The 72,089-nt window shown below is 36.9% G+C and overlaps 4 protein-coding genes and 1 long non-coding RNA gene across 5 annotated transcripts; 1 reads left to right on the forward strand and 4 right to left on the reverse strand.

The window, feature by feature from the left end:
• Positions 1 to 16,067: 16,067 nt before the first annotated feature.
• LOC110800128 (RNA polymerase II C-terminal domain phosphatase-like 4) lies at positions 16,068 to 17,928 on the reverse strand. The gene has a single exon (XM_022005422.2). The coding sequence runs from the start codon at positions 17,668 to 17,670 to the stop codon at positions 16,321 to 16,323; it is 1,350 nt and encodes a 449-aa protein (XP_021861114.1). The 5' UTR covers positions 17,671 to 17,928; the 3' UTR covers positions 16,068 to 16,320.
• A 1,941-nt stretch (positions 17,929 to 19,869) lies between these two features.
• LOC110800127 (probable plastid-lipid-associated protein 13, chloroplastic) lies at positions 19,870 to 38,820 on the reverse strand. Its single transcript, XM_022005421.2, has 7 exons — positions 38,407 to 38,820; positions 34,652 to 34,773; positions 34,494 to 34,571; positions 34,266 to 34,362; positions 25,318 to 25,534; positions 22,843 to 22,895; positions 19,870 to 20,279 (listed from the first exon to the last, which is right to left on the reverse strand). The coding sequence occupies exons 1-7, from the start codon at positions 38,686 to 38,688 to the stop codon at positions 20,184 to 20,186; spliced, it is 945 nt and encodes a 314-aa protein (XP_021861113.1). The 5' UTR covers positions 38,689 to 38,820; the 3' UTR covers positions 19,870 to 20,183.
• A 2,377-nt stretch (positions 38,821 to 41,197) lies between these two features.
• LOC110800124 (probable protein phosphatase 2C 25) lies at positions 41,198 to 43,744 on the reverse strand. The gene is made up of 4 exons (XM_022005420.2): positions 43,192 to 43,744; positions 42,071 to 42,435; positions 41,746 to 41,982; positions 41,198 to 41,665 (listed from the first exon to the last, which is right to left on the reverse strand). The coding sequence occupies exons 1-4, from the start codon at positions 43,517 to 43,519 to the stop codon at positions 41,399 to 41,401; spliced, it is 1,197 nt and encodes a 398-aa protein (XP_021861112.1). The 5' UTR covers positions 43,520 to 43,744; the 3' UTR covers positions 41,198 to 41,398.
• Positions 43,745 to 45,909: 2,165 nt separating this feature from the next.
• On the forward strand, positions 45,910 to 47,772 carry LOC130469078 (uncharacterized). The gene is made up of 3 exons (XR_008929456.1): positions 45,910 to 46,478; positions 46,753 to 46,808; positions 47,511 to 47,772. It is a non-coding gene; the product is annotated as an uncharacterized lncRNA (long non-coding RNA).
• Positions 47,773 to 52,970: 5,198 nt separating this feature from the next.
• LOC110800122 (uncharacterized) lies at positions 52,971 to 58,935 on the reverse strand. The gene is made up of 2 exons (XM_022005418.2): positions 58,441 to 58,935; positions 52,971 to 53,124 (listed from the first exon to the last, which is right to left on the reverse strand). The coding sequence occupies exons 1-2, from the start codon at positions 58,792 to 58,794 to the stop codon at positions 53,032 to 53,034; spliced, it is 447 nt and encodes a 148-aa protein (XP_021861110.1). The 5' UTR covers positions 58,795 to 58,935; the 3' UTR covers positions 52,971 to 53,031.
• Between the last annotated feature and the right edge of the window lie 13,154 nt (positions 58,936 to 72,089).

Consider the following 72,089-nt stretch of genomic DNA (forward strand, 5'->3'; position numbering starts at 1 on the left):
AAAATCAAAAGGTGATTTATCTTTTTCCAAAAATCAGAAGATGGTTTATCTTTTTCCTAAAATCAAAAGATGGTTTCCCTTTTCCAAAAATCAAAGGATTGGTTTTCCGCTTTTCCAAAAAAGAACGATGTGCTGGATTTTCCTTCGTTTTACGTCCTATAAAAAACAAGGGGGTTTTCTCGTTTAGCTAACCCTGAAAATGAGAATCTTTAAAAACATTTTTACCTCGTGATCGGGCTTGGCCAGGCCTGGTTACACTTTATATCTTTGATTTCGAAAACGTCTGTAGATACTTCCAATGACAAAGTGAGGGAGTTTCTATACATCTGTAGATAACTCCAATGACAAAGTGAGGGAGTTTCTATACTTAACAAATTCCAATGACACGTGAGGAATGTGTTAAAACTTCAAGTGATGACCCTTAAGTCAAATGTTATCACTCGGGGGCTCGTAAGACCCTCGCAAAACAGGTCACATACACCATGGCTTGTATGACGCACTCCGTCTGGTACTTTGACCATCGTCTTACTCCAAGACTCAGTCAAAGTGGGGGCTAACTGTAGACACCTACTTTTGTCCCCATTCCCGAAAGGGAAGGTTCGATGATGAGAACATAAATCTCCATTTGGCAACGCATCTCCTGTAAAATAACGAATCTCAATCACCCTTTCATTTCAGCCAAAACTGCTATTTATAGAAACCTGCTAAAAATGGTAACTGCCGTAAGAAGTAGTTGTTAAAAGTGGCAAAGTCATAAAAGATAGAAATCTGTCAGAATTAGGTGTTGCAATCCAACATAAGTCCTAAAAGAGATAGAATTGGCAAAAGGAATTCTATTCCTGCTATAATTCGGAAATAAGAGTTACGTATTAATTAAATTCCTAACGAACCTAGAGTTCGTAACGGGCCCAGACGCATTCCGTCATAAGTTGATACGCACTAAGAAACTTGGATAAGTCTCAAAGCTCTGTGATTAAGAGTCCAAATCTGACAAAAAGCTCGGCTCAGATCCTATTTTCAACGCCTTGGTCTGGGCGCCGAAATCTTCGGCGCCCAACCCTGGGCGCTGAAAATACCTGGGGACGTGTTGTCTCCGAATTCTTTTTGGATTCGGATTCTAAAGATCTATATTTCCACAAACTCTTTCCCTATAAATACAGCCTCAAAACCGACGTGAACAGAACACACAATTCATAATCTGAGTATTGACTCCAACCCTAAGCCTAAGCCTCACGCTGCGAAATTGATCCCGCGTTCTGTCGCAATCGACCCAAAAGTCGAACAGAACGTATCATGTCCCTTGTAGCTGACGAATTAAGCCTAAATACTGGAACACTGCTCAGAAACCCGAGATTCGTTAAATAAAAGGAGAAATAGCAAAGCCAAGTGGTTAGTTTTCTGAGAACCGTGACGCACCTCTCAAGGGTGCGTTGTAATGTGTCCCTCATATGATTTAATCGCTTTCACCCTTTTATAAAATTTTCAAACTATTAACTTGATTGATCTATCACGCCTAATAAGATAATACCTTGGACAATTGAATTATCATGCTAGGTACCTTAAATCAATCTAAATAAGATAATCACGATCGACTTAGTATTATGTGTTGCATATTGCTAAAATCAATTCAGAATAGTTTAATAGTTTAAACGCATGTCCCTTTAATTAATTATGCTGAGCTAGTAAGGATAACCTGCCTCTGGAGTTATCGATGAGCACTCCTCTCGGTAGTTACAGTCCCCCGAACTCTCAATCTCTGCCTTGCGGGTGTACGTTGAGCGATCCCCACACTAGGGATCACAAGGGAACCTATGGTTGTCGTGGTCGAACATAATTGCACTCCCTTTATGTCACGATAACCGAGTTTTGTCGGTTTTTCTCATTGTCGTTAAAAACTGAATGGCGACTCCTATATTACTAGTCGATTGGGTGTAAACTCACAGGAAATCTAACTACACTTGATCTGACGACGTCACGCCCACGAGGGACGAGGTCACGCATTAGCCTCGTGCTTTTTCGACCCCCTCGCACCTCCTTTGTACTCAGATCGGCCAAGCACCGGAGAGGCCGCACTCCCGTCACCTTCTTCATAATCAGTTGATGCAGGGGGTCTAGCTCTAGAACCTCGGACTCTAGCTGGTCCGGAGAAAGGAATGCCCCTCTGGCTTGGGCCTTTCATCCATACAATGTACCCCGCAGACAGAGTAACTGGCTCAGGTGGGAATTGAACACTCAAGAATGGTTTGGCGACCCAATACCGCCTCCAAACTTCAAGTCGATTTTCATTCAGCACAACAGGTTTCGGGTTCTCTTCAGCACAGTCTGGGATCTCCTGTTTCAAGCCATACTGTCTCATCACTCGGGCAGGCGAGTAGAAGACCAGCATTGTGAGGCTTGGCACCCTCAAAGCAGTAGAACCAGGGGCATGTCTCATGGCAGAAATTCCCCACCAAGGAACTACCCACCTTATACAAAATTCAATCCTAGAGAGTGGGCTTCGCCACTCGTCCAATGAAAGCCGGCCATACATCATGGGCCGCACGGTGAACCCTTTTCTATTATAGCTCTCCATGTTCTCCGGTGGTGCCACCAGCATGAGCCTCTCCATAAGCCAAACCTTGGGGAGTATACAAGAAATGCATTTCAAAATTCAAATACAAGTACAAATTCAATATACAAGAAGGCTCCGGATCCTTACTTGGAGTAATACCGGACTTCCCGACGGCAAAGAAGAGGGATCCGACTTCAGCATGTCAAGGCCCATCAATGTTTCGCCAACCACGAGCGGCATTGGGTCTCGGCCGCTAGCAAACTGCTCTACAATCTCTATTAGGGAGGCATCGCCATTGCCAACCCCCTGCTTCGAAAAGAGGAAGCGAGCAAAAAATACAAAAACTCAAGGCCCTCAAGCGGAAAACCTTGGGAACATCAAGCCCAGCAAAGTAGGTGACAAGGAGGGACAAATCCACCCCTCTACCATATACAACATCACTCAAAAGAGGGGGCTTCAAGACCAAATATCTTTCAAAGCCCAAGAAAAAGTGTTCCTCAACACTAGGCATGCATGGCTCCGACATAATGGGCCACCCCAATATTGCGCTAAACTCTTCAGGGAGGGGACATACCTCATTGTTCCCAAAGAGGAAGACATGATGATTCGGATCCCAAGCCTCCAAAGCAGCAAGAATGAAGTGTACATCCAGCTTTACAAACCGGAAGGAGGCGAGCACCCCAAGATGCATGCCATCGAGCTCCCTTTTCTCCAATTTTCTTAGCGAACCAAGCCAAGAGTTCAAGGCATTTTTAAAGGACATAGCCATATTCTCTCCTCTTTTTTGTGAGGAAGTAGTATGCAAGGAATAGCAGAGAAGGATTGATGCAAAGAATGATACGACAAGCTCCCTATTCATACAAGAGTCGGCTTGCACGACAGCACGCTGGCGCCAGGCGCCATGTCTTGCGCCAGGCGCAGGGGCCTGCAACGAAGTACGAGGCAACCGTCCTCTTTTATGTTTCTGAGTACACACTCTTTAGTGTTTCGGACAGCAGAGTACAACCTCCATTATTCAAGATTCCAAAGCCGCAAGCCGCGCGAATTCAAGCAGTCCGGATCAACGCTTCGGGCAGATCTCGGTTCAGTTTATTCAAAATTCAAGTATTCTAGTCCTAGATCGGCGTCCTAAGTCGAGTCTGCATGTGCAAAAGCAAAAGTTGAATATACTTTGACTTGCGCTTTTTCTTACCAAAAAACCTCAGTCAAAGTGGGGGCTTATAGTGGGTATATACACCCGAAAAAGTGGGCAAATGTTTTCAATTTTTTTGCAAATTTTTCATGCATGCATATAGCTACAAATTTCAAAGCACACACAACGCATAAAAAATTCAAATTTTCAACCATACAAGATTCAAAGATTCCAAACCTTGCAAGTTTCAAGTACAAAACCATCAAAAAATCCAATTCAAGTCATACAAGATTCAAAATTTCAAGCCGTACAAAAAGTCCAACCATACAAATCCATACAAATACGACCCAACCTATACAAAATCAACCCAGGCAAGCTGGAACTCGCTACCATGCAGGGTCAGTCCGAGTCACCATCAGATGTAATGTCAACCATGGGCTCCTTGTCCCTGTTCCGCCTCCTAAGGCGCTCCAAATCCCGATCCAGCTCTGTCCCAGGGGTACCATGATCCTGCTCCGAGATACGAAGAGTACCGGGAGAACGATAGGGTCCATGCTGAGGGGAAAGGTACTGATAAGGCTGCTGCATCGCCATGAACTGGCGTTGTGCCTCAAACATCTGCGCCTGACGCATCCTCTCCATCTCCTGCCAGCAAGTCAAAGGATCTGCACTCCAAGGCTGAGGACCGCTCCCTCCGAAATAGTAACCGGGAGGAGGAACAAAAGGCCTCGAACTGCTTGCACCCCCAAAGGAATGCCTAGTAGGATCCGCATATGCAAAAGGGGCAGGTCCCCAATCAGCATCAGAGTGCCTCTGACGAGTACCAGCACCGGACCCCTGTCCTGGGTCCAAACTCGGTCCCTCCTGCCTCGAGGAAGTCTCCACCCGGGGCTCCCTATCAACGGAACCTCTGCGGCCTCGACGACGCTCCTATACAAAATACAAATTTCGAGAATCAACATCCAAGTTCGAGTTTCCAAAATACAAATTTCAAAATCAAGAAAAGCACCTCTCTGTCCCGGCCAGAAAGCTTCTGTGTCAGCTTGACACAATGCCTTTTCAAAGAATCAATCAAAAGCATCCAGCGACGCACTCTCACCCGAGGCGCCTGCATACAAAATTCAAGATCAATTCCCAGATACAAGATTACAATCAGTTTCAAGAAAATGCAACAGTACTTAAAGCTGCGTAATGCTCGGGTACAGCATCATATGATCTCCGGTGCGGAGGAGAAGCTACAGGGACGGTCACCTCCACCTGTTCCCCGTCCGAGTTCTCATAGCGGATGACCCTATCAGCATAGGGAATGTACTCAGGATCAACCTCATCCTCCTACAAACATTCATACAATGATACAAGAATACAAGAATACAAGAATACAAGAATACAAGAATACAAAATACAAAGTTCAAGAGCTCACCGTCAGTACAAAGCGTACTGGTGGAGCCAGACTCCTCAAGAATTCGTCATAGCTGCCTTTCCTTTGTACAAAGTCCCTCCAAGAGCGGCAAACAGCATCGCCCCTAGCTTTCACATAGAGCCGGGCAAGCTCTTCATCCGGCACCAGCATGGACTCCGGTGGGTCCTTGGGGACAAGCCTATCCCCGGAACTGTGCTGAAGGGACACTCGCTCCCCCAGATACCACATGTGACGATACACCCCCGGGAGCAAAACCCGCCGTCCATACAAGAAATGGGCACGAGCAGCCGAGGCAGGTACAGGCGCATCATCAAAAGGACGCCACACCACCTACAAAGCAGACAACTCAGGCAACTATACAAGTACAAATACAAAAGAGAAAAACAGTACAAAAATATTACCTCATCAGCAGGTAGAACTCTCCAAGCTCTGCGGGAGGCCGCCAGAGGCACCCTCCTGCGCACCGCTCTTATCCAAGAGGCAGCATACGGGTAAGCCGCATTTCCAGTACGATCCGGCGCCAAAGTCGGAAAGTGCTCGTAGATCCAAATCTTTCAATAAAGCAAGCAAAACATCAGTCAAGTTCAAAATATAAACATACAAGTACAAGGCACAAAGTACAAGGAGTCTTAAATACCTCCAGCACACTCCACAGAGCAGCAATGCTCGGCTCACTCTCCGGCGCAGTCTGAGAGGCCCACTTCATCTCGTACAAGAGGTGGCTATATGCCGGACCACCCCAGATGTAGCTCGAGACAGCCCTCAAGTCCTGCAAATCTGACAAGAAGCTAATGTGCACCCGACTGTTCCTGCTCGGGGCCACCACCCTACTCATCAAAGCTAAGAGGAAGAGCCTAACCCTCTGCTCTGCCGACACACCCACGCTACGGATAGCGTCCATGATTACCGTCACAGAAGCATGGGTGTCATCATCCGACAAGTCGACAACAGGGCCAATCAAGTCCCTGTCAGCGGTCGAGCGCCACGTAGCGCCACGTCAGCTTCGAATCGAAGGTCACGTTCCTCTTAGAAAAAGGAAGACCTGTAATCATGGCGAACTCAAAAGAGGTAATGGTGATCTCCCCCCATGCCATATGAAAAGTGTTGGTGGTATCCCACCACCGCTCCAACAAAGCCTGTAGCCGGGGTTTGATCCCCGTTCTTCTCGGAGTATCTCCCATGGCACGCCAAAAAATCGACTAGACCCGTCTACAACCAGATCCCCATAGCCTCCTCGTCGGCACGGATGGTTTTAAAATCCTTCTGAAGCTCCGCCAAGGACCAGAAGGTGCGAAACGGCTCTCCATCGGCCTACAGATGAACGAATCAACTCAAAACTTATACAAGTACGAGATACAAATTCAAAGCATGGTACAAGACTCACCAGGCCAGCGCGAGGCCGCTGAGACAAGTGATACTCTGGTCGAAACACCAGATCGGAAGGACTCCAGCCAGTATCGACAAAAGTGGGTGCTCTCCGGGGAACCATACCCCTATCCGGCGCATTTACCGCAGCCGCTTCATCGTCCGAAGCGTCCTCCTCAGCAGCTCGAACCACCGAAGATTCGGCGAGCTTCCTCCGAGTATGACGAGGCATACTAAATCAAGCGGAGTACAAAGTGTCAAAATCCTAAACTGGGGGCTATCCTATACTAGCCCGTACAAAAATCAAAGTTCAGAGGCTATCCTATACGAAGTCAAAAATTCAAAAATCCCCAATGGCAATACAAATTCAGCCAGGGACCTCTAGTTCAAAATACAAGTTCTACACCAACGCCTAGGCTATCCACGCCGAAGCAGGTATACAAGTTCTACACCAACGCCTAGGCTATCCACGCCGAAGCAGGTATGCAAAGTTCTACACCAACGCCTAGGCTACCCATGCCAAAGCAGGTATACAAGCTCAACACCAACGCCTAGGCTATCCATGCCGAAGCAGATACAAGTTCAAAAAAAAAAAATTCAAAAATTCAAGACTACAGGTTCCAACAGTTCATGTTCGAATGGCTATCAAACAATTTTCTACAAGATTCAAGAAGCCTACTATCATGCAATCATCATTTCAAAGCAAAAATAAAATAAAAAAATCAAAGCTACATGCAATCCTATAGTTATTTCATAAGCAAAACACGAAATACTTACATGGACAAGGCAAGAACAAGACCAAGGGAAGACAATTCGACCTTTGAGAGAGAAAGAGAGAAAGAAAGAATGAAGATTGCTCCTCAAATGGCACGGCAAGGGGCGCTTATATAGCGCAGCCCTGTGTCGGACGCCGAGCTCAGCGCCCAGCGCTGCCTGCTGCATGCGCAGGAATCTTCAGCGCGCGCGGTCTCCCGTGCTGATTGCACGTCCTTTGCTACTACGATTTTCTACACCAGGCATCAAACATCAAATCGTGCTATTTTTCGAAAATACAGGTACACACCTGTGTCTCCAAGTACAAACAGATGAATATTTCAAGGATACAAAGTCCAAAAAATACAACAATTTAGGCGTTCGACTCCCAACGGACCCAAGCTCCAGGAAAGTCAGCCGAAATTTTGAAATCTTAAGGGCCAATAAAACTCTCTTATCCCCGGTGAAGCACATCCCCAACGGATCAACTCCGGGTGTTCAAAAGTCAAAAATTCAAAATTCAAAATTCAAAATTCAAGATTCAAAAAATTCAAGATTCAAAATTCAAGATTCAAAAATTCAAGATTCAAAATTCAAGATTCAAATTTTCGATGCCAAGCTCCGTCTCGAACCAATGGCGGAAGAACAGTACAAGTACAAATCGGAGTCGTCACAGCCGAACCGAGGTAGACTCTGTCCTTTTTTCTAACGCCTGTTTTGTGCGGGTACCGGCGTACAAAGAATGGTCTCGATTGCAGAACATCTTGATCATTCTCCGTCCCGAGTCGAAAAACTTTGACTTGCGCTTTCCTAACCGAACGCTCAGTCAAAGTGGGGGCTTTTGTAGACACATAATTTGTGTCTCCCCATTGGGATGATGACGATACCATTATCCTTGTTAGGTAATTGGAGCAACTCCGTGCGGAAATTCCAATTGCTAAGAGCATGTCCAAAATCCAAGAGCCACAATCCAATCCCTAAGGCCGTCCCCCTTCCGGAACTCGGTACAAAATACAATTTTCAAAATCCAAGTACAATATCATCTAGTAGACCATTCCATTGGTTTTACTAAGCCTTTTCCACTCAAAATCATATAAGGCAAGTCAAATTCGGGCGTCGACCCACAAAACCGAGCAAGCTGGGCCTCGTCCCGTAAAACCGAAATTTAAAACCCAAAACGGCTTGTTTTTAGACGCAAAATCAAGTCTTAACCCCCAAGCAAACGCTACATGCCAAACATCGTACTATTCGTACGAAGGTACATCAATACAAGACAAATCAAGGACGGAGCCCGCGTCCTTGTTTTTGGCAGCACTCGCTATGACACCAGCGTTGGGCGCTGCTTCGGCGTGCTGCGCTGGCAATGGCTGGCGTTTAGCAGCCATTCCCCCTATAAATACCCCCTAATTCCAAGCATTAAGGGAGGCAGATTCAAGAAATAACGTCGTAATACAAAAATTGCACCTCAATATTCAATACAAAAATCAATACCAAATCCTCCAAAAATACCATACAATCTTCAAGCTTTAAGCAATTGGGAGTTCTAATCGGAAAGCTTGCCTAAACCTAACTAGGTAATTCCGAGTCCCAACCTTAATCTATTTAATGATTTCTTGATTTTCTATTTTCAAAATGATTAGTAAGTTGGCATTTTTACTCTTAAAAATGTCACTTGCAACCATCATACATCTTTTCAAAATCCAAACTTTTCAAAATACAAAAATGCAAACTTTCAAGATTCAAGGATGTTCAAAGTTGTTTGTAATCACTTCTTTGAACTATAATCATTCTCAAGTATGGAGTAATCAAAGATGATGCCTTTCTAACTTTTAAAGGTTTATTCTTTGAGATTCAACAATCCATTTTTCAATATACAAGTTCAAGTTTACAAATTTTAAGATCCAACAATGTTTAGGGTTGTTCATGACTACTTCCCTAAACTATGATCCTTTCAAAGCAAGAGCACATCAAAGATCTATCCTTTTCAACATTAAAAGGTTCGATCTTTGAGATTCAAGTCTCTTAATTTCAATATTTCAAGTTCAATTTCAATATTTCAAGTTCAATTTCAATATTTCAAGTTCAAGTTCAAGTATTTCAAGTTCAATATTTCTAGTTTCAAGGTTTCAAGTTCAAGTCCTATATGCAAAATCTAGGATACTTTGGGATGAACAACTTCTCCCAAGTTGAGATTTTTGGCTTTGAATTCATGTCGAGCGCACTTATTTTTAAGTAGTCGTTTGGCGTTCGGATCTCATGTGCCCAAGTACAAATTTCAATATTGCAATTTCAATTATGCACCTTTCAATTCCGCAATTTCAATTCCGCACCTTTCAATTCCGCACTTTCAATAACGCATTTCAATTCCGCACTTTTCATTCCGCAACTTTACTTGCCTAGTCCTTCTAGGCAATGTGGACCTACTCCCTAGTCCATCTCTAGGGGGTCTTGTATTTACTAATTCCGCAATTATTTACTATTGCGATGTTGCTTTATTTGCTTTATTGCTTTCATCGCCGCACATGCAAAATACAACAAAATACAAGGTTACATCACGCTTAACAAAGATAATTTCTTGGACAAACCGATCTTAGGTTCCCTTAAATTAACTTTAAAGCAAAGTGACCGCCATACAAAGTAGAAATTCAATTTGTCCTAAATTCAAACCCACATAGTCTAAACTAGGGTATTTTCGAAAATGTTATGTCACGCACTTGAATTATTTCTAAAGCTCGCGGAATAAGCATCTCGTTCCCTTGCCCGGATCTCACCTATCCGTTTCGAAGATTCAAGTCTTATCCTAACAGAGTCATTTACGGTCTTTCCAAACAAGACCCTAAACAATGTTTGGTGGCGACTCCTACAAAGTACAAAAATACGAAGATTTCTAAAACAACCGCCCCCGTAGGGGAAACTCCAAAAAAACCCCTACATGTACCAAGGGAAATCCTTTGGTGGGCATTAAGTAGGAAAGGAATTCCGAGAAAGTATATTGATATCATCAAGGACATGTATGAGGGAGTTAGCACGAGTGTGAGAACTAGTGTTGGTAAGACCGAAGAATTCCCCATTACGATTGGAGTGCATCAAGGTTCCGCACTTAGCCCGTTTCTTTTTGCTATAGTCATGGACGAATTGACGAGGTCAATCCAAGATGGTATACCCTGGTGCATGATGTTTGCAGATGATATTGGTTGATTGATGAAACAAAAGAAGGAGTGGAAAGTAAGTTGGAGTTATGGAGACAAACTTTGGAATCTCGGGGTTTTAGGCTGAGTAGAAACAAGACGGAATATATGGAGTGTAAGTTTAGTGGATTCCAAGATAGAGAGACAGGGGCGATTACCTTAGATGGGAAAATTGTCCAAGGATCTGAAATGTTCCGTTATTTAGGATCTATTATCCAAAAGGATGGAGAATTTGATGGCGATGTGGCCCATAGAATCAAAGCAGGTTGGTTGAAGTGGAAATGTGCCACGGGGTTCCTATGTGATTCAGGCATGCCCCAAAAGATTGAAGGAAAAATTTTACCGCACGACAATTCTACCGGCTTTGTCATACGGCACAGAATGCTGGGCAGTGAAACATTGTCACGTGCACAAGATGAATGTGGCGGAGATGCGCATGTTACGTTGGATGTGTGGGCATACAAGAAAGGATCCTTTGAGAAATGAGATTATTAGGAAAAAAGTAGGGGTTGCACCGATTGAGTTTAAGATGATGGAAAATCGTTTAAGATGGTTTGGACATGTAAGCAGAAGATCAAGTGATGCCCCGGTTAGGAGGATAGAAGGGTGGCAAAGTGATAGAATTGCAAGGGGTAGGGGAAGACCTAAGAAAACTTGGAGGAAGGTGATTGAGCACGATATGAGCGTTCTTGGGATTGAGTAAAATATGGCGTTGGATAGGACAGAGTGGAGGAAGAGAATATACATTGATGACTTCATTTGATTTATACAGCTTCAATGTTTCTGATGCTCTCTATTTTTATTTTTATTTTTTATTTTATTTTTAAAATTCTTTCAAATTTTTTAGTTTTACATGCTATTTTAAAATTTACTTATTTTACTTATTCATTTATTTTAAACTTTACTTACTTTTTATTAGCTCTTACAATATTTTTTCTATAATAAATAAATAAATAAATAAATAAATATATATATATATATATATATATATATATATATATATATATATACATACATATATATATATATATATATATATATATATATATATTCTCTTATCTTACTTTCATTAATTATACTTTCTCCTCCTTGTTTTTCTTATTACTTCTTGCTCCTTTCTGATTTGATTGGTGACAATGATGATCTCCTACGACGATTCATGTTAGCCGACCCCAAATCATTTCGGGATTAAGGCTTTGTTATTGTTGTTGTTGTATTTAATGTTTAGGTACAATCTCTAAATTTGATAGTGTATAAGAAATAAACGCACTAAATCCTAAAATTTTGTTCCGCAATTGATGATAACTCGTGTATGACCAAAATATGGTTTATGTACCCGGGTGCACAATGCTCACTGTGCACCCTGTTTTTAAATGAACATATAGTTCAAATACAAAGAACATATTGTTCATACCCAAAGAACATATAGCCAATGAACATATAGTCTAAATATTTCACTAGTACATGTACATTGAAATCATTCTACATTGAAATCATTCCCACAAGCTCAACTTATAAACGGGACGATTGCTACCTCAGACCATGCACCAATAATCCTGATGACAAGCAAGGAAAAAAAGCAAGTTAAGAGGGGGTACAAAGTTGAAGCTTGGAGTTTGGAATATGATCAATGTCTTCAGACAGCAAAATCAAATTGGGATAGAGAAGTAAGAGGCTCCCCTATGTATAGATGTGCCAGAAAAATCCAAATCTGTAGAGAAGGAATGAAAAAGTGGAGTCTAGAAAAGAGGAAAGACTGGTCTGGGAAGTGGGATTGTTTTGAAAGGGATATGGTGGAAGCACAACTACTACTGGAAAATTCAGGAAATGATGAGAAATTTGAAGAAGTAAAGTCTCGATTGGAGGAGTATGCAGGAAACATGGCAAAGTACTGGAAACAACAGGCAAAAATTAAATGGAATTGCGCAGGTGATGCGTGCTCAAGATACTTCTTCAATTTTGTTAAAGGTAGGAAAGCAAGAAATAGAATCGAAGGGTTGAAAGACCAGGATGACAATTGGATTGTGAATGAAAAGGAAATCTCAAAGTTGATTAGCGATCACTTCAGAGACATTTACCAGGTGAATCAGGAGGAAAATGGTAGCAACAGGGATGACCAAATTAGAAAAGGGATAGAAGATATAGATAAAAGTTTATCCAGCGAACAGATCGAGTGGTTGTCGAGACCATACATTGAGGAGGAGATCAAAAAAGCTTTGTTCGATATGAGCCCATGGAAATCACCGGGGCCGGATGGCATACCAGCAGGTTTCTATCAAAAAAATTGGGAGTGGGTTAAGGAGGATGTGGTGAATGCGGTGAGATCTGCCCTTGAAAGTGGTAATATACTACGAGAATTTAACACTACTAACATCGCCTTAATTCCGAAAAGTGAAAACGCGGACAAAGTTTCGTTGTTTAGGCCAATAAGTCTTTGCAATGTTATTTACAAGATTGTGTCCAAATGCATCACCAATAGACTAAGTGTTGTCATGGATAGTATAGTGGGTCATCACCAAAATGCTTTTATTCCGGGTAGGGCCATCTCGGACAACATTCTCATTGCACACGAAGTGATAGAGCACATAAGGAGTTCGAAAAAAGGGAAAATGACAAAAGTGGCGATAAAGGCGGATATGAGCAAAGCGTATGATAGGATTAAATGGGATTTTCTTGAAAAAGTTTTGACCAAGATGAGGTTCCCGGCAATTCTAGTTAAAACCATCATGAGTTGTGTAACCTCAGTTTCATATTCTATTCTTCTTAATGGTCAACCACAAGAACGATTTAACCCGAGATGTGGGCTAAGGCAAGGCGATCCACTATCACCGTATTTGTTTATCCTTTGCATGGAAAGCCTTTCAAGTTTGATTCGACGTGAAGAAGGAAAAGGGAGGATAAAAGGAATAAAAGTCTCAGGGTCTTCGCCAACTATTTCCCACCTATTTTTTGCAGACGATTCGGCATTCTTCCTCCAAGGTACTATCGAAAACTGTAAAAACTTTAAAGAAGTTATGGAAACATACTGCCAGGCGTCAGGACAAGTTATCAACCAAGAAAAATCCTTTGTAGTCGTAAGCCCAAATACAGATGAAGACCATGCTGCAAAATTGTGTGAGGAAATTAATTTTGTTAGAAATGATGATTTTGGCACTTACCTAGGACTCCCCTCTGACTTCAACACTGATAAAAGAATGATTTTCAAATCAATATTGGATAAAGTTAAGGAAAAACTCAATGCCTAGAACTCGATTTTTCTATCACCAGCAGGGAGACTAACACTGATAAACTCAGTGCTAAATACGATGGGCACATACTTCCTATCAGTGTTTAGATGCCCTATTCACATTTTGGACAAGCTAAAAGGCATTATAGCTAGATTCTGGTGGTTGGGTACGAATAACGAAACAGGCATCCATTGGAGAAGATGGGAAGTACTAACAAAGAGCAAGAAAGAGGGAGGCCTAGGGATCAAGGACCCCAGAAAGTTCAACAAAGCTCTCCTAGCTAAACTGGGATGGAAGATCATGAATGAAAGGCAATCACTAGTGGCAAAAGTTTTCTCCAACAAGTATAAGATAAACGAAGAAAATCTATTTCAGGACGATTGGGAGAAGAAAAGACAAGGAACTTGGGGATGGAGGAGCATAAAATGGGGTCTTGAGCTGATAAAACAAGGTAGCTACTGGGAGATTGGAGATGGGTGTGTTGCACGCTGTAGTCAGCCATGGGTGCTAGGGGAAAGGGCTGAATGGAAGACGAGCACAGATCAGAGAAACAGCAGAAACGAACAGGTTAGATTTTTAATAAACAGCAACAATGAGTGGGATGAGGACAAACTGCAAAGATGGTTCACGAATGATACCATCAGAAAGGTACTTAGCATCATACCTATGGAAATTGGAACAAGGGATACCTTACTGTGGAAAATGGAAAGAAATGGGAAATATTCAGTGAGGAGTGGCTATGCAATGCAGAAGGATACACAAGAGGAGAAAACACAGGGACATCAACAACATGATTGGGCTACTCTTTGGAAAAGCAGTATAACCAACAAGTGGAAGATTTTTCTCTGGAAAGTCCTAAATAATGCACTACCAGTTGGGAAAGAATTTATAAAGAGAAGAATAATCACGGACTCTATGTGTAGGTTCTGCAAGGATGAGGTTGAGAGTGTTGAACATCTATTTAGGGATTGCTCGATTAGTAGACATATCTGGGCGGCAGGAAGACTAGGACTAAGAACAGACAACCAAAACCACATCCCTCTTAACATCTGGATTTGGAACTGGATTAGGGTGTTCAAGATCAAAAAGGATGACAATTTTGAGAAATTTGGATACTTTACAGCAACCTTGTGGGCAATATGGTGCACGAGAAACGACATCACCTTCAACAACAAGAACTTAAACATAAGGAGTCTGATGGAAAAGCTGGAGAATGATTATAGATTGAATGGGATATGCAAGGACAATATGGAACAAAGGAAGGGTAAGGCACGAAAGGAAGAACCAATGGAGCCACCAGGGTTTGAGAGAAACATACAGCTGGAGGAACCACCAGGATTTGAGAGGAATATTCAAAAGGAAGACCAAAACACACAGCATATGATTGGAGATCATAATAGCTGCAAGAGGGAAGTGATTGACACCCATGGCAAGCTAAAAGGGAAACATGAAGGACATATGAGACGGCAAGTTAACTCGACGGTTGAGGACAAAGGAAGCATGATCATCTATTGCAGAAGCAAGGAACAAGCTGGCCTGAAGGCGGTCCTAAGGGATATCAGAAGCCAAAAACAGAAACTGGAGACACATAATTATTAGACCATCAAGCACTAGAATAATAAGGATCCTAACTGGGAAAGAAGAACCAAGAGCAGAAGGAAGAAATATCCTGAACAAGATATACCTCAGTATGACTGATTTTCATTGTTTAGGAATTTGTAGGAACTCTAATGGGAGATAACCTCCTTTTTCACCTCTGTCAAAAAAAAATTAAAAAAAAAAATCATTCTCCATGTTCATTAGATTTTCAATAAATGTTCAACAGGGTGCACAATGAGCACTGTGCACCCGGGTGTATGATCCAAATTGCGGTGGAACTTGACTAGATAAATATGTTGTACAAACAAAAACAGACGTGCAAATAATCTCCATCTCTATTCTACTTCCTCCGATAAATTTTTTTTTTTTTTTAAATAGCACTATTTGACTTTTACAAACTTTTATATAAGGCGATCTTACGCAAAAGACCATCTTGGTGTCATATAAGTTTAGCAATGAAATCAATTAATTAAACACTTGAACTAATTAGTTAAGCACTGAAACCAATTAGTTAAATAATGAAACTAATTAGTAAAGCATTAGAACTAATTAGTTAAGCAATGAAACTAATTAGTTAAGCAATGAAACCAATTAGTTAAGCAATCAAAGTGGTTTTTCCGATAAGGCGGTCTTACACAAAAGTTACCGCATGTGAAATATTGTTATAATATGTCTGATTATATAGACTCATACTATCAACTTTTATTCGAACCAAAAAAAAAATATCAACTTTTATAATTTTTGCCTATTGATAAGTAAAGATATTAAATGTTTGAAATAAAATAAGAGGGAAGAATTTGATGTCCATATGAAAAGACTAAAACACCCTCACTTAAGTTCTTAAGTTTTAATTAAAATATCTAAATATATTTGTAGATTGTTGTAACATTAGTTGTATACACAGTCTGAATTTTGAAATAAAAAAAAGGGTGATCATATTGGTTATTTAAACTTATCAAATTGGTTAATTGTTAGATTTGTTACTACATACTTGAAGCATTGTAACTCCAAAGTTATAATATATTTAAACCATTATGCATAGTCATGTAACTTCGAAGCTGTGGTGTTATCTCCAGTCCTGAATATCAGTTTTTGATATTTGCTGTATATTTAGCTAGAGCAGGCTGGGTGAGCACAGTCGCAATCCTGGGATTTGGAGTAACATTCTTAACAACAGGGTTAGTAGTAATAGTATTCCCAACACCTTCAACTGCAGCAGGAGCAGGAGCAGGAGCAGAAGCAGAAGTTGACACTCGCTTTACTACTGGAAACTTATCTTCTAGCTGTCTTCGCCACAAATAAAATGCAGCTTCAATCCACCTCGGGTGCACCAGAAACTTGCCGTCACGGACTGCACAAACAGACTTCTCCGTACTACAATCTAGTGAAACAACATGTGTGACACTTGAGTCGAATGTAGTCGAACATGTTGCCCCTAACTCTTGAGCCATCTTCCATAAACGGTGATCAGCAGCAACATAATTTCTGTGGAAAACGGCACTAAATACTATCCTACAATCTCTAAGGACTTGCTTTTTTACTGTTTTAAGCACTTGCCTCACATCTCCATATTGAGGATTAATATTGAAAAAATCATGGTGTATTCTTTTAATAACTCGTAGAGTGGTTGCAAGTGCGCCATCAAACTCGTCCTCGTCTCTCTTCAACTGAGCAAGAGACTTACAGTTTTTGAACCCAAATTCACGACAACTCGATGAAAAGTAAATATATCTATCCATTAATATAAGATTATCTTTGTTCCTTTCCCAAACAGCTTTAGTATCATCAAGTACTAAAACTACACTCTCTGGTAGTTGTAAAACATCTAACCCTTTTTGAGCTTGGTTAGGGCAGTCATCTCGCGATATTATTCTTGATTTAAAGTAGTTGTTTTCTGGATCAAGAAGTTTAGCCATCTCTAAGGCATAAGCACGATCACCCATGGTGTATATACACATCTCAAACATTTTATTTGCTTCTTCTAAAAACTTGTGAACAAAAGGCCTCAACTTTGTCATGATCCCTAAACTATCTACCCTAAACAAGTCGCTTTTAGCGATTCGTTTGTTTAAGTATTTTTCTTCCATAGTTAATTGGTCTAATTGAGTTGAATTAAGCAATGTTTGATCTAAATCAACAACTAGATAGAGTTTCTTTTGATTCAACATGGATCTAACTTCTGAGTTATGGACTTGAGGAATCGCATTATTATCAACCCGAAAATCGTTACAATTGTGAAAATCGTTAGGGATATAATTGAAAGGCGGTAGCAACGTCTTACCACAACATATACACCAATTGTTTATGAGATTTTGATGTGGACATGAATCAAACATGTCATCTGTTTTTTGTCTTTTGATGATCCTTCCGTCTCCATAATTATTCATACTATGATCTATGATGGGGGCAGGAAAGTTCTGAATTTTGATGCTCATTGTTGATTGCTTGAAATTTTATGTGTGATTTTTTAAAAACACAAAAGATAAAAAAAAATAAAAGATAGGTTGAAGAAAATATAACGTGCAATTACTTGTCTTCCTTGTCTCCCTTTTATAAACTTCTTGAGGAGGGAGGCGATGGAATTAGGGTTTTTATAAAAGGAGGAATTAGGTTTTAGGATATAAATAATGAGTGGAAATTTGAGTCCGATTTGGTTAAGGAAAAAAGGAATTCAACTCCTACTTGAACGCTTTTTTTTAATGCCAAAACGATGACGACCAAGTCTTTTAATTTAGATATCATAACAAAATTACTAAAAACTTAAAATTTAAAATTTAAAATTTAAAATTTAAAATTTAAAATTTAAAAGTAGATAATAGAGTTTGTTTGCAATTGCATCAACAAAAAAAAAATAGTTATAAGTTTAAAACCGAGGATATTCACCGTACAACCGGTTGAGACTATATTTATACTTAGTCCATATGCTAACAATTTGTCAAGGTACAACTAGGGTGAAAGAAAAGCTATAGTCGTAACATGCACATCCAATAGGATTGAAAATTAGGCAATTCAAACTTTATCAATATTTTTTTTAACGGAGTAATGAATAAAAAATTCTTATTTACATGGGGTGTACGATAATTAAACTTAACGTAAAATGCTTAAAAGTTACCCTTATATATGCAAAAGTATCAAATTTTTTTAGTGATAAAAATTTTCAATTTAATAAAAAATATTTCTTTAAGATTACTAATAATGTATAAAATTAATCATTTAACCCTTTAAAATGTTTATCAATGTTTATCTATCAACTATTTTTAATAATATAAAAGTTGGAGAAAACTAGGTAATAGTTAGAGAAAACTGGGTAAAGTTATATTAGTGTACAATAAATATTGTACACCTTGTGTATGCAAGACCTTTTGATAATGAATAGACTTGACAAAACTTAAACGCACCCAATTACCCAAACTCTGCCCGAAATCACTTGATTCGAATGGTATACGACCCGATCTTGACCGAACAACAATGTCTTATAACAATGATTAATATATTAAGCCTATTGTATACACAAAACCAAAACCAAAACCAAATCAAATATTACCCGACCAAAACCAAAATGACACAAACTTGAAACCAACCCGATTTATTCTTCACCGAAATTTGACCCAACCCAAAACCAACACCATTTATTCTTTACCCGAACTTGACCCCCCCAACAAAATTTAGATGACCTGATTGCCACATCTATGTATAAAGTGTTAAATGGACATAAGTTAAGTCGTTATCTCATTTGAATTCAGCATAAGGGAGTTTTTTTTTTATGAAAGTAAACTTTTGACTTTTAATTAGTAAATTTCGATTTCAATTGCAAAAAATAAAAAAAATAAAACAAAAAAAAGTTAGTAAATCATTAGGGTTTGCTTGTAATTTAAAAAATGCATCAGATTTATCAAAATTCACACACCACAACACCAGTCCACCACCCTTCAACAAACAAACCTAAACTCTATTACCCAAAAAAAAAAAAACTCTATTACCCAAAGTCTCAAATCATTACTTTCTCTTCTATGAGTTTCTCACGTTATATTTTTCACAGCGTTAAAACAATCGCAATGAATATCAATAGCTAGGTTAATGAATCAAATAAAAATAGAGGGTAATTCAATTTCCTTACAACAATTCCTAAAATAGATTTTAAAGCAATGAGTACTCGAAGACTCCAGCAATCAAAACCTATATGACGGAGACTCCAAAGACCAAAGGTACGATCATACTATGCTTTTTTTTCCCCATCGAATTTCTTTACGTCGGATGTCACTCAAACACATTTTCATAGATGATTACTGTTGAAATTTTATAATTTTAAACAAAACCTTTACACTACCCTTATTAATGCCATTAATTAAGTCCATTTGACTCAACATATGAGTGACTCTAATTTAGCAACGTCCTTTAAAGGTCATTTTCAAAAGTAGAACAATCATAAATCAACAAGCAACAAGCAGCACAGGTGCTCGAAATATTTTTAGGTAATACTCATCACTAAAATCTATTGGTATTTTCACTTCACCTCACGTACTTGACAATCTAACATGGGTATTAACACTTGTGTCTTAACACTTAACTATAGACCTAAAATCATTACAGAGTACATAAAGTAGTTGAATCTGACACTTGGCTTGGACACATACTCGAGAGCAGAGAGTCGAGACTGAATAAAAAATTGACCAGAACATAGGCTTGCCAAGAAAGGCTAATGATGAAAATTCAGTTGCATGAATGCTAAAAATGCAACTGTTTCTGGCATAAACGTGTTATATACAGAACTCTAATCAGTTGAATTAAACTAAGTGATGATAAGTTTGGTATGATGAATATTTTTCTAACTTCTGCCTGATTTTTAAGACAAAGGAAAGGGAAACGAGAGAGTGGGGATATCATGTTCTGCTTAAATTATGAGCAATGAATAGCATATGGCAGTTGGCAGGACAAGACAAAATAAAGTCTAGCTTTCATACTCCGATACAGGTTCATCCACTGAAGAAGAGGTTGACTCCAACCTAGTCAAAATTTCAGGTGCTCCAAAAGGATCCCGTATAATCTGCATCAATTATGATCATGGAACAGAAAACTCATCAGCTTTACATAATTATCAATAATAAGGTAGCAGTAAATGGATTATGTCAAGTGTACTCAAATGCGCTAACAGATGACACACGGCCGAAACTATAACATTAACCAAAAAATGCAAACATTTTCACGCAAACTGCACCCACCAAAAGATAAAAGAATCTTAAGAAAGCACCCTGATAACATAAGTGGACCTGTTTTACAATCAGTGAGTAGCCGAGTGACTATTCCATTTTCATTTTCACAGAACTACAATATATACATCAACAATCAGTGATGTCGCATGTTTCTTTACTTTATTACCTTCCCTTTTTTCAGAGTAAAGAAACAAAAACCATGATATCGCTCAAATTTCCACTGCTTTGTTTATGCAATAACGCAAAATGGGTAAGCAGTCTGATAGATAGATAATTTAATCCTCTTCTCTTCCAAGCTGTATAATATTTAGCAGAGATATTCTTGAGCTGTTGGAGGCATATGCATAAAGAACAGGACGTGGAGCTACTTTCAAGGTACGTTTCAGATTATACCCATACCAACTGTGCATGCCAAGTATTTTTAAGTTCAACGCCATACCCAAGATGATCAATAAATTTTCCATAATCACTTCATCCTTTGAAAAAGCCACACCTATGCTGAAAGCTTATATGCAAGCAAACATCAAAGCAGCCTTCGCCACTAGAACTCTGTTTAGAAGCACCATTTCTAAACAGTTAAGCAGGGTTTCATGGTCACAATCACAGTAATGGCTGCATCCTCATTCTGAAGGATAGAATATTACAGTATCGCATAAAGGATTTTCTAAGCATGGTAGGGAAGGGCACTTTAGCTAGTAGCATAGTAGAGAGAGAGAGAGAGAGAGAGAGAGAGAGAGAGAGTGATTATTTTACTAGCACCAACCTCCCGAGTCCCGAATGTTGGCTAGGTTATAATTGATGATTTCCACCTTGATTATCATCAACACAATCTTGTCTTACTAGCTTCCCCTAATCTGATTAGCAGTTCCATCATTCTTCTATACTTTCTTCTTAATTCCCTAAGGGGGGGGGTTGGTTGGGGGGTCTTCAGGAAAGGGAAAGGTAATTAACTACCTTTATTCCCATTCTTGTTGTTTGTTAGACCAATTCAATCATTCCCTTTACCCACTTGATTCCCCAACATCCCTCTACCATGAAACCCCCCCCCCCCCCCCAAGAATCACCCTAACCCCCCAAACTCCACTTCATTCAACCAACTCAACTACCACTTTGACCATCCTTGACCACAACACCAGGTCCCAACCACCTGCACCGCCCCTACCAAAACCCACTGAACCTCCTTACAATCACCGAACCACCACCCAAAACCACTCTACACTCTACCGCCACTGAAACCACCGTACAACCACCCAACAACCCTCTACAGCCACCGTACAACCACCATACCACCACCCAACAACCCTCTACACCCACCGAAACCACCATACCACAACCAAAACAACCCTAATACTACCGAAATCATCTTACCCAACACAAAAACCAAGCATCCAACCCCCGAAATTGACCCCAACTACCCAAAACAAACCGTAATCTCGCCGGACAACTAGATCTAAAAAATAGAGAGAGAAAAAGGGGGAAGGGGTGCGATGCAGCAGCAGCGCTCATAGTTTCTTCGCGGTGGGTGGGGAGGCGGTGGAGTAGGGTGGCAGTGGAGTGGGGTGGCGGTGGAGAGGTGGTTGTAGATTGAGGGAGGGGGTGGTGGAAAGAATGGGTTTCCTTTTGATTTTTGTAAATCAAACATCTTGTGATAATGTAGGGATTTCCTTTCCATTCCTTTTCAAACCCTTTCTTGATTCCATTCCCTTTACCCATGAACCAAACGGCCCCCAAAAGTTCTAGTAATAGCTAATGATCACCTTGATTCGAAGCAAAACCATGGTGGAAATAACAGTGATTCATATGTCATAATTAGCCAATTATCATCTTGTGTTGGCCTTTCTTGACAGTAGCATAACAGTACTTGATGGTTAGGAAATATTGGCTTAAGAGACACGGTATGTATCAACTATGGAGTAACACATTGCATATCAATACAGATTTATAAACATGATGGAAAGCCAGGTTATCTGCAAGACTGAAACCTTGAACGTCACTGATACGGAGTACATCAGGAAGGATATCAATTTAAATTCAGCAGGTGTGTAAAAGAAACATGACTATTTACCATATTATCAAGTATACAATCGGGAATCTATATTCAAAGTGGAAGTGGAGAAGAACATCCCAACACATTAAATTCTAAACCATTAAAAGATACTACCTCCATTTTCTAATAGATGCAGTATATTGACTTCCCTATTCACATAATTACCTTTGACTATAATCGGTAAATTATACGTTAAGAAAAATATAGTCATGTGGTATCTTGTTAGATGTATACTATCAAAATATCAACTTTTTATAATTCATACTATAGACAATCAGAGATACTAATTGTCAAAGAAATGTATTGGCAAACTTGAAAAGGCAAATGGTAGATCGAAAATTGGAACTTACCAGTATCTCTTCATCTAGATATGAGATCATAAACATTCTCTGCATACTACCACCTGAAGCAATGGAAGCGTAATTAGAATTACCAAACGCAATCCTCATTGATTAAATATTTCATGTAAACATCTCTAACAGGAAAATCATATTTGTTTCTACATAATCCCCCATGTTTTCACTTCCAAGCAGACAGGAGCAAAGTCGGTTAGCATAAGATTCAATTTGAATCATTAAGATAAGAAAAAACCGAAAAGGCACTGGATGCAATCAGACAAATGCTATATAAGAGTAGCAATCCTCTGCCACAAAAAAAAAAAACTATCTCAACTAAAATACAAATTTCACAATGCAGTATCAGCAAGTATTTACAAATATGTTACTGGAAAAACCAAGCTATATAGCAAGAAAGATACTTTTCTGATAAATCTCCCAATTTCAACATCTCACATGGAAATGTTTCAAAACTGTGGCGAGAAAATAAAACATCGCTTTTCCTGAACCATTTTAGTTCACTTCAAAAAGGAAGCTACAGAAAAATGAAATGGTTCCCACTATCCTGGCATCTCTAATATCCCTTGCAAAAAAAAATCATTAGGTGAAATAGCTTCCTCAGCCTTCAGATATAAAAGGTAAATGTTTTACAATTGGACATCTTCCTATTTTGACAAGTAAATTGGAAATATTCCTAAATTTTCGTTTTCAAAATAAGTTCAAGATAGAAAGGACCAATTCCATGAAAACACTTGAGAAGTAAAATAGAATAGACCTGTTTTGCACAAATCAAAAGAAAACAATATTGACTTTGGAGTATCATCAGTCAGGATATAGGAATATTACTTATACAAAAAAGAACGATCAAACCAGGGGAGACTAAAGGTTCCATTGCCAAAACAAACAAAGTGAACTATGCACAAATCCTTCTTGATTAATCTTCCTCTTCATCTCTCGTATGCTTCCCATTTTTCTTTCCAAACGCTTCGAAAACATCCCTTGTTTCTCCGATATTCTGCAGGTTTTGTAATCCCGTTGAGTATGGAAGGACCTTATCAAGTCTCCAGCTCTAGTGCAGTCCCTCAAAATTTGTAAACATCCTCCACTAAGATTTTCAACAGGAAATAGAACTAGTTGGTTTTAAAAAATTTGACTATGTCTAGAAACAAATAATTTTCTTTTATTTGATACTTAACGTTTTCATATAAGGCAAAGTGCCATACCCAACTCACCCTGGGTTACAATACTCGGTTTGAGGAATGGGTTTACAATTTGACTTCCTCAAACAAACTATGGGTTACAATCACTCTAAAGTCTAAACCCATACCTTATACCTAAATTTCATGAGCATGAGCCAAATAGCCTCTTAAACACGCCTCACCGATATAACCTGGTCGAAAAACACGCTTCACCAATATTGCCCGGACCCTTGGCGTGCGTTTTCAACACTGAATCTTTTATTACAACACCGTAGTTTTGCCTCACATTAGTGACAAAAGTCCCAATTATTTTGTTTTCCTTCCTAAAGCTTCGACACCTCAATTTTCGTATTAAGGGTTTTCAAAACCCTAGAAATAGAAAATCTTTATCATGTCAACCTACAAATTCTTATCAAGCAATTATCGTTTTCAAAGCTATTATTAACACAGAAGCCTCAATCTCCACAAGATCCTTCTCCCGAATAGACTATGGAATGCAGCAAGTCAACTAGTAAAATCTATTTTAAGCTATCTGATTACCAGTTAACAAAACATACTGCGCCACTGAAGTTAAGATTCACTTCAAGATCCTAGTAACCATAAACTGAAAGTGTGAGCAAACCAAACCGACACGGGAAATAAGTTCCTGAAACCGATTTACATACCCCAAATACACATGATGCCTAACACATTTTGATATGTTAGCTCTTTTGATGCCACAATTGTGTATAAGCAAAAAGAATCCTTTCTCGGACATTTTAAAACAAAAATGAACAAAAATTTGTGTAAGAAATCCTGTATGGCTGTATCTTCCACCTGGTCAATTCCTATTAATGTATCCAGATCTCCAAATGTTCTAGAAATTTTATTTAAACCCTGACCTAACTTTTAGCCTTTGCAGGCTTTTTAGCAACCAGAAACTACTTGCTTGGAAGTTGGGGACATACGGACTTAATTACCTCTCCCCTAATTAAGACGCCTAATTTCTGTTTTAATTCGTCCCAATAATAAGCCGCCTTTTAGATACAATAAGTTAACTTTGTACTGCTCCACATACCCTTAGTGTGAAGAAAAATAATAAACTCCTGCAGTGAAGTATAGTTATGGACTTATTGTAATCTTTCTCTTTCTTTTCAAATGACCCTCGGACAAATGAGGCTTTATTTAGGGAAGGAAGCAGTTCTCACGAGTTCTCATGAGGTTGCCAAAAAAGGAAACTATTGATATAACTGATAAGTGGTAAGAAAAATCTGTCAATATGATTTCAAAAGAAAGAAGATGATCTCCTTACTTAACGGAATTCTGATGCCACTAGAAATTGCATCCTTAATAAGAACGGGAAGTTGTTGAACTGCACCAACAGCTTGCCCCAGTGGACCTCTAAGCTGATCAGGGACAGATTCTTCGACAATAGTAGGTGAATCGAGGATGCCCTCAACATATTCTTCTTTCATTCTGAGCGGCCCCTCAATAGTTAACTTGGAGGATAAGGTAAATTTGCTTTCTACCTGCAACCAGATATAAAAAACATAAAATATTAAAAGTCTTGCAAAGCAGGGAAAGCCCACTTTATAATACCAATGCTATTTGGCTGGAAAATATTTCTTTATTCAGAGTGCCTAGTAAACAATACTATCTGAAGCAGTGTAAGTATTCTTCTAAAAGAGTTTTTAACGAAGAAGTGTAGCTCAACAACCAGAAGAGAGGGGTTTTTTAATGGGCTAAGGCGGTGGGGGCTATCCCAAATTACTCCATTGGAGACATGCAAAGGAATCGAGCTAACTAGTAATTCTGATTTCGGTCTGTTTCTGAGGACACCTTGTCCTCATGATGTATTACCTCCATTCCTTAAAAATTTTAACGCTTTAGAATGTATCTAATGGATAAACACCTTACCGTAAATTCTCACTATTATATACATCAAAACATTATCATGTGCAGTGGCGGATTTTCCTACTAGCCTCTAGCACATACTTTCAACATCCCAATTGAGGTTGCACGTGAGTCTGATAAAGGTTGTCAAGAGTCAAAGATTTGTACTTTATAGAGGTTTAGGTTCTCCAAAGTCCAAATAAAAATACAAAACCTAGAACCTGTATTTTATACTCCCTCCGTCCCAAATTACTCGTTACGCTTACCTTTGCACAAAGTTTTAGGGGATAAATGGTTGTTTGGTCATCAATTGTTATTTTACTGAAAAAGTAGGTGTGATAGGAGTTAGTGGGGTATTTTTTAATTGAATGAGAGAGAGTCATCATTATCATTATTATTACCCCATTGCCTCAAAGAGGCTCCCGCAAGGAGCAGGGTAAAGGGGGGTCGGACGTACGCAACTTTACCACTGCAATTGCAGAGAGGTTGTTTCCAATTGACCCAAAAGCGATAACGGGACGACCATCTTCTACTTCATGGAATTGAAGCGAAGAGGTATTGAATGAGAGAGGGTGTGGGGACAACAAAAAAATTAGTGGGAAGAGAGAGACAATATAATAATTGTGGGGTCATTCCTAATTTAGAAGTGTAACAAGTAATTTGTGACGGACGAAAAATGAAAGTGTAACAAGTAATCTGGGACGGAGGGAGTATTTTTTTTAAGTTGTTCAAGTTTAGCTATTTTACCCAACAACGAAGAAGCCATCAAGTCAAGACGGAAATCAATAATCCTCTTTAGAAATTTTTAAAAGAGCTAGAAACTTTATATTATTCTCATTATTACGATCCTATGTATATTTTTACTAGTTGTTAAGTCTGAGTTTTATGCTTGGATGTTCGCATTGTATGAGTTCTTTTAGTTGTTGTTACCTTTTTCATCCAAATTAAATAAAAAATAATACTATAGGGAGAGTTTCCTAAATAAAACATAATTTATACTCCGTAGTAAATCCATAAGTCATAATTTATATATTAAGGTTATATACAAGTCTTCGTGTACTATATGAATAACAATTATTTTAACCATTAATTAAAGTCAAGTCTTCTTCTACTATATGAATAAAATTTATTTTAACCATAACGTATCACATAAATTGAATCAAATTACAGTGACAATCCCTAATCCCAATGCTTCCAAAAAAATTCCTTGGTGCACATAAATATTAAATGAAATTTCTATAACATTGTTACAATTTAGGCTTATAAATACATTTTAAGTGGATCTTGTGTTAAAAAAAAAAATTCAATCATTTCATAAAGGAGGAAGGTGCGGTAGGTTGGTGGCGGACAGCAGTAAAACTAAGCCATAATGGAATATCGTGGGGGCGTCCCCCTTCTCAGCGACGCGCTACACCTCTTAAGCCCGGGTGTAGTGAAAAATATGTGAGGGTTGCTAGGTCGTCGCCCAGAAGCGGCGCGCCACCCCTACACCTGGGGGTGGTATCAAATATGCAAGGGTGCACTACACTTCCTAGGCCCGAGTGTAGTGGAAAATATGCAAGGGTTGCTAGGCCGTCGCCCGGAAGCGGCGCGCCACCCGAGGGTGGTGTTAACTATCCAAGGTAAGGGCAGGGGTAAGGGTAGTAGGATGCGTTTTGGGACTTGGAACATTGGCTCTTTGACAGGGAGATTAGTCGAAGTAGTAGAGGTTATGAGGAGGTGAATTAACATATTATGTTTGCAGGAGACTAAGTGGGTTGGAAGCAAGGCAAGAAAAATAGCTCCATGGGGTTATAAGCTTTGGTATTCGGGAAAAACTAGGGGTAGGAATGGGGTAGGTATCCTTATTGACCGAGAATATATTGATGATGTAGTGGACGTGTCCCGAAAGAGTGATCGAATTATAAGTATTAAGCTTGTGAAAGGGGATGAAGTTGTAACTATTGTGAGTGCCTATGCACCACAAGCAGGACTAGATGCTTCAACTAGCAAGAATTTTGGGAGGATTTAGAAAAAATGGTGCAACGTGTCCTAGAAGTGAGAAACTGATCATTGGTGGGGATCTCAACGGACATGTAGGCTCGAGTCGCGATGGATTTGAAAGCATTCATGGTGGTTTTGGGTATGGGGAGCGGAATGAAGCGGGAAATGCTATTTTGGATTTTGCATTGGCATATGACTTGGGTATAATGAACACTTCGTTTGAGAAAAGAGACTCTCACCTAGTAACCTATAGGAGTGGAGATAATACGAGTCAGATTGACTTTTTTTTAGTAAGGAATGCTTTGAGACAGTGTTACACCTATTGTAAGGTGATTCCGGGTGAGAGTACAGCAACCCAATATAGACTTGTGGTACTTGATTTTCGAGGTAGAAGTTATATAAGGAGGAGAAGACCACTAGTAGAGCCTAGGATCAAGGGGTGGAAACTTCAAGGTGGCAAGTGAAGGTATTTGAGCCGGGGATATGGATTTGGATATAGACTCATTATGGACAAGAATAGAGCACACCATAAAGGGAGTAGCGAAAGAGGTCCTAGGGGAATCTAAAGGAATCATGCCACCAAGTAAGGACACGTCTTGGTGGAACGAAGTTGTGCAACAAGCTATAAAGAGAAAACGAGAATGATATAAGGAGTTGGGGAAATGTAGAAGCGATGAGAACTACGAGAAGTACAAGGAGGCTAAAAGGGAAGCAAAGAAGGCCGTAAGAGAGGCTAGAGCAAAGGTGAATCAGGATCTTTACGCAAGATTGGATACAAAAGAAGGGGAAAAGACATCTATAGACTTGCTCGAATGAGAGATAGAAAGACGCGAGACATCGGGATGACTAAATGTGTGAAAGATGTTGATCAAAAAGTTTTGGTGGGACATAAGGAAATCAAGGATAGATAGAGGCTCTACTTTGATAACTTGTTCAACGGGGATCAAGGGCGCGATATTGGGGATACAAATATCCCTCGGGATACGGTTAACCTAGACTTTATGCGAAGAATTCAAATTAGAGAAGTCGAAATGGCACTGAAAAAGATGGGACGCAAGAGGGCAGTGGGACCCGATGGTATACCTATCAAAGTCTGGAGATGTTTGGGAGAGAGAGAGGGGTTGTATGGTTAACACTCTTTTCAACGAGATTTGGGGAAGTAATAGGATGCCATTAGAGTGGAGGAAAAGTACTACCATCCCCTTGTACAAGAATAAGGGTGATGTCCAGGATTGTGCCAACTATCGAGGAATCAAACTAATGTCATACTATGAAACTTTGGGAGCGGGTTATTGAGCAAAGATTGAGGGAACTGTGAAAATTTCGGAGAACCAGTTTGGATTTTCGGATTTATGCCTGGGAGATCGACTATGGAGGCCATCCATCTTATAAGACAACTAATGGAGAATTATCGGGATAAGAAGAAGGATTTACATATGGTTTTCATTGACTTGGAAAAGGCGTATTATAAGGTACCAAGGGAAATTCTTTGGTGGGCATTAAGTAGGAAAGGAATTCCGAGGAAGTATATTGATATCATCAAGGACATGTGTGAGGGAGTTAGCACGAGTGTGAGAACTAGTGTTGGTAAGACCGAAGAATTCCTCATTACGATTGGAGTGCATCAAGGTTCCGCACTTAGCCCGTTTCTTTTTGCTATCGTCATGGACGAATTGACGAGGTCAATCCAAGATGGTATACCCTGGTGCATGATGTTTGCAGATGATATTGTGTTGATTGATGAAACAAAAGAAGGAGTGGAAAGTAAGTTGGAGTTATGGAGACAAACTTTGTAATCTCGGGGTTTTAGGCTGAGTAGAAACAAGACGGAATATATGGAGTGTAAGTTTAGTGGAGTCCAAAATAGAGAGACAGGGGGGATTACCTTAGATTGGAAAATTGTCCAAGGCTCTGAAATGTTCTGTTATTTAGGATCTATTATCCAAAAGGATGGAGAATTGGATGGCGATGTGGCCCATGGAATCAAAGCAGGTTGGTTGAAGTGGAAAGGTGTCACGGGGTTCCTATGTGATTCAGGCATGCCCCAAAGATTGAAGGGAAAATTTTACCGCACGACAATTCGACCGGCTTTGTTATACGGCACGGAATGCTGGGCAGTGAAACATTGTCATGTGCACAAGATGAATGTGGCGGAGATGCGCATGTTCCATTGGATGTTTGGGCATACAAGAAAGGATCGTTTGAGGAATGAGATTATTAGGAAGAAAGTAGGGGTTGCACCGATTGAGTTTAATATGATGGAAAATCGTTTAAGACGGTTTGTACATGTAAGTAGAAGATCAAGTGATGCCCCGGTTAGGAGGATAGAAGGGTGGCAAAGTGATAGAATTGCAAGGGCTGGGGAAGACCTAAGAAAACTTGGAGGAAGGTGACTGAGCACGATATGAGCTTTCTTTGGATTGAGAAAAATATGGCGTTGGATAGGACAGAGTGGAGGGAGAGAATATACATTGATGACTTCATTTGACTTATACAACTTTCATGTTTTTGTTTCTTTCTATTTTTTTTTTATTTATATTTATATTTTTTATTTTATTTTTATAATTCTTTTAAATTTTTTAAATTTTACATGCTATTTTGAAATGTACTTATTTTACTTATTCATTTATTTTAATCTTTACTTATTTTTTATTATCTCTTACAATTATAATATATGTACATTTTTCTCTTATCTTACTTTCATTAATTCCACTTTCTCTTTCTTGTTTTTTTCTTTTCACTTCCTGCTCCTTTCTGGTTTGATTGGTGACAATGACGATCTCCTACGACGATTCATGTTAGCCGACCCCAAATCATTTTGGGACTAAGGCTTTGTTGTTGTTGTTGTTGTTGTTGTTGTTGTTGTTGTATGAACAGTTTTATTTGTGGCTAAAAAAGGTATATTCAATTAAAATATCCAAGTTATTTGTAAGAATTTGTATTTTCCTATTAGTCTATTATGTAAATAATATTGTATTTTGTGACATGACAAGCTTATGTGGCACACTAAAATTCATGTTTTATTTCTATAGTAGTGTTCATGTGATAAAAATTTGGACTCTAGAAATAAAATTTTCCTTGCCCTCCCCCCCCCCCCTCCCCACAATTAATTTATTCAAGGTCCGTGACTGATCATGCAAAATCTTGTTAGACTCATCTTAGTATTTATTTTAAAAATATCAACTTTTAATTTTTTCCACATTCGGAATTTGATATATTAGTAGTTAAATATTGCATTCGAGTCCGTCAATAGTGAATGTAAAGAATTTTTAGGAACGGAAGTATACTTATTAGTACTACAATTGTGCAGCTTTAATAAAACTTTGCTTCTTATTGAAACAACCAGAAGAGAGGGGTCAACTATACTTCAATATCATAGTATTCCAAGTTTGATGAATGCAATTACATACCAACAAGTTAACCATGTACAATACTTTATAGTTTTATAGTATGGGCTAACGTGGTGGGGCTTTCCCAAATGACTCTATTGGAGACACACAAAGGAATTGGGCTAACTTGTAGTTCTGATTTAGGTCTCTGAGGACACATGATGTACTTATTATTACGATTGTGCAACTTTAACAAAGAGGAGTCGATTATACTTCATTGTCATAGTATTCCAAGTTAGATGAATGCAATTACATACCAACAAGTTAACCATGTACTCCCTCCGTCCCACGGTACTTGTTACGCTTTCCTTTTTCATCCGTCCCACAAACTTGTTACATTTTCAAATTAGGAATGACCCTAAATTATTAATGTCTCTCTTCCCACTAACAAAAGTTTGGTCCCCGCACCCTCTCTCATTCAATCAAAAAAATACTCCATTAACTTCTATAACATCTACTTTTTCAATTAAATAAACCACTTAAAAACAACCACTTAAAAACAACCACTAACTTCTATCACCTAAACTTTTGTGCAAAGGTGAGAGCAACAAATATTGTGGGACGGAGAAAGTACTATACTTCACTGTCATAGTATTCCATGTTAGATGAATGCAATTACATAGCAACAAGTTTACCATGTACCGCAAGAACGCAAGCACAATGCAGTACTTACATTGATGAATGATCAACTTACAAAAGCCAACATCTTCCCTCAGAATTAGCAAGCAGATTTTGATTTCCCATGACATCAATGGTGTCAAATGGCCCTGAATCTATCCAGCAAGAAACCAACAAATATTGACCAAATACCCTCTCACGAGGGGGGAGTTCACTAGCTCCCGGATTTCGTTTATCTTAAGTCTCAAGTCTTAACAGTAGGAACCGAATGACTATGTACCATTTTGAATTCTTATCTAGTATCACATGGGAAAGAGGGCCCTTAAGCATCGACTTTAGCAAGCATCTGATCCCCCCTCAGTGTATAAATAGGCGCGCCTTAGGCTCTGAGGCGCAAGGCGATTGGAGCCAGCGCCTTTTATTGTCTAGGCGAGGCGATTTCAATGAGGCGCACCTAAGGCGCCAAAAGGCGCACCAAGGCGCAAAAAGGCGCACAAAGGCGCACTTTGAGGCGCAAAAAGGCACACCTAAGAGGCACAGAGTCACAGACACAAGCTATAATCATGTTTCTCACAGATAGTAACTTCAAGTACGCTTAAACTATGGATAATTTAAATACGTTCACTTGTGTATCATGATAAATTAAATATCATGTTTTTCTTTCTTACTTCCTGCTCCTTTCTGGTTTGATTGGTGACAATGACGATCTCCTACGGCGATTCATGTTAGCCGACCCCAAATCATTTTGGGACTAAGGCTTTGTTGTTGTTGTTGTTGTGAAAGAGTCCACCCACTAAAGCTAATGCATTAAGGTCAAGCCATAATTTTACTGCTACACCCTTAATCCCAATCAAAGCATCTAACCATTTAGCCCACACCTTTCAAGCAAAGACATCTTATTGCATTAGAGATCTCAAATTCTCCAACTGATAAACGAACTCAAGTGATATATGTTTTTTGGCAATCAATATGTTGCTTAAAGATCATTATCATGTCATTCTTTGAACAATAGTAGGGGTTATTTTACAAGTTTACAACAAAAGATAATTGTCAACTTGCCACATCATCCTCTGGCATTAAAATACAAGTCGAGGGTGGTAAAGAAAGCATTTTCACAAAAGAACGCCAAATCATAGTGTACCACAAGATAAAAAGTCAAAGCTGAGGGTACCCATGTAAGTTATGTGAAATATCATGGTTCCTAAGTGAAGATATGCTGACATCAATGTGAAGAATTCTGAATGTCAGTAGAAGGGAATAAGTCACATAAGATTGAATACTTGGAACGAGAAAACTTTCAACAACCTTCCAAGTTAAAATTATTAGAAAGAGGAGCCTTATACAGTAGACAAGGGAACAGAACAAAGGTTAACACAGAGGCATAAATGACATACAGATTAAATAATCCTAAATATATGAATCATTAAAGTAAATAGTTTAAGACTAAATATAGGTATAAATTGCGTTTCGAGGTCTTTCACCTCTATAACAGCAATCTAGTGAATCTACCCATTTTCTATCGCTCTCCTCCTCCGCCCTTCTCCTTCCTTCTACTCCATCGTCTTCTGCCTCTAACTCCTTTAATTACAAGTGCTCATGACTATTAAGTCCAATATTAAAAGGTTAGTTTTCTTTTCAACTATTCCCTATTGGGACCTGTCGTCAGAAAGGGGACAATCATCTCACATCCAATATGAACTCGGCCATTTCTTAATCCTGGAGTTTATTCGAGAAAATCTAATAGCAAAAGCTCGTGCTTACCATCCCCAATATCTTTCAGCCATTTTACCAATTGTGCTCAATCATCAAACACTTGGGTCGTAACAGAAAAGATTGCAAAACTAGGACAGTTTTAGAGTTTTCATTAATCCTACAGCTGAATATTGATTAAACTTATGTTACCATATATTGTAAGTCACAACAGTTAGAAGCCAATAGTACTGGAAAAAACTGAATTTAAAATACATTGAAAAAAATCCAGGGAATAACACCATAATTTATTTTCACTCGTTGTGCAAAACAACCAGATTTTCTTTTGACTATTCTGCAAGACTAACGGAAAAAATTCAGTAGTCTTGCAAAACACATTAACAACCAAAAAAATTAATCATTGTCTTCAAATGGGTTTAAAAGAGCCCGATTGATAGTAGGTTTAAGATGTTTAATAATGAATGGAAGAGGGAGAAGAGAGGGTGCTTATCTCATAAGGATAAATTGAGGATTAGTTTTAATCAAAATTTTAAATAAACCTGTATATAGATCTTTTACCAGTATTTAGGACCCTTTTAGATGATATTATCAGCACAGATGATAAACACTTTGAATTATCCATATTGAATAGCAAAGGATAGAATAAAATCCCTTAAAAAGGTATTACCGAGTTCAATAGTCTGAAATTTGCAGTGACCTTTGAATAACTATCCTTTAACGATACATCCATTTTTGAGAGGTTTGCCAATGTGGTGGGAAATCTCCTGAGAAGATATAAAGACACCATCCACTAAATTAGCCTTTAGTCCATGCAACCACTTCTGAACAACCGTAATCAGTTTTCGTATTCGTATTAGTGAAAAACAGGGAGAGAAGTTTAACAGAATGTGCATACTCCATAAAGAATTGAGCAACAGCTGGACTCCCAGACCCAAGCCACTCAAAATTCCATCTACCATCTAAATAGGGGGACCTGGAAAGCTGAAAAAGGCAAATAAATCTTTTGCTCTTGGTAAAAGAGAAATAGATAAATTCAGTACATTTACCACCTACGTTGTGGGTCGAGGTGTCGGATTCAGACGCTCAAGAGCAATTATCCTCTCCATGACATCAATTCGCTGTATCTCTGTGACCTTTCCCGTGAATAAAGCCTCAAAACTTCCTGCATCTTTAAGCTGCATAAACATCGTACAACAGGTTATTAGGTTACGCAATAGTCATATTCATATACTGAATTGACAATAGGAGATTAATCGGGATATAGTCGAAACTTATGAGACAGAACATCTTAGAGAGAAGCAGTAAACTGAACGGAAAACTAAATCAAAATGATGCGACTTTATAGATGGCTTGTACTTTAGATGCATTGCATGTTCTAATTATGTTATTACAACCACATGAAAAAATAAGGATGTCAGTGGAACAGGGTTATAGAGGACTAGAGGAGGATAGCTAGTCCATACCAGGTCAAGCTCAGAGTTCATTTTGTAACTGCACGACTCTAGTCAGTGTACTTCTTTTATTTACATTCTAGGTCCAAAACACATGTATTTGACTTGCAGATCAGAGGATACTCAGGATACTATCGCCCAGTGCTCTCTTTTCTGTGTTCAAGAGAAAATATCTCAAGACACCAAAAGCATGAACGATATGTATATGCAATCTCATATACATCATAATGCATGCAAACAAGCCCTTTTTTTTTCTTTCTTCTCTTCCTTTTTCACTCGGATACCTCTTGGAGAGTCTCAATTCTCAAGACTCCCAACGTAAAGCTTATCAAAAAGGGTAATTAATTGGCATGAAGTTTACAGCATGAAATAAAATGTCGGTCACTAAGGGGCGTTCTTTCACCTTAAAAAAATTAAGTTTTAGGTCTAATAAGTTCAGATAATTTACAATCAGGTCTAATAAGTTCAACAAGTTTCAATTAGGTCTAATAAATTTCAATATTATTAGACAGAGTAACTATTATAATTATTATAATAATAGTTATTATTATTATAATTATAATAATAATTATAATTATAATTATAATAATTATTATATTATAATTATAATAATGATAATTATTATAATTATTGTTATTATTACAATTATAACTATTATCACAATATAATAATCATTATCATTATTTATACTCCCTTCGTTCTACAATGTTTCTCGCTTTTCTATTAAGTGCGTTCTTCAATGCACTACTTTGACCATTATTAATTTTAATTTTGCATTAATAAAATTTATAAAAGTTTGATATTTAGAAAGTTTAAAAGGAATCCAATGATATTCTACAGTTAATATTTTTTCTATTATTTATACTATTTACTACGGTGAATTTTTTTAAAATTTTGACCATATGAATAGTAAACATGAGAAACATTATGGAAATGATAAAGTTATTATTATTATTATTATTATTATTATTATTATTATTATTATTATAATTTTATTTATTTTTTTATATTTTTTTATTATTATTATTATATCAAATGCTAACAAATTCAAACATTTTACAAATAATTAGTGGGAAGGCGAGATACAATCTGGGGCTCCACTCCTCTGGCTATAGCAAAGTCTATCCTTTGTGAAAATATAAGCAACAGCACGAGCCCCAATGTCCTGAGTCCTAGAGAACATTTGAACCCGCTTCAGCAACGCAACAGCATCCTCATCCATCTCCCCCAAAGAAGAGAAAGAGGGCGGAAGAAAGCCATAACCAATTGTCCGGCAACGTGCTTCATACTTGACCCGCTTCCGAATAGCTCACAATCACGTCAATCATTATTTTTATTATTATTATTATTATTATTATTATTATTATTATTATTATTATTATTATTATTATTATTACTATTATTATTATTATTATTAAGTTTCAATCATATCAATCATATTTGATAAGTTCCAATAAGTTCATATCAGTTTAGGTAATATTTGAACAAAAGCACCCTAAAGGCTCCTAGAATTCTTCCCTTTTGTCCAAAAACATTAATTTGAAAAGGTTAGCATTAAACACTAGCTCCAAGCTCACTGTAGAAATTCTCTTTTACTCAGATTAAGTCTCGTGCTATGGTGTAAGCAAATGAGAACCAAAAGGGAAGAAAACCTTCGGTAATCCTATTTTTCCATATTATGTTATTAATATTCAGGCAAAATTGTCAAAAAGTACCTTATTTTTTCCTCACTTTGTGAACTAGTACCTTGTTTGCTCAGTTTTGTCAAATAGTACCTTGAATTAAAAAGTTGTATTAAAAATGGCACCTTAAAGCAACAATCCGGCCAAATTGTCAACTTTCCGGCCATTAACTCCGTTTGTTGGCACAATTTGAGTGGAAAAAATACGCGTGTGAACACTCTCTCAACAATCAACTTCCTTAGGGATTTCTTTACTCATCCCACAATCTGCATGAACACTGCCATAGTTTCTCCCGTTGAGGACAATTTACGTGGCATGTTGTTCAATTCAGCACCATAAACATTCAACTTTCTATCGATCTCCTTAACAATGTTAGGCAAAGTCTTGGAGATGATGTTAGCTTGTATCTGAACCATATTCTGAGCCGGCATTGGTACTCCCACAATTGACTTATCAATCCTTGGCAACAAAGGGATCTTGAAACCAGATGATTTTCCACCAAAAAACCAGTTTATTTCCCCCCAAAAAACTTGAGTTGGATCTGAGATTGTTGGTTGGTAGTGTTGTTCTTATAAGAGTTGAAGAGGCACGTGATTTTTTGGTTTGTTTGTTTCACACGCACAATGTTATGGAGGGAAACATGAGTCAATGGCCAGAAAGTTGACAATTTGGCCGGATTGTTGCTCTAAGGTGTCATTTTTAATACAAGTTTTTAATTCAAGGTACTATTTTCCAAAACTGAATAAATAAGGTATTAGTTCACAAAGTGGGCAAAAAAGGAGGTACTTTTTGACAATTTTGCCTAATATTTAACTAAGAGTACACAAACACATAATGCACCTATTGGGTGTACGAATGAGAGTATTATCCTCACATCCAACATCGAATGTTTGGTTCAAAAATTCTAGGTATGAGGTATGTGTTTAGAATGGTCTTCACCACACCATGCGTTTGTTTTTAAAACCTAAGGGAGTGGGTTTGGCTCATACCTACATTATTGGTATCAAATAAAGGAAAAATCTCTAAACTGAACCAAACACATGGTATTAAGAATCAAGTTTCAAACCCATACCATATTCACGTAATTCCTAATTCCAATCCCATACCGATGTGCGTGTGCGAACCAAACGCCTAAAAGTGGTTACTCAGACACCTTGATTCATGTTCTCGTAAGACCCTACCGCCTAGTTCTTACTAAAATTAGCTTTAACTTTTAATCATCGAGATATTTGGCGGAGTAGGTCTCATGACTCATGATTTTATGTTCATCAATAAAGAAAGATTTCCCTATCAAATTAAATGTCTGTTATTCAAATCTTATCTTGATAAATTCATTTCACCACTTTGATCACACACAATAGGAAAGAACATTGGTATTTCGGTCTTTTCCCGATAAAGTATATGTTAGGACTTTCTAATACTTTCATCTCTCAGAAATTATCCAATATATTCAACTAATTACATAATCTCTAAAATAAAGCACACCCTCAGGCCTTAAATCCTTAATCCAAAACCCTGTACTCAATAACTCCTCAACTCAAATGTTCTGCAACCAAGGCATATAATCAAATATGATTCCTAATTGAGCAAGAACTTCGACAAATCAACAAGTACGATAAACTAGAGTAATCGAGTAATAAGCAATCGAAGAATAAAAAAAAATGAGTGAACTCACAGCAAGTAAGAGCGATTCCTTAGCCGAAAGGCGCTCCATATCTCTAGCATAAGCAGCAGAAGGTCCTTGAACAGTCTGCTGAACCATCGCCCGACAAACATTTCCACCATCCTTAGGTTTCTTCTGCTTCAGACGACATCGATTGACTTTTGTTGCATTGTTGTCGCTAAAAGAGGAGAGAGAAAGCAGACAGTATGAGCGAGAGGAGGAAGCGTCGCAAGGGCGGAAGCCATTAAAGGTGAGAATCGACCCTCGCAGTGAAGATGATGAAGAAGCAGCCATGGCTATTTTGATTTTTTTGTGGAAGAGAGTTGGATTTGGGGGAATGTGGTTGAATTGAAACAGACAACGTTTCTGAATTTGAGGAGGGAAGTGTTTAGGTGAAAGGGTTAGAAGAAGCCGTTAGTTAGGTGTAAATCGGTTACTCGGGAGTCGGGTTGGGTTTGGTTGAACCAAGAACAAAGAGTTTTATGATTTCTAACCCATATATATGTGCTTTTGAGTGAGCATATATTATCCTTGTTTGTGGTTATATTTCTAACAGAAATTGAAATGCAAGGTATGCACTATGGTAAGAAGATCTAATTGGGACATGTAATGATCCTTGATGATTGAAATGTCGATGGGGATAGACTTTATGCCCATTTGAGTAAAGTAATAAGCATTACTTGCTTATCCCTATGGCGTGTGTTGTAATGTGTTGTAATGCTTGAATGAGTTTGAATCTTTGAAGTCTTAATGGTAAAGTGCTAGTTAAGAAACACTTTAAAGAGAACCACCGCTTGTATGAGGGTTGAGTTGTATAAACTCTTAATGAATCTAACATATTGAAATGGACGCATTCAACTTGTGGATTCACCAACCAAATTATTTGAGAGGTTGAACATTATATTATGTTCTTAATGAATCTATGGTCTTGTGGGGGTTAATATAGCTACGAGGTAGCTCTTGATGGTTCACTAAAAGTGAACATATGTTTTTTTTTTGAAAGGAAAGTGAACATATGTTAATCCTATTGACTAAGTGCTATTTTGAGAAGCACTTGAGGATTCACCTACGTGGTTGTGAAGACTCGCCATCTTCTATGTAAACTTGAGCGGTTTTCTAGAGCTTTCATGAGAACTAAGGTAAACGCATGGCTTAAAGCGCGTACACTTTGCGGAGTCCACTTAATCTTTGGAGTAAGGTATGTGTTGTGGGGGCGTGACTTAAATCTTAGAGTTTCTAGGTTAGTCCACTCTTTGATCAAGGACTTGAGGGTTTCAAGGTTCGTCCACCCTTGGGTTTGTAAGTCATAATTCACTTCACTAAGCATTTGGTTTCAATTTACTTTATGTAACACCAAGTGTTATGTATTAAGCTCCTCTTATGCCCAATATTCTCCTCTTTCATTTGGTATCTTTTCTCATCTTTAGTGGGGGATCGTTGGAATTTAAAGATGGAAGAGCGCTCAAAACTTGTCTGCCAGGTTTTCCAAAACCGGCAGGTTTCGAGCGTAAGTTGAAAAACGGACTTAAAAGGCATTTCTTGAAGTGCACCGAAAACCGGCAGATTTCGAGATCGGTTCTTTGTGTTATCCGTTTTTTATCTTCTCTTTGGATTCCTCTTTTATGATAACCTTTTAAGTATTATTTATGGACAATTATCATTCTGATTATGGTGATTAAGTTGGTCCATTATATTTCTCTTGATTATGGGGGTTATAAACCCTTCATTATCATGGGTTTAGTTGGTGGTTCAATGTCATTGGATTCCTTTGAGTCCTTTGATTTCTTTGGTTGTTTTATCTCCTCCACTAATCCTATATATACTCTTCATTTTCTGAGTTTGTGAGACACGATATATTGATCTCTTCCTCTCTTCTTTCCTTTCCTTTTTGTTTTGGATGGAAGATTTTTGGTTCATGATTAAGTCATGATTATTCGTATCTCTTCAAACCTTTTCATTCTTATTCTCTTGGGCATAAGTTTATGTGGTTCCATCTCATCACCCAAAAGTGCCTTTGTGTGATGAGAGTTGTGTAAACCTTATGGAACGAATCGGTGAATACAATTGTACACTCTGGTTGCACCGAATCTCGTTTTCAAGGCAGTGGTTTGGTTACCACGACGCAACAATTTCCTAAACATGTTCTTATCCTTATTCTAAGTATTTTGCCTTGAAAATCCAATTATTACAACACATGTATTGAGTGTAGGATGACAGTCGTCTGATGACGTCAACCTGAGTATGAGTGTAGGATGTCGTTTGTCGACATCAACTGAAGGTTTTGTTTGAGTGCACTCGAACGAGAGCTTATAAAGCTTGAGTATCATTCGGACATGTTTGAGTGTATCTGAGCAGTCGGCACGAATTTGATGTGGTTGTTGAGTACTTTTCAGAGATAATTCCAAGAGAATCGTATGAACTCCTGTGAATAATGAATTTCTGATCCCCACTGCTGAAGTAGAAGAGTAATATTTATAGGAGATGGAGACTCATTTACTGGACTTGATAGGTTTAGGCTCGGGCTCATTTTGTGACTTGAGAGTCTTTAACCTGGTCCATTTGAGTTATTTATTTTGTGCTAACAATACGAAACTAGCCAAAAATTGTATTTGATTGATTCGGGTATTTCATTTAGGTGGGCTTAAATAATAAAAAATGGATTATAATATGATTTCGGTCGAAATTAATAAAATTGTAGGGTGAACTAAAGAAACAAGAAAAGGAGGTATTCAAACACAGGATCATAGGAAGTCGAAAATAAAAAGTATGGTGAAAGAATAAGATGGAGGGAAGTAATAAAAAGTTGAGTGGAAATTAGCGAGGACATTGAATTAATCAAAATTGGCGATGCTTTATGATGTTATACTAGTCTTTGTACAAACAGACTATCATTCTGATTTTGAGCATCATAATATTTCTGATGAAGGTTGTCTTCCAGAATGCATATAATATAGGTAGCGCTGAAACCAACATGAACAGCCAAAGAATGAAGGTCCGTAAGGTTTCAGCAGGTCCTTGAGGTTGCCTGCTGCAGAATGTTGAATTTGGACGGGCCACAAGTATCAACAAACCCTTGCACCGACAGTTCAGCTATCGGCAGACTCATCTCTTCATTCAGCAAGTCGTGGTCCAAAAATATAACAACCACGGTTATATCATCGTGATATTTTCTTCTTTCTCCCTTTTCCACATCCCTCAGTTGTTCATCTTTCATTTTCATCTTTCTTGCAACCGTTTTCAGTGTATTTTGGACAAGCCTTTTTGCAATCCCCTGAATGAATAAAAGAGATAATTGTGAGGAAGAATACAAGTAATAGCTGAGACGAAATAATAAATGCAAGAAGCACATACCACTCGAGGACTGTTGTGAACAAGCTGGACAGCTTCGTCATTAGTGAAGTGCTCCCAGAGACCATCTGAAGCAAATATCAGAAACTGATCGTTAGGTTTTAGAGCTCTGGTGCATACTGATGGTTCAGCTGTTAGCACAGGACGACTTATGGGTTCAGGAAAGTGAAATCTTGGAAATGTGGGATCAAGAGCAAGTTCTGGACTCTTCAAGTATGCATCTCCAATGGATCTAGAGACCTGCATTATTAATCAACACGGTATCAATGAAAAAGGAAAACCCTAGAAAGAATAACTGAAAATGGAAAAAGCTAGAAAAAGGAAAGACCTGAATAATGCCTTTGATTCGCCAAACCCCCTGCTTCTGAACCAAGATGGATGAATCATCAGGATGTGAGGACCTAAGTTCTTCTCTAATCTCCGACCTAGAAGCATTATGCTCAGTAGTCAACTGCTCTGCAACAATCTTGTTTGTTCGACCCAGAGTACCTATTACAGCTCGTGAATCACCCAGATTAGCAACATATAATGTCCCTTTCCAAATCAGACCAACCAGACAACACGATCCAATTCCAGCTATTACAGGCTTGAATTTGAAAGTCCTGGAAACAAGAGTAAGAAAACCATCCTCCGTTGCAGTAAGAGCACCTCTTATCACATCTTCTGACATGCTTCTGCTGTCGTCAACAAGCTCTACACAACATTTAACAAAATTCAGGCTGCATTACAACAATTTTTAACTTAGAATACTAATCCGAAACATCATTTTCACCCCCAATTTTAAAAACTAAAACCCATCTAGGATAAACAATAATCAACATCATCAGTTGTTCAACTGTCACTTGCACCGTCTAAACAAGCTAAATCTGTTCCCCAACAAGACAAAGATAATATGTACAACAATAGTTTTAAACATACTTTCATCAACCAACAACACCAATTAAACAATCAATTATTCTAATAACAAACTAACTATTTTTTTTTTTTTTTGAGGGAAACAAACTAACTATTTGATTAAGAAGAATTCCCTGTTTCAAAAATTATAAATTTATTTTCATAATCAAACAAAACTCCACGTCACTGGATATCTTTTACCAGTAATTTATTAATCAAAACAGATGCACAGAGTAATAGCCAAAATTGCCAGATGACAGTAAAATACAAAGAAATTACAACCTAGAAATAAAAATAACATTAAAAACAAACTACTCAATCATAAACATAATTGGAAATCATTAAAAAAAAACAAGAACTTCAAAACTCACAACCCAGAAAATTTACACCCTTAATTTCAAAAAAAAATACGCAAAATCAAAAACCCACATCATAAATTATCAACAACCACATAACATTTCTCAAAATTTTACATAAAATGAAATCAAAACACAAAATAAGTGACACAAATTAGTATTAAAAAATAAACAAATAAAAAAAAGAGGAAGAACTAACTGATGAGATGAAAAAAGAGATGATCAGAAATGTAGCGAGCAGCATCAGCCCCACCATGACCATCATAAACACCAATAAAAGTAGCATCACGACCAATCTCAACTTGACTACGATCTTCTAGAACTTCATTTGCCTGAAAAACAGCAAAGGAAAATTCACCGAGAAAATGCCTCTCCAAATCTCTTGACCAAAATAAAGGGTGTTCTCCGGCGGAACCACTGTCGGAACCATCGCGGTCATGGTTGCTATTATTACCTATGTTCATTCGGACATACCGTCGAACAGGTTTCCAGCAAGCAGAAGCAGTTTTTTTTACCCCTGAAAGCATCCCTCATTTCCCTCAAAAAACTAAACCCAATAAATTATCAAAATGTGGGGGGTTTTTGAACAAGACGATGTGAGGAAGAGGAAGTGTTTTAAAGAAGGTAATAAAATAAAACAATTGGTTGACTGATTTGGTTTAAATTACACAATTTAATTATATATGGAAGGAAGGTCAACCTCAATTCTTGTATAGAGATTTGTTTCAAATTTTATACTTTATTTTATTTTTATTTTTATTTTTTCAGTTTTAGGCAACTTTTGTCACGGAAATATTATTGCACAGGGATGATATATTCAGTCAAATTTTGGGTTGTGAGTTTACCAACTGACAGCTGTATTTCATTCATTTGTACAGCTTCTTATTACGAGTTACGCTTTTTGTCTTTTCTCCTTGTGTTTTCTCCATGCAGGTAACAATTACGGAGTACTCCATAATTTTTATGTGTACTTTACATACGGAGTATTAAATCGGACTATAAACGCAAAATGATTAATATGTATACTATCATATTGGTTTGTATTACCGAGTAATGTCTTGGCCTAGTGGAAAAGATTTCACCTTCCAACTAAAATATTGGGGGGTTTGATCCCCACTAGGGGTCTTTGAGGGTGGGTTCCCTTTATCATCCCCCCCTCTCAAAGTGTCTTAGCCTGCTAACCCGGGCGGATTGACCCGTGCGGGGTTCGGACCCGGTAGGACACTTCATCTTACCTTCAAATAAAATAAAATAATAATAATAGTATTGGTTTGTATTAATCAATTGTTTATCGGTTTAATGGTGGTTGTGGCTGAAACCCCTGTGGAGGATCTCGTATTCGATCACCCCAACAACAATTGTGAGGGGACTGAAACCTATCCGTTCATAACTCGTCCCAAATCCGAATAAACCCAAAGGGTGAACCGGTGATAACACTAAATATTGGTTTGTATTACATATGAAATCGTCCCCTTTTGAATTTTGGTCATTTTCAAGTCGGGTGATTTTTGATTTTAGGGCGAGGAATGAACTGATGACCAACTAGTTCTGGCCTTCTAGGTGATCATAGACCATAATCTAAGTGAACGGTGGCAACAAAAGATAAAAAAACCAAGGCATATAACAAGTTAGTACAATTATGTCAGCTAGTTTAACTAGGGTTTGGAATTTAAGGAGTAATACTTAGGACTTGAAATCTCATTTCATATACATCATCGTATCGCCTCTGTGGTTCTCACCGTATTGGAAAAAATTCTTAAAATAATTTATAATTTATGTAAGAATGATTCATTCTTCATTTATTTTAACGAGTGTATAATTAATTACTTAGTGTTTTTTTATTATTAGTAAGAAAGAAAACCTAGGCGGACTAAAGTGAGGAGAAAAGGGTGATCAAGTGCATCCGTTCAATGTTCCAACCCAAGAAAAAAAGTGCATTGAGGAAAAGGAAATTAATTATAAAGCGAAATAGAACTTTTGTAAAAAGTATGATAAGTTGATAACCAAATTTTTTAACTTTCAGAAAAATATACTACGTAGATGATAACCAATTTCTGATAAATGTATAGTCTAAAATATGAGACGAATGAAGTACGTACTCGATAGCAATGAGAAGCAATGAAGCATACTAGAAGCAAGAAGTAGGTGAATTGTAGGCATAGCAAACTTAATAGGGTTGTTGAAATTCATGAAAGATAGCATTGCGGTAAGGGCATGTTCCTTTCACAAACTAGCTATTAGCAACAACACAAGTCGCTTGTGAGTTAGAACTGCAAAAGGGAGAGGGGTGGCAACTTTAGTAGCTTCCTCAGTTTGCTTTGTTGCATTTTGTCAACCATCCCATCCCTTTACAACAATATGGAGCTATAATAATTAGCACACACAAAATGTAAGAATGTGGATGTGGCCCAATCAATAATAATGAACTATAGATGTGCATTTTCTATTATTTAACATTTTAATGACAAGCTAATGTGTGGCATATGGGTGGTGCAGTTATCGGATTGTGACAACTGATCAGTACACCCTTGTAAATCTGAATCCTCACATCCTAATATCAAAACAAATCCATTTTTTTAACTACAGTTAATTCATTGATAAAAAGTCATAAAATGTTTATAAAAGAGATTTGAATTTGTGAAATGCATAACAAATTGGATTAAATAAAACTGATTTTTAGCAAAACTACGATCGTTACACGTCGAGCATATTGTTTATCATTTTTCACATTGTTGTTTGATACAACATTCAACGATTTATAAATGTTTCCCTCTTGCTCATAATTACACTAGTTACATTCCCCCCGACCTTTTTTGTTTTCAGGGCTTAATCTAGGAAGGAAGAACAATACATTTATAAATTAATTTATTCCTTTGGTTGTTTTAGCTTTCATTTTTATTTAACTTATTGTTAATTTTAAAAGAAAATTTATATACTTATATGTAATTCTATAACATAAGTTGTAGCTGGCTATAATGGTACTTCGTAGTAAGTATAACTTTTAACTAATGAGATCCGGTGTTCGATCCTTTTTACATGACATGACCTTCGGTATGGCCCTCCTCTATCATCCAAAGAAACGAACAGAGATAACTTCGGCGTTATTATGCTCCTTTCTACCCTTCCCATGATTCCTCTGATCCTAAAAACTTCCGCGTGGGAGTCCTCAGGGCCCGTTCGCACTACAACAAAATACCTATTTAGCGGCATTTGTCTAGTGGGATTTATTACAAATGCCGTTATATGACAACTATAGGCGGCATTTGCTAGTGGCATTTGATTAATTTGCCGCCTAAGGCCCATTTTAGATCCGCGGCCCAGTATTCCTTACAACACAAAGTATTGATAAAAAAAAAATTGAACTACTTTACTGATGAAAACATAAAACGTCTTTGCTAAACCCTCAAAGAAATTTGCCACCTCCATCGTCTCTCATCATTGTCACCCTCAATTTCTCAACATTCTCAATTGCAGACTCCATTCAAGGTAAGATCGATCTGTGGTAAAAAATATTTCTTTGTGAAATCATACTTGTTTCTCTATAAATTGAAATTTAGGGTTTTATTCTCCTACGAGTTTCTTCAGATTCGATTTTATGGTTTGTTTATTCCTTTGAAATTGAGTTTGTTGTGCATTTTGTGTTTGAATTTCAGGTCAATCATGGTGTTTTCTTGTGTTTATACCAACTTATGACGAATTTGCTCGATTAAACCTTTGTTTTTTTTTTTGTATTTATCTCTTATTTATCAATTGCTTACAGGACACAAATCGGGACATATATTCACCAATTTTAACATTCGGGTTTTCCATATCAAGGTGAGCCTTATGTATTCACCTTTTTCATCTTTAGCCGCTTGCCAACTTAATTGGTGTGAAGGATGACTTGGTTAGGAGGAGGAGATATAGATTGAAAAGTTGTAGTAGCAGGATTAGTCAAATAATCTAAACTCATGTTAGTTTTCTATTGTTTATAGACATCAAATCTAACTTATATTGAAGTTTTTATTATATTGGTATAATGATTTCACCTACTTATTGTTTTATTTGGAGAATTCTGTTGGAAATATTGTTAACCTATGATAATCTGTCCCCTTTTGTTTATTCTATGTATGTTTCTTGAAGGTTCTAGGCTGTAGTGATGCAGTGATGCTTGGTATTTATCTTTATTTCAATTTTGGTGACTTAGATAATTTTCTTTAGTGGGCTTGGTTGTTCTTAACTCAATTTTGGTCCCCTCTTTCTTGAAACTTTAGGTAATGTTATTGTTATGTAGATAAGTTCATTATCTAGCTTGTCCATTTTGACCATGATGTTTCCTTTAGAGGAAATTTCTTATGAACATTCATCACTTCATCTATGCTCCTAAATAAAAAAAAATAGAGTTGTGATTATATGTCTTTGCTTGTAGATGGATTATGTCAGGGAGTCATGAGCCATGTAATTTCTTTCTTCCCCTTGTACGTGTTCAAGAGTTTAACTTAAATTTTATCCTTACGTAATCTGTATTTTTTTTTTCAGGCGATGAGGATTGAGGACTCTAGTAATATCTTTTTTTTTCAGGTGATCATAAAATCTTTCACAACATCATACCGACGGTTTCAAATACTGTATTCACATTCACTAGGTTCCACAGAAAAATTGTACATTGTTATCTCCTTTGTATATGAAACAAAGTAACTATAAAGTTTGTTAGTTTAGAGCCTACTTAGGATTATTAGGCAAATCAAAAGTTAGGATATTGTGTTGTACTAATTGTAATGTACTTGTTACATCAATGAAAAAGTTTATTATTTGGTTAATATATTTTTCTCAAAGTGAGTTTTTTTTTATTCATTTTTATTATTTGGTGTAACTTGTAAGTTCCGTATCAACAAGGTATAAATACTAGAAAGGGAAGGTCAAAACTAGAATTGAAGAAATGGATTTAGGTGGCATTTATTTAGTGTTTTACCAGCATAATCAGTAAATTCCGCTATATGTTTGGGCGACATTGGTTCTAGCGGCATTTATGTTAATGTCGCTACAACTGCTAGCGACATATATAAATGCCGCCTAAGCCTAAAATAAATGCCGCTAGAGGCATTTTTTGTTGTAGTGTCGGGGGTAGGAGTTCGATAGCGTCTTCGCTTTTCTCGCCTGTAGCTTTGCTACTTGTCTCTGTTTCGTCCCCGTGAAGTCTAGAATCACCTACCCTGTCATGCACTGATGGCCTTAGCCTTTTATGCACACTGCTTTGGATTGTACATGTTGGCTTGATATTGGTTACTTCATAAAGTTCGGGGAGTTTACTATCTGTAACATTCCGGATGCTATTGAGCCACTTCTTGAGAATTCATGTCCAATCAAATCTTAGTGATATCTAGATCTCAACTGAGGAGTGATTCTTCGAGAGTGTTCTGCTAGGTTGTGGCTCTTCCAGATGTAACCTTCTTCTGGCCCTTTGCCTATGGTGACAGTCATAATCTGGAGTTGTCTTCTTGGGATGTGCAAAGTAACTTTGGATTATTTCCATGGTTGCCTCCACTTGTGCCTCTGTGGGCATGGTGGGGCGGCTGGAACTACTCGTATGCCCTGTCTCGGTGTGAGTGTGAGTTGTCCTACTCGGCAGGGAGTAGGCTTGCACAGACAAGATGGACTCAGTGTCTGAATAAGAGATTTTCATCTTGTCTTGAAAGAGTTGATTTTTTAAGGATTCGTAGTATCTTCTCCACAGACGGCGCCAAATTATTCCGAGTATGAAAACGAGTGGCTTCAGATGAAGCTCCTTCATTGATGAGAGAAGATCCTGCTTGTTCTTGAATGGATTGGGCTAGAATTCACCTGCACACAAGTGAGATTTACTAGCCTCGGGGGTGTTCCGAGGAAATCCCCTCCCATGTATAAGTAAGAATAGGTTCGGAATGTAGAGAGAGATCTCTAGGTTAAACGTGTGTGAAGGCAATACATGAACATAACTTGGAATGTGCACAAAGGATACATATCTGTAGTATTGGATAATAAATGTTGATGGGATTTATTAAATTGGGCCTTGAGCCATAGAGAGGATTTGATATCATTTTGAGAAATCCGAGCTGGCTATACCAGGGGTATAGTCATCTATTGGTGTACCCCCTACCCCAAAGAAAATAAAGAAGCTATATACGAACGTGCTTTCTTTAAATAAAATTGCATATACTTCTTTTTAAAACTAGAAATCTCTCATTTTTGTTTTCTTTCTCCTCAAAGTTTCTCTCTACCCAAAAGTTTCTCCCTCCTCATTTGTATGTGATTTTTTTTCCTAATCTCGAGTTACAATATCGATCGGAGAATCCGCTTGCGTTTGCGCCGCCCTTAATTATCATTCACGACAATGAAATCGTTGCCACTAGCTGTAAAATTCTTTAATTTTTTCTCCTTTTTTGCTTTTTATTTTCTTATTTTTCGTGGTTTTTTTATTGAATTTATATGTTGATTAGAAGCATGTCTTTGATAACTTTGTAGATTTTTTCTTTTCATATTTTTTCTTTTATGGTGTTGTAGTGTAACAAGGCCTCTCGGAGAGTTAGATACTGTGAAAATGCATGGCCATGCTCAGAATGGTTAAGGCTTAACCTTTTGTAAAAGTTTGACAGTTGAGCTCTGTAATCCGAGAAACACTTCTGGACCTAATAAGGATGGCTTGGATCTTACCTTATGTTCAGCAAGTAACACTAAGTGAAAAAGGAATGTGAATGCACACTTGTCTGAATGACAAGTGGGGGACTGAAGGAAATATGTCCTTCACCCAAGGTGCATTAAGTCTAATACCAAGGTTCAGATTAATTGCGAACAATTAATTCAATAAGATCAAGTGATCGGAACAGCTAGCTGGAGCAATGCTTCCGATCACTGAGTTCTAATCTATATTAGGCTCAAAACTTACTCTTGACTGAACCTATAAGGTCACACCAATGACATGTAACAGATCACCGGATTAAATGAATCGAAAATTCATTTAATAGCGTTTCGGGAATCAGTTTGGAAAACGTATTATACGATACGACCTTGTATCGTAATCGTATATCGTATCGCGAATATTCGTAAGCTGGGCGAAACGAATAATCGTATCATACGACGGTGATTCGTCGTATACGATACGATAAATAATAGCTGTAAGGCGTTAGTCGCGAATACGAGCCGCATCGGAGCTGCCGGCCCGTCGAGCCAAGCGCACATGCGCGCGAGGCTCTACGAGCCAGCGAGCTCGCAAAGCAGCAAGCAAGCCAGCCCACGGGGCGTGGCAGAGCGCATAACCGCACAGCAACACAGCAGCGAGCACGCAAGGCCCACGACCCATGCTGCTCGGCTGCGCGCGCTGTGGGCTTCGGCCTTCAGTGTGTGGGCGCGGGGCTTGTGCTCGTGTGGGATGTGGCCGGTCAAGGACTTTTGGTCTTGGCCGGTTACATAAATAATATAATTAGGTTATTATATTTTTCCACACACACACAATTAGTTTCCCAAAAAACCCTAAACCTAATTCCCAAATTACGTAGTTCAGTTTTTGCTCTCTACCAAAAATTGTTCATCCCGAAAAGCAAATATCTTGTGCGTTGTCTAAGCTACAATAATCAAGACGGATCTGAACGTGTCGTTGAACCAAATAGAGGAACGACAAGTGGTGTTCTTTGTTCGTGTTCGTTGATACTATACTCGGGAAAACACGCTTCAACAAGTATATGCTTAAACTGTGATTTATACATGTTTCCTGGATTTGGGGATGTTCAGCACATGTTATGTATGTTTAACTGTATTCCCCTACACTAAGTCCAACGACGCCAATTATTTAAACATAATAAGGTGACTCGTTCTCCTAGCGATTCTGAATGATTCTATTGCAAGAAGATGGGGCATTGGAAGAGGGATTGCTTGAAGAGAAAGGAAGATGAGAAGAACGACGTTGCTTCTACTAAAGGTATATATGTGCGAAATGGAGCATGGATTAGTCTAATACCAAAGGTTCAGATTTAAGGAAATGTGTCCTTCACCCAACGTGCATTACTCTAATACCAAAGGTTCAGATTAATTACGAACAATTAATTCAGTGACATCAAGTGATCGGAACAGCTGGCTGAAGCAATGCTTCGATCAGTGAGTACTAATCCTAATTAGGCTCACAGCTTAATCTTGACTTTACCTATAAGGTCACACCATTGGCATGTAACAGATCATCAGATTAAATGAATCGGAAATTCATTTAATAGCTTTTCGGGATATTAGTTCGGAAAACATAATTATACGATTTAACATTGGATCGTGAAATCGTATATCGTGTTGCGTATATTAGTAAGATAGGCGAAACTAATAATCGTATTGTACGACATTGGATCGTCAAAGTACGAAACGATACATAAATTGTCGAAGCATAATTTAATCGCAAACACGAAAGCAAACCCACGAGCCAAGCACACGAGGAGCAAGGCCCATGGGCACAGCGCGCATGCACGCAATGCTGGCCCATGGCCTTGGCTGCCTTGGCCACGCGCACAATGAAGAACAGCAGCAGCAGCAGCAGCAGCAGCTAAGGCCCCCGGCCCAACTTCTCGTTGCATTGTGTGCATATGGTCATGGGCCTGCTGGCCGGTCGAAGCCTCTTGCTTTAGCCGGTTAGCTTTATTGCTTGATAGGTTATTTAATAACCTATTCTACATGTTTTTTCAACTTAACATAATATCATATTCTAAACTAAGGACATAGAGAACCTAATTCTCTTTGTGCCTCCATTAGAGTGTTCTTCCCAAAAGCAAACAATCTTAAAGGAGATCTAAGCCATCAATCTCAAGACGGATCTGAACGTTGTTGATGAACCAAGTAGAGGAACGACATTTGGAGTTCTTGTCCGTGTTCGTTGAACTAAAGGGAAAAGACTCTATAAACGTAAGTTATGCTTAATTCGTACTTTATACATATTTCCTAGCTTTGGGGTTATTCCGCTATCATGTTATGGATTTAATTGTAAACCCCTACAATTGGTTGTTTTAAGTTTGGATGGATTAATGAGTTGACACTTTTATTCCTTAAGGGGGTGTTTGGTTCGCGGATTCTAGGTATGAGGTATGGGTTTAGAATGGTCTAAACCCATACCATGTGTTTGGTTGTCAATTTTAAGAGTTTTAAACCCATACCTCAAACCCCCAAGGTATGGGGCTTAGAAACCTAGGGGGGGAGGTGGCTATGACTCATACCTTTACTCTAGGTATCAAACAAAAGGAAAAAAACCTCATTCCCAAATTGAACCAAACACATAGTATTAAGAATAAAGTTCCAAACCCATACCACCTTGACATCATTCCTGATCTCAATCCCATACCCGTTTGCGAACCAAACGTCCCCTAAATTATATTAGCTGCTCACAAGCCTTACAAATATTTTGTTTATTAAAAAGCAACAACTCCTCGTAAAAGTACAACAATGGTAATTATCTTGTAATTTTCTCTTCTCCTTAATAATTGGTAAAATGGCAAACGGGAAAAACATTTAGGGAAGGATTCACACAGGGAGTTTAGTAACATTAAAGAAATAATTTTTATTAAAATAAAAAAATTATCACTAAAAATTATACTTCCTTCGTTCATAAATACGTACTCGCAACGTTTGTCACTTTCATGCATGCCAATGCACAATTTAGATCGTTAATATCTTAAATACCCTCCAAGCAAAAATTATAAAAAGTTGATATTTTGAAAATATGTATTAAGACGAATCTAACAAGATTACACATGATTATGTTTTATTTGACATATAAATCACCAACAATAGTTAAAGTGGAATATGTGAATAGTATATAAATACCAAACGTTGCGAGTATTTATGAACAGAGAAAGTATAACTTTTACACTTATAATGATTTTTAATTATTTGAGTTAACTTCTATTCGGTGTACAATATTTATCTTCAGTAAATAAGAATCTGTGTTTCCCCAAATACAAAACAACGGAAAATGAAAACATACTACTTATGGAGTAGTATAAAAAATGAATAAACAAAATAAAAAAAAAAAAAAAAAACCATGCATAAAACTAAGTTAAACGACAATGTCATCAATCAAACATCTATGGCGATTATAATGCTTTTCCATGAAAACCTTGGAAGCGCCTCTAACAGCCTTGCTCCATGTCTGCATATATACCACAAAATTAATCAATACAAATAAATCATGAAACATTTGAACTTCCACAACTAAATATAAACATTTCCAGAAAGTGATTTTTCCTCCAATATATGCCCTAACCAGATGGAGTAGATTGAATTATAGAATACGTAGTACAAATTAGAATGTTACGTAGAATTGTATGTCAGGTGGAGTAGATTTGAGGAAATAGTAATAATACATAAAATATTGAAAATTAGAGTTTCACAAGTTTTACATATATTTAACATCTTAGCAAAGAATTATTTGCCCATTGATTAACACCATACAAGGAGTCATAAGCGCTAGAAGAGACATGTAAAAATTGTTGCTAGTGATCGATACAAAGAACTAAAGTGTAGTGTTATAATCATCTGAAAGGAAATTAGCCTACTTTTTCTTCGTTTATGAAAAAAAAAAACAAAAGAATTCATACGAGTAAAGTGATATGAACAAAATTAAAGTCAAGATATATAGCTAAACACCCCTATCAAATATCACATGAAAAGCCTCAATTGAACTTCAAAATCATCCTCACACTTTCCGTTTTATTCCGTTTCATAATATTCTTTATATTACATTTTATTCTATTTTTTGACATGAAATTTGACCCTTCTTATCCCACAATATTTACAATTTCTAACTCACTTTCTCTTATTTTATTCATTTTTTTTTACACCCATCCACTTTTTTTACACATTTCTCTTTCTTTCTCCATATTTTATTATATTCAACCAACTTTTCTACTTGTGTCATAATATTTGTGCAAATAGTAACTGTAAATACAAGATACTTCTTCCGTTCATTTTTACTCACAAAGTTAATTTGTCATTTTCACGCATGTCAATGAAGGGAAGATTGCTTAAGTTATAGAATACATACATTATCATATATTCATATGCAAAAACAAAATGCTCCGATCCCTGTAGCTAAGCTCAGCTCGTTAACAACTTCTACTTAGAACATATAACATGTACCCGGGTCATGCACCCTCTTACATTTTCTCTTTATATGTGAGGAGAAAATGTGACAGGGGCTATCAAGAAGGACCACCCGTTTTTACCTAATAATTTTCAACTTCTACTAACTAATATTTATGCACTCAAAATTAAAGAACATTGGACGATTAAAAAATAGGCGTAGGTACAAAAACAAAAATTGGCATTTACAACAACAAAACAAACAAAATAACTACGGTTCTAAGTATATAAAAATTGGAGGACTAAAAAATAAATTATAAATAAATTACAATTCCTTAATTAAAATCAGAAAAGAAATAAATCAATAAAAAGTTATTATAGTTTAATGAGGTGGACCAATAGAATTAAGTGGTACATAGAATGGGACACAAGAGTGTGACGGAGGTTTCGAACCCTACAACACTATATTTTATCTTACATATAAATCACCAATAATAGTCAAAGTAAAATATGTGAATGTTAAAAGTTCAAATGTTGCGAGTATTTAGAAATCGGAGGAAATATGTAATTTGGTTGAGTCACGTCCTATTTTTATTGTCACATAAAGTTTACGATAAAGATGCGAATATACGTGCTCATGTACCTCCTTATTTTTCAATTCATTCAAGCCTATTATATTGTCAAACTCCTACTCCGTAATATCACCGATAACCATATCTGAGTGGTTATGATAGGTCTTATATACTCCCTTTGTCCCTTAATACTTGCACGGCTTTTCTTTTCGGGCTGTCCCTTAATACTTGTACCGCGTTTATAAATGAAAATCTTTACCAATATTATATTATTTATCACACTTACCTACTAACCCACCTACACCCCTACTCCCTACAAAAAATTATTTAAAAATCCACACCCCTCACTCACCACTCCTCACCCTTTACACATTTCCCACTAAATATATTAAAAAAATACCCCACAATCAACTAACCCACCCATTAAATTAATAAGTCAATTTAAATGTCTTAAACATCGGTACGAGTATTAAGGGACGGAGGGAGTACTTGCTATGCTGCAGAAGCTTTCAATTTGTACCGTATGTTATTCCGCCTCTCCCATACTTTTCTAGGTGACTAAAACTCTAAAGTACAATGATAATGTACGATATCATATGATAAGCTATAGTTTGTTCAAATATAGTTCAATGTAGTTGAGTATATCATTTATGATGGACTACTATATCATTTTTTTTCATGCTTACTTTTAACTTATACGTAGTACGACGTACTCGTATACACTTTTTATATATGTGGAACATGTTATATTCATCTGAATTTGATCATTTGATCATTTTAGGGGTTTAATTAATTTAGTTTTTCTAAACTTGTTTGAACGTTCTATTAATTGTAAACTCAACTCAACTCATGTAAAATAAGTCGTAACAAATTGAGTTATTGAGCAAAAATACACACTGGCTAACACACTCATTATTTATTTTAACTTATTTTTAATTTTATCACCCCGTTTATACTTAATACATCATCACAATTCCAAGCAACTTAACAAGACACTTAATAAGCTAATATGTATTATCAAAAAAAGAAAAGTTACGGAGTAATATGTAAGGATGAAAATAACATCACGACTTAACGAGACACAACATTAATTATTGACCCAATATGTCTGTAAATGACACAAACTTTAGTAATTAGTACCATTAATATGTAAAGACATTAAAAAGACAATGCAATAATAATAAGACAAAAATAGTGTTAACATGCATGACACTATATTAATTTTGGACCCAACATGTTGGTAAACTTGCCTTATTTCCTTAAACATTTCATCACAAGGAAAATATCTACGACTATATTATAAAATAGTGTTTCATGTTGCATTTTTCAAACACTATAGTCCGTAACCGATCTTGTTGCAACTGCAACTGCAACTGGCAAGATGAAATACCAAAAGTAGTTTCCACTATTCGCAATTAGCTTGTTTAATTATCTCCTTTTCCATTGATAAATAGATTGATAATTAAATCTAAACTTCTTAATTATCACTGAGCTCGATCTATATACTACGTATTTATATCGAACATTGATAATATTTTTTACAATGGAACCAAAAGAGTAAAATAATACATACTACTGGTAGTAAGTTGAATTGAATTGGATTAATAGTATTATAATAGCATAATAAACTTAAAATTAGATATAGTTAATACTCCGTAGTATTTATCACAATTCACTTGCACCATATCTAATGAACACGTTACTATCTAATACTTTTTCCGTTTTTATTTGACACAATTGTTTTTTCATGTTTGTCAATAAAATATTTCAAATCATTAATATAGTTAATTATCGATGGATAAAAATTATAAAGAGTCACTATTATAATCTACATAATGAAACGCTTATAACAAGACCTCACATAGGCTTTTTATGTTGGTCAAACAGCCAAAAAAAGTGTTTGGTAAAATGACTTTTTGGTTAGCTGAAAAGCCAGCTTATTCGCCAAAAATGAAAAGCTAGTCTTACTAGCTTTTTTGTATGGCTTTTGGCTTTTCAATCTTCAATTACTTTTCTATCCTTATTTTTCACTAATTAACAATGAATAATGATATTAAAAAATAATTAGCAATTAAAAAATTAATAAGGATAAAAAATTATTAATTATGCATTAGAACTATTAATTACTAACTCATATTTTTAATTACTACTAATTTTTTAGAGTGGGGTTAATTACTACTAATTAAGAACTGGTTAATTAGTGATTATTTAAAATACAACTAATTAAGTAATTTATTTAAATAGTAATTTTAATTAATATATTTTTTATTTACTAATTAAATTATTTAATAATTTATTAAATAATTTATATAGAGTATTCAATGATTAACCATGCATTAGCAATGATTAATTAATAACTCATAATTTTAATTAATACTAATTAATAAATATTTAAATTGATAATTCTTTGAACTAGAAGTAAATAATATTTATTTTTGTTATTCATTTATTTTATTATTTATTCATTAGATTATGTAATAATTTATTAAATAATTAATTTAAATACTAATTAACTTGGTTAATTAATTACTAATAATGTAATAAATGGTTAATAAAACATAATCACAAATTCTTATTTACAGGGGTGTACGATAAATATTGTACACCGAAGTTAAAGTTAATGTAAAATGCTTAAAAGTTACCCTTATATATGTAAAAGTTGTATATATTTTAGTAATAAAAAATTTCATTTTAATAAAAAAAAAATCTTCAAAATCACTAATAATGCATAAAATCAATCATTTAACCCTTTAAAATATTTATCTATCAACTTCTTTCTAATAATATAAAAGTTAGAGAAAATTGGGTAAAAGTTAGAGAAAAGTGGGTAAAAGTTAGGTTGGTGTACAATGAATTTATTGTACACCTTGTGTATACAAGACCTTTTGAAACATAATAGTGTCCATACGTATCATTTTACATAGTCACAGCCAACCGCCAACAAATGAGTTTACCAAACATCTTTATAAGTCAAACAACCAACTGAAAAGCCACAACCAACAACCAGTCAAACCAGCCAAGTAAAACAGCCGACAGCTAACCGCCAACAGCCAATTTCCAAACACCCCCATATTATTATCACTTACTTTGCCAAACAAAAGAATTAATTATATTATGGTATAATATTTTAATGAAATAAGTAATATATAGTAATAGTATTTATTGTTGTTAATATTTATTATTTTATCGTTATGGTTAATAATTTTATATTAATATTATGAAATAAATATATAATACTAATAGTAATAATAGTTACAAAAAGTAAAATGGCTTATGAAAAGAAAAATATGTTACAAAAAAAATACATAAAATAAACAAATGTCCTTAAAGATCATTTTGCATGAAACAGCTAATAGCCAGCATTCAACTTTACCAAACACATATTTAGAAAATCTACAGTCAAACAGCCAACATAAAAAGCCAACACAAACAACCAGTCAAAGAAGCCAAGTGAAACAGCCAATTGACAAACAGGGCCATAGTTATATATTTTCTTAAGTATAAATTACAATTGAGTGAAAGTAAATAATATGAATAATGACAAAAGCAAACGGAGGAGGCGCTTACTAGTTACTAGTTCCACACAATAACTTAAAATCAATTACCCGACACGAAACCAAAATGAAGGTGGGTAACATAAATTAATCGGAATTAGCACATTAATAAATGATAGCGGAGGGCAATTATAGCTTAAAAATAATTGGTTAATTAAGGTGGTAATTAAGTCAAGTGTAATGAACAAGAAAGATGGAAAAAATGAGACAAGTAAATAAGAAAAAATGGAGTAATTAGTTAATAAAAAAATGAATTACCTTGTCAATAGCGGAAAGAAGAGAGTTGGTTCTAAAATGATGAGACCTGGTAGAAATAGCAAGATGCTTAACGAAGAAGCTTCGAGAAGAACGCCTAGTCTTATAATGTTGAGGAAGTAAAGACTTCCTTTCAAGCACCCTTAAACTTCCATTACTATTTAGTTCCTTTGATGGGCTTATTACAATGCACAGCTCCCAATTGTTAATGTTATCTTTTCTCTTCTTGTGACCTTGTCGTTTACGAGCCGAAGAAGGGGTTTGTATTTCATTATCCGAATCAGAGTCGGCGAACTTGCGGAGGAGTTGATCAGAGGAGGCCTTTGTGACATGCTGAACTACTGTAGGAGATTCCATTAATTCTATTGGTTTTAGAATAAGAGAATTAGGGTCGTGACTTTGGGAAGGAAGTTGTAGTGAGTAGTGAGTAGTGAGTAGTGAGTAGTGAGTAGTGGGCTTATTATGGTGCGGGAAACGAGCCGTTGAGGTGAAGAATGATTGGATCTATCCGCAAGCAAGTGCGGAGGCAGGACAAAGAGTGGACAGTGGTGCGTGTGCGTGTGCGTGTGTCTGGGGCAGGGGCGGGAAGAATATAGCCGTTACTTCTGACCGCCATGTGGCACTAACTCATTTTTAAACATTTCTGTCTTTTTTTTTTGCTGGATAATACGTGCCTTGGTGGAGTATTGGAGTTTGTTTTGTTTCATTTTCCAACGTAATATTTATATTTTATTGCTTTTCCCAAGGAAACTATACAAATTTTTATATAAGGCGCTCTTATACAAAAGACCACATTGGTGTTATATAAGTTAATCACTGAAACTAATTTTTTTTTTTTGGTGTAAACGAGGGAAAACTAAGCCCTGGACAGAAAAACAAAACAGGAAAACAAAATGAAAGACAATAGAAAGACTACAAGAACAAAAACGTAAAAAATAACAAAACTAGCTATGGCACAAGTCCATCACGCAGCAGGATTCTAGCTATCGTCATCCCTCTTAGGTCCTCCAATAAAATGGTTTGAAGATCTCCCGGGATCGCCTCAAATAGTAAGAGTCGTTGTTCCATGTTGACACCGTAATTAGCTAGCCAGTCAGCAGCACGATTAGCCTCGCGGTAACAGTGTCCAACTCTGACTTCCCAACCATGTCTCTGGATCATACTCTTGCACCGTTTAATTAAATGAAAAGAAGAAGAATTCGGAATATTAGTATCCATTAGCAATTTCACGACCACCTCCGAATCAACCGACAACACCACTTTCTTGAATCCGACATTCCATGCGACTGCTAACCCTCTGACCACACCTAGTAATTCAGCCTTAGTAGAAGAACAGGTACCGCAGTTTGAAGCAAACACGTCCAAAATCTCGCCACCACTACCACTAATAACACCACCACATCCTGCCCTTCCCGGGTTCCCTTTTGAAGCCCCATCTGTGTTGAGCTTAACCCACCCCTCTCTTGGAGCAATCCACCTCACATAAATTTCCTCCCGATGTCTCTTGCGCTTGCCCAACATCAAGTCCACTCTATGCATAGCTTGAGTTATATTACCCACTTGGCCCATTATAAAGGTAATCTGGTCAACTGGTATGTCAGGATCGGGTTAAAACACTTGTTGTTCCTCCACCTCCATAACCACCACAAGGTACTAGCAAACACAATGTACCAGTTCTCTGCCCATGCTTGGTTATTTTCGTTCAAGTTCGACTCGAGCCACTCATGCATGGAACGGTTTGTCCAGGAGCTCGTTGATAGTTATCCATGGGTATTTGCTCCATAGTGATACTGCAGCAGGGCACCTCCTTAAAATATGTTCCACATCCTCTTCTAAAGCTCCACATACGTTGCAGCTAGCATCTTGAGTCAAACCCCTAAGAAACCTATTTCTATTTGACATTAGTCGGTCTCTGAACACCAGCCACAAGAAGAATCTTAGGCGTTGTGGCAGCCGAAGTTTCCAAATATGTTTCCAGGGGTTTGGGCTCTCCTCTTCTTCATCACTTCGAATTAATTGGAGTGCTGATTTTATCGTGAATCCACCAGAAGTACTCCCATTCCAGTATACTGTGTCGATGGCTTCGGGGTCATCCTGAAGTTCAAAAAGACTCAATAATTTTCAGTAAATGCGCAGGAAGATAATCGGCAAAAACCTTTGTTTTCCATCCCGAGTTGCTGTCCCACATGTCCTTTACCGCTAAGTCCAGCATTCAGGTGGCGGAGGGAGGCTCACACGGTCAATGAGAGGTACGTTGGTGGCCCATGAGTGACGCCAAAACAAGGTGTCATGGCCGTTCCCAACTGCCCTACTCATCCCCCTTTTCAGAATATCAACATTCTCGATAATGCCTCGCCATGCATTCGAAGCCCCATGCCTGGGTTTAAAGATGTCTATGTCACATCTCCCATCACCGTACTTGCTTCTTAAAACTCTAGACCAGAGGGCTTCCGGCTCTGCTAGAACCCGCCAACCCAACTTGGCTAGAAAGGCCGAGTTGGCTTGTCTCATCGATCGAATGCCCAGCCCTCCAAGTTGTTTGGGTTTCGTTACTGTATTCCAAGAAACCAAATGAATTTTCTTTTTCTCTCCCGACCCACCCCACAGAAACCGTCTTGATATACGGTCAATCTCATCACAAGTGGAACGGGGTAATTTCGTCGTCTGCATAGCATAATATGGCATCGATGTGAGTGAAGATTGTACCAAAGTTGCTCGTCCAGCCATCGATATCATTTTCGATTTCCAGCCTGATAACTTGCCGTTAATTCGGTCAACTAGGAACTAATACTCCCTTTTTGAGGATCTCCCATTGAAACTAATTAGTTAATCATTGAAACTAGTTAGTTAAATACTGAAACCAATTAGTTAAACTATGAAACTAATTAGAGTTAAGCACTAAAACTAGTTAGTTAAGCAATTGAACAAATAAGTTAAGCAGTGAAATCAATTAGTTAACCAATTAAAGTGGTCTTTTCCGGTAAGATGGTCTTACACAAAAGTTGTCGAGAAAAGTAAGGTGATAGGGTTATTGGATTTTTTGTCCCTTTTTTCAAGTTAAAGTTTCACGTTTTTAATCTAATTGGATCCCAAACTTATGGTTTTTAAGTGGAACAGAACGCTCCAATAATAAAAAAAAATAAAACATAAAAAATAATAAAATTTGTCAAAAAAGATATTTTATAATCAAAAAATTGTAACAAATGACCTTTTTTAAAAAAAGTTGTGGGATAAGACCTAAAATCGATTTTTTGTTGTGAATTGGGACCAACACTCATTTTCCGATAGTCAACCCAATTTCTCTGGCGTTGACCCGCGCATGCGTGTCATGTGACTTTAAAAAATGACTTTTTTTTCCTCTCTCCAACTTTTCCCTCTATTTCCTCCCTAACCACCTAGAAAAACCTAAAAAACCTTCTCTCTTTCCTCGTTGCTCTGTTCAACCATGGTTGCTTCTTGTATGTCCTAAGATCGAGTTTTAAAGCAGCCCAATCTGTCCAACAATGGGTTACATTTTATGGGCTTTCGCCAATGTTAGTGTTCTCGGGAGCATCGGAAATCTGATGTATCTTCAAGTCATCTATCTCTCCAACAATGGGTTCCATTATTGGTTCATTTTGATAAATAAAAAAATCTTATTGGTTGTTGTAATGATTAGTGGATTGAGGTTTTACTTGGGTTTATTTTTTTAATAAAAAAGAAAAAAATCTTTATTATACGTTAATAAACGTGCAAAATACCAAACGTAACAAATAAAAAGAAACGGAGGGAGTAGTAGTTCAATTCCACTTGTATGGACCCGGTCCACCATAAGATTACCATGGACCAGGGTAATTAGGTAATTTTAACAGTGAGTAAATTATAGAAACTGTAGGTTCTGTAAAGTAACTATATCTCCAAAATAATAACTATGAACATAACAAATGATAAGAATAACTATTCTATCCAAAGAGTAACTATATCATATAGAAAAGTAATTTTAACTGTAAAACAATTACTACTATATATTCATTCTTGCAGACAAAAAGAGTAAATTATAGAAACTATAGGTTCTGTAAAGTAACTATATTTTCAGAATAGTAACTATGAAATAAATAATGATAATATAGTAATTTCGATGAGAACAATTATTCTATCCAAAGAATACTATATTATATAGAAAAATAACTTTAGCTGTAAAACAATTACTATATTATAAAAATAAACAATATGATATAGCTGGTTTAGAGGTCATATAGTAATGTTTCCTATTATATATCACATAATTACTGAAATATAAAAGAGTAACTATATCAAAAGTAACAGTAATTATAACTCTTGAACAATAATAAAGAAAACATTAACTACTTGGTTAGTTGTTTTAGCTACGACATTCTAATTCTTTGCATCTATTAAATAAACGGTTTTTTCATGAAATGCCCCTGAGGTTTGCAAAAACGCACCAAATACCCTCGCGTCTTTTGAATCACATAATATACTCCTATTTTTTCATACTGTTCATGAGATGCACTTGGAGTTAACGGACGTTAGTCCTCCGTTAGCTGCAGTTTACCATTTTGCCCTTAATACATGTTTTTCGACCTAAAATCCAAAAAAAAAATCTCAAACTTCTCTCCAAACTCTTCCTTCGATTCCCGTACCTCAAACACATCTCCCTTTCCGATTTCCATGGCGAACCCACTTCAATTCAATCAAGTCGATTCAATCTAATCACACCGATTTCCCTTCGAATTCGATTCAACAACTTCCCAATTCATCTCTCAAGTCGATTAAATCGTTCAAGTTGCACAATCTTTCAATTGTTACTGATTTCGATTTGGGGGTTATTTCCCAGCTCCCTCATCCCAGAAAAGTTAATTTTTCTGGTAATTACTTCATTTCTGATAAATCTCTTATTAATCTTTCTGAGAAATGCTTAAATTTGGAGGAGATTATAGTAAAAAATTGCAATTTCGTGTCTCAAACTGGGTTTGCTTTTGCTTTACAAAATTGCCAGAATTTGAATTTTGTATCTGTTCTAGGGATGGATTTGGTTGTTTCTCCTGAGATTGATTGCAAGTCTGCAAGGGTGCAGCTATTGAGATTGATTGCAAAGTCTGCAAGGGTGCAACCTGAGATTCATTTTGTCCTGCTGCACGCTTGGTGTGGCGGAAGCTGAATTGGAGTGACACAGATATAAGGTTGGGGGGTACATTTAGAGATTGGTTGATAGCTAATCTTGATAACAGGAACCCAAGCTTCAATAACGAGTGGTCTGATGTTTTTGCTGTAACATGCTGGTGGCTCTGGTGGATTGGTGGTCATAGGAGGGTTCAAGTATCTATGGATTCAGAGGTAGTGCTCGTATGATACCAGATGGGAGGACATGACCCATGCTGATGGTGGTGTTGGTAGTTGAGGAGTTAGTTGTTTAGTTACTACTGTTAGTTTCTTTTTGTAGCTGTTGTTCATTTTCTTTTAGGGGTTTCCCCTCTTGATTCACCAGAAAAAAAAAAATGATTTATAATGCCATAACTTCACTTACATTTGTCATTTGTTACTACTTTGTATAGATAAGTAATATGCAGCTCTAGAATTTTTATAAGGTGATGGTGAGCCGATGTGTCACTGGCTATGTTACTTTTGCTCTTCATTTTGTCTGGGGATACTTTGACCGAGGAATATGCTCTGCATCAATCAGTACCAATTAAGTAATGCTGCATCAAATTATGCAAATATTTACTCTTCTAACAGCAGCAGTGAGTTCGATTTTCCAACTTAATTGGAATACACAATCTCCTACTACTCTTTATCCTAGCATAGCGCGCAGGCCGAATTACTAGTGAATTCATTTTGTTTGTAGCTTTGCTTAGAATTCGAAATGTTACTGGTAGAAGCTACTTTGTAGATCACTTGTATTAAACATGGTTGTTACGCAACTTTCTTCTTTTGATAGTATAAAACTCACTGGACTAGCTAGCCATTTGAATCAAATTCAGTTTGGGTATTTCTTGCAAATTAGTTTACAAGTAGGTGTATATTGTGCATTACGTTTATAAATAGGTGCATTTGATGAATTATAAACATGACTTAACGGAGGACTAACGGAAGGTCGGCTTAGGGGTATTTGGTGCAAACTTAGGCAAAAATAGGGGTATATTATGTGATTCAAAAGACGCGAGGGTATTTGGTGCGTTTTTGCAAACCTCAGGGGCATTTCATGAAAAAACCGTTAAATAAACCATGTTAAACTCAAATGTTTTTTGAACTAAAAAATACTAATCGACACGTCCACGTGGACCACGTCTCTTTTTTCCACCAACACATCATGTCCTTCCTCTACCACGTTCTTGGTTTCCATTGTTGTCAGGATTTTCTTCTTCTCCTCCTGCTTTTGTTTTCCTTGCAGAATTTATTCTTTGCACGATTTCAATTGTGGGTGCATCATCTTTGTATTTCTAAATCAATAATATTTAAACTAAGTTAATAATTTAACATTTAAATATGAAAAAATAACATAGTAACTATGTAAAACGTGTAGCTTCTATTATGCATCATATAGTAATTCTTACAATTAACGATGGTAAAATACTTGCAGAATTGCATATATAGTTATTGTTATTGTTATAATCATATAGTTACTGTCAAAATAATATAGTCACTTTTATTAATAATAACACGGAGTACAAAGAAAGATCATAAAAAGAACATAATGATAAGATAATAACTATTAAAAATATATAGTTACTATTTTACATGATATAGTAACTCTTAATATTAATGATAGTCATATACGAGCAAGGTTGTAGATATAGTTATTGTTATGATCATATAGTTGTTGTGATCATAACATAGTAACTCTTATTACTAATAACATAGAAGACAACAAAGAACATGAAAAGAACATTATAATATACATAAAAAACTATACCAAACATATAGTTACTATAATACAAGATATAATACCTATAAATATTATTGATGGTCATTTAGTCACAGAGTTGCAGACATAGTTGATGTGATAATAATATAGTAACTCTATCCATAATACAGTAACTATATCATTAAAAATATAGAATAACATAAAAGCATGCACATAACATAATAAACTAACATAGTACCTATTTCAAAAATATAGTAACTATATAAAACGTACAATAACTATTAAAGAAAATAAACATATGGTAACAAGTCATGATAAAATAAACATAATATCTATTTCAAACATATAGTAACTATATAAATAATATAGTAACTATATAAATAATATAGTAACTATTGAAGAAAATAAACATATGGTAACACATCATGATAAAATAAACATAGTACCTATTTCAAACATATAGTAACTAATATAATAATATAGTAACTATTGTACACATATAGTAACCATTATAATCACACAACAACTAGCTTAACATATAGTGACTATTATTAAAATATAGTAACTATTGAACACATATAGTAACCATTATAATCATATAGTCACTATCTAAGAAGCGGACAAATACATACTCTAAATAACATAGTACATAATGTAATCGTATAGTAACTATTATTTATCAAAAAGTCACTATAAACTGTTCATAACATAATAACTATCTTAAACACATAGTTACTGTTTTAAACTTATAATAACTTTCTAAAAAATATAGTGACTATTTTAAACACATAGTTACTGTTTTAAAGTTATAGTAACTTTTAAAAAAAGTATAGTTACTCTAAAAACTACTACTAACATAAACACAACGAACATTCCAGTGACTATTAAAAACACTAATTCGCGACATAAATTAAAGGTGACTATATCATTTATATACTAACTATGTGAAACACTAACCCTAATTTCAACAAAACAACAAACATTTCGAATCACTCAACAAAATAATAACTATTGTATACATATAGTAACCATTAAAATAATATAGTAACTATTGTACACATATAGTAACCATTAAAATTACATAGTACCTCTTTAAACCATATAGTTACTGTATTACTCATATAGTTACTATTTAAAATCGTGAAGTCACTGATCGAATTCGCGAAGTGAAAACGATACTTCGGTAAAACACAAACATTAATTTCTTCAAAACAACAAATATTTTCAATTTTAAATAAAAATAGACTTAAAATTCTTTAAAAAACAACAAACCGAGATGTGATCTCTAAAAATTCTTGCGAAGATTTGTAGGCGAGCGCAAATTCTTCGATTCGATTTCGGCAACGACGAACCTCCTTCTTGATCTACTACTTCCTCCAATTTTTCCTCATCAAATAGATCCAATCATAAGAATTATAAGATAATTACGAAAAAATCGAACAAAACCTAGAAATTTGGGCTAAATTTTGAAAAGCATAGAGAGAAAATGAAGAGAGAGAAAATGAAAGAGAATGAACAGAATGTAGATCTGAAATTTTGAAAAATAAAAAAGTTTAAAACGTATATAAAGTGGGCTAGACACAAATCGCATTAAAACTCTTCAAAACACATAGTAACTCTTTAAAACACATAGTTACTGTAATACGCATATAATTACTATTTAAAATTACAAAATAACTGTCACGTGACAGTTACATATGTTACCCATAAAAATTACTCCGTTGCCCTAGTCCACGCTAAGTTAGAATGGACCAGGTTTATATTAGTGTAAATAGTAGTAGTTTACGGTTACAATTATAAATCAATCAACAGTATTTCCATCATAAAAAGCAATTACAATAAAAAAAAAAAAAAAGAAATCAAACAATGTTGTAAACGGCATGAATGTACTTATATTAACATGAAAGTACTTTCATTTAGGAACAAACATGAAAGTAGAATTCCAAGGTTTGTAAACCGCATGCATCAGTATGAAAGCAATCAATATTATTATCAGATATATGCGTACAAGATACGATAATAATGACGATTCTCATATATTATCTGTTGGGGTGTTAAAATAGGCCCACCATTTTAACCCAAAAGCTAATAAAACCCACTCAAGTCCAATATCACTTACCAGACTTCAGAGGCCCAACAATGGCACTATTTGACAATCACTAACTGCTGTACCCGGGTACAGCCAGCTCTGGCTGTACCCCAAAAACGACGCGCTCATATTGTTTGTTCATTCTTGTCGACTGTTTGTTCTTTTTTATTATACTTTTTGTTCATTCTTATTGTACTGTTTGTTCTTTCTTGTTGTACTGTTTGTTCTTTCATGTTGTTTTTTAAATTCATCATCAAATTTTCATAATTGTTGTATTTTTTGTTCTTTCTTCTGGAATTTTATGTTCTTTTTTATATTGTTTGTTCTTTCTTGTTTATTTGTTTGTTTATAATAATCATATGGTTAATGTTCATAATTAAAATCTTCATTAATCTTTTATTCTTTCTTTTTGTATTGTTTGTTCTTTCTTATTGTACAGTTTGTTCTTTCTTGTTGTTTTTTAAATTCATTCATCAAACTTATTGTTGTATTGTTTGTTCTTTCATGTTGGCTTTAAAATTCATCATAAAATTGTTCATAATTGTTGTATTGTTTGTTCCTTTTTCTGGAATTTTATGTTCTTTTTTATATTGTTTGTTCTTTTTGTTGAATTATTTGTTCTTTCTTGTTTATTTGTTTGTTCATAATAATTATCTGCTTTATTGTTTGTTCTTTCTTGTTGTATTGTTTGTTCTTTAATGTTGGCTTTAAAATTCATCATAAAATTGTTCATAATTGTTGTATTGTTTTTTTTTTTTTTCTGGAATTTTATGTTCTTTTTTATATTGTTTGTTCTTTTTTGTTGAATTATTTGTTCTTTCTTGTTTATTTGTTTGTTCACAATAAATATATGGTTAATGTTCATAATGAAATTGTTCACTTCATTGGTCTTTTACGTTTTTACAAGCGCCTATATTGTTTATTTCCAAATAAATAAATAAATGTTCATTTCCAAAATAGTAAATGTTCATTCCAACTAAATAAATAAATGTTCATTTCCGAAATAGTAAATGTTCATTTTTGTACCAGTATTTGTTCTTTCTTGTTGTATTGTTTGTTCTTTCATGTTGGCTTTAAAATTCATCATAAAATTGTTCATAATTGTTGTATTGGTTGTTCTTTTTCTGGAATTTTATGTTCTTTTTTGTTGAATTATTTGTTCTTTCTTGTTTATTTGTTTGTTCACAATAAATATCTGGTTAATGTTCATAATGAAATTGTTCACTTCATTGGTCTTTTATGTTTTTACAAGCGCCTATATTATTTATTTCCAAATAAATAAATAAATGTTCATTTTCAAAATAGTAAATGTTCATTCCAAATAAATAAATAAATGTTCATTTCCGAAATAATAAATGTTCATTTTTGTAGTTTATTTCCAAATAAATAAATAAATGTTCATTTCCAAAATAGTAAATGTTCATTCCAAATAAATAAATAAATGTTCATTTCCGAAATAGTAAATGTTCATTTTTGTACCAGTATATTAATGTTCATTTTAAACTACACAAAACGACATCGTTTTGGATGGGGGTACAGCCAACTTTGGCTGTACCCGGGTATAGCCAAAAATTTGCGCTCAACGGGCAAGGTAAAAAGGGCTATTCTCTAACCCTAGAGAAGCCACCCTACTCTCTCTCTCCCCTAAACACCTCATTTTATACATCAATTGTACTGACTTGAGCGTCGGAGGCTCTGCCTCGGGGACCCCCCTTGGCCCGGAGTTCATCTTGCAAGCACCGTACGTGACCGGAACTCAAGATATCAAGGACGCTCCTTCCATCGTTTCAACCCCGGAACAATTTGGCGCCGTCTGTGGGGAGAGAATACAATAACCCATGAAGATCCACTCTTCCATGGCTACCGTGTTTGACCACAAAAGTGGCCAGAAAATCCGAAAACTTCGAAATAGCCGGCCAGAACTGCAATTTTACCAACAAATCTCCATTATTGGCACTTGGTAATATATCGGCAAAACAATCTTATATTTATGACATCTTAGTCATAAACAATAGATGGAGAATCAAAAGGCAATCGGTGGCCTAATGCATCGAATTACCCACAGCAACAACTTAAATATGAAATTATGATTACTAAAGGGGGAAGCATTAGAAAGCTACATATTGCGATATGAAAATCTCCATACTCCAGAAGCTCACAGCCGAGTACAGAGTCGAGCATAGCAGCCACCCGAGATCCTAGTCAAGATTATCTCATTGGTTCAACCTGGGCAGTGATAAATCATTCCCGACGTCCGAATAGAAGCTCCCGAAGCTGGACCGAAGGAGGAGCCACGGTCCGAGCCCACGCTCCCGAGGCTGAACTCAATACCAAGGTATGTGCCCAGCAAAGCTTCGCAACTGGGATCATCGAGGAAAAGCCAAGATTGAGTGCCGAGCACATCTCACCTCGTCATCTTGAGTGATCAAGTTCCAAAATTCAATGGGCCTTATGAAGATTGATGCTAGTTACCAACAAAATACGAAAGGCAAGAAAATTCAGTTATTTTCTACTTGATAAGAAAGTCAAGTTATTACTTGATAAGGCTACAAAGCCCAGGCAGTCTAGCATCTCACCTCATCACCTTGAGTGGTCGATATGGAGCCGAAAGACGCTGGTACCGAAGAGCAGGGCCGAGCATAGCAGTTCCTGACTTCCTGAAGCTCATAGCCGAAGAAGCCCCCGAAGCCCATAACCGAAGTTCATTGTTGAAGCTCATTGCCGAAGCTCATCTCCCGAAGATGACCCGCCGAGGTCAACCTACCGAGGAGAAGTTTTAGCCCAAAACTCGGAGTCAACCCCCTGTCAACACAGAGAGTTGAAGAGCTTGGTATCAGCAAATGAGAGGTAAATTGGTTTGTTTTGTAGGTCCTATTTACATTAATGCTAAAGAGGAAAGCTCCAACTAAAAGACAAGCTCCGGGATGTCAAGCTATTGTTTGTCGGCTAGCTACCTTGAGGCTACACAATTTTGTGCCATTTTTGGGATATCAATGATTGCAACGAGTTGGCCGCAAGTTCAGATGCTACCTCACCTCATAAGTCTGGGAAAAAGAGCACGCCTAAAAAAGTCCAACCAAAGGTTCCCGAACTAAGCAGTGCCGAAGACAAGGTCGATGCACATAGCCAAAGCTCAGTGACGAAGCTCCCGAGCAATGCCGAAGCTCCCACGCAGTACCAAAACTCAGTTCCGTAGACAATGCTGAGACTCAGTGCCAAAGCCGCGCTCCCGAGGTCCGACCTAAAGCAGCCGAAGTCAACCCACCCGAGGTTAACCAGAGGTACGAACCAAAGAAGAGCAATGCGCATTCGCACACCAACTGTTCGATCAAATACCTCACTGGAGTCAGCTTCGTCTTCAAGCTATTATAAAGCTTACAATGAATGCCGATCACCATTTGGTGAAAAGTGCCGATGCTCGTAGCAGAGCTAAACGCCAAGTTCGATGCCGAATCATAGCTCCCGAGCACCCCAGGTGACAAAAGCTCAATGCCGAGCATAGATGCTCCCGAGGTGATCGATGCGTACCCACATTCTGCTGCTACCTACAAGTTCAGTAAAGAAGATCGTATCTGAAGGATGAGATGGGCGACAACAACTCAAAAATGGGCAAAAAGGATTGTTAAGCCTTATTTGTGCCACAGTTGCAGAAGGTGAGAAGCAGAGCTAAGCCCAGCCCCGAAGCTCAGTGCCGAAGGAATTGGGTGATGAAACATAATGGCTCATTCTGCAATTTACAGAAATAGACAATCAGCAAAGCAAAAAGAAATGAAAAGGGAAGTAATTAGGCTTCACCACTTCATTGAAGGCATATAGTGAGGCCAAAACCGAAGGCAACCAAAACAGCGAATCGAGGCAATCTAAGAATGCGCCGAGATCAGAGCTAAAGTTGTCTACAGGTGGTCCAAAACGTCAGCCTGGTGAATATTACTTATCAACTGCTCGACTGAATTTCTGGACCTTTAGCTTCCTCAAGCCATATGCCAGACTAAAGTCATTTGAAAAACCGCCTACCAGGTGTTTGATAAAATGCTTCAATGAAGTCACGCAATGTCAAAGCTCCCGGGCTCATAGCCGTGTTAGGTTATGATAATATGACATTACATAGATCATGCGGAAACAACCATTAACCCAGGACAACATATTATTTACACATAATCATATAGCATAATTTAGATGCATACTCTTTGTTGCGTGCCCTCCCTAGCTGCGCCCGAACCGAACAAGAACAAGTCTTTAGGACTCCAAGTGTCGTCCCTCCGTAGATAGTCCACAGCACGTCCGGATCCGCCTTAAGATTGACCAACTAGAATCGCCCTTAAGGTACTAGAAAATTTCGGCACTTTATGAGCAAGATGTGTGTTTTAATTTTCTCTCAAAAAACTCACTTTTGAATACTTTGAAACTTATGTATAAATTATGACCCCTAGGCCTTTATTTATAGAGTTATGGAAAAGGAATCGTAATCCTAGTAGGATACGAATTAATTGAAATTAGAATCCTACATGAATTCTATTTAATTAATTTATCCAATTAGGAATAGAAATTTAATCATACACTGACTCTTGTAGATTCAGGAATCACGCATGAGCACAAACTCACACACACACGGCAGCCACAAGGGCTGCCCATGCGCGTGCGAGCAGCAGCCCACGCAGCACGGCCCACGCATCCGTGGCCCTTGGCGCGCGCTGGGCCTGC

Source organism: Spinacia oleracea, chromosome 3 (assembly GCF_020520425.1).
Source record: "Spinacia oleracea cultivar Varoflay chromosome 3, BTI_SOV_V1, whole genome shotgun sequence".
Taxonomy (NCBI): Eukaryota; Viridiplantae; Streptophyta; class Magnoliopsida; order Caryophyllales; family Amaranthaceae; genus Spinacia; species Spinacia oleracea.

Excerpts from the sequence above, each read along its gene's own strand:
- LOC110800124 (XM_022005420.2), bottom strand. The coding sequence starts at position 43,519 with ATGCTTTCAGGGGTAAAAAAAACTGCTTCTGCTTGCTGGAAACCTGTT. Across the intron at positions 41,983-42,070 it reads GAATCAAAGGCATTATTCAG|GTCTCTAGATCCATTGGAGA; the intron begins GTCTTTCCTTTT and ends TTAATAATGCAG. Across the intron at positions 41,666-41,745 it reads TTCACAACAGTCCTCGAGTG|GGGATTGCAAAAAGGCTTGT; the intron begins GTATGTGCTTCT and ends TTATTCATTCAG.
- LOC110800127 (XM_022005421.2), bottom strand. The coding sequence starts at position 38,688 with ATGGCTGCTTCTTCATCATCTTCACTGCGAGGGTCGATTCTCACCTTT. Across the intron at positions 34,572-34,651 it reads CCGACACCTCGACCCACAAC|GTCCCCCTATTTAGATGGTA; the intron begins GTAGGTGGTAAA and ends TCAGCTTTCCAG. Across the intron at positions 20,280-22,842 it reads ATCTAGATGAAGAGATACTG|ATTATACGGGATCCTTTTGG; the intron begins GTAAGTTCCAAT and ends TAATTGATGCAG.
- LOC110800128 (XM_022005422.2), bottom strand. The coding sequence starts at position 17,670 with ATGAGCATCAAAATTCAGAACTTTCCTGCCCCCATCATAGATCATAGT.
- LOC110800122 (XM_022005418.2), bottom strand. The coding sequence starts at position 58,794 with ATGGAATCTCCTACAGTAGTTCAGCATGTCACAAAGGCCTCCTCTGAT. Across the intron at positions 53,125-58,440 it reads TTCTTTCCGCTATTGACAAG|ACATGGAGCAAGGCTGTTAG; the intron begins GTAATTCATTTT and ends GTATATATGCAG.